At 43.7% G+C, this 72,089-nt stretch overlaps 1 long non-coding RNA gene across 1 annotated transcript; it reads right to left on the bottom strand.

Moving 5' to 3' along the window:
* Positions 1-39,527: 39,527 nt before the first annotated feature.
* Positions 39,528-60,518, bottom strand: RGD1559545 (similar to ATPase inhibitory factor 1). The gene is made up of 3 exons (XR_086274.6): positions 59,201-60,518; positions 40,328-40,412; positions 39,528-40,161 (listed from the first exon to the last, which is right to left on the bottom strand). It is a non-coding gene; the product is annotated as a similar to ATPase inhibitory factor 1 (long non-coding RNA).
* Between the last annotated feature and the right edge of the window lie 11,571 nt (positions 60,519-72,089).

Below are 72,089 nucleotides of genomic sequence, written 5' to 3'. Positions count from 1 at the left end.
ATACAAGCAGGGGGAGGGGTAGTGATGGGGAGATCTATGGACGGGAAACCAGGAAAGGGGATAACATTTGAAATGTAAATTAAAAAATACAATAATACAGACACACACGCGCGCGCGCTCGCGCACGCGCGCGCACACTGAAATAAAACCCTTCTTTTAAGTGATGATTGACTTAAAATGTAAAGTTCCAAGTTCACCTCGACCTTAGGAGTGGAATGTTTCTTATCACTCCATCAACCCTCGGTAATGGTTAATGTGGATTGTGGCATTGCCCCTCTAGAATCACCTAAGAAACAAGCCCCGCCCCCGGCGTGCCTGTGAGAAGTATCTGCGTTAGGGAAATAAAGCAAGAAGACCTGCCCCTCCACAGTTCCACCGCTGTAAGGGACTCTGCTGCCAAACTCTGAGCCAAAAGAGACCCTTCCTTCCTTAAGTTGCTTTATCGGGGCACTGATCCTCACAGCGACGGAGAGGTAACTGATCTCTACATAAAGACACTCCCCGCCCGACCTGCCATACCCAATTCCAATGTTCCAGAGTCACTGAAAATGCAATATGCAAGGAACTCTGAATGCTTCTGACATGGGACCTCCCTTTCCCCAAAGCATGAGTGCCATCGGACAACTTAGAAGAAATGGAGCGGCCCGAAGTGCCTGGGCCACCAAATCTCCCAAATGACAGCAAAGATGCAATATTCCTCCAACCACAAACCAGGTCAGGGTTCTTCCTTAATGTGTGTAACATCTTTGGAAAGAAAAGAAAAAAACTAGAGGGGAGAATGAAGACGAGTGAGGCTGAGGTAAAGAGAGGCTGGGGGAGGGAAGGCTAGGGAAATCTCTATTCAGATACTGACGTGCTTTTAGCAACCGTTCAGTCCAGGAGGCCTGTGTTGGTTGTCAATAATCCTTAACAACATTAGAGTCCACTACACCATGATTTACTGTGAAATGTGAATGTCTAACGACCAAGCCTTGTCCACTTCACTTTTTCTTCTTGTGAGTTTGCCAAGCATTTATTCCACAACTTGCCAAGCAAAATAATTCTACCGCCCATCAAGAAGGCACTAAGAGGAAACAGAAAGGGAAGCCAATAGTGCATGTCTAAAGAAAAATAAATAAAATACACACATTACAGCAGTTTAATTTTCTATTTCAATCAGCAGGCATCTCTGAGGGTGAACCAGTGGGCGCACAACGTGAACTCACATTCATGTCTCCTTAGGGGCTTTTTTGGTGGTCATATTGACAAACTATAAGCAGCAAAATATAATCTTAGAGCTGCATTTGTTTTTCGGAAAACAAGTCCATGTGTCTCCATTCTCACTGTTTCTTTGTCCTTCTGCTGCAAGACAGGTCAGGGGAAGGCATCTAGTCCAACCTTAACTACGAAGTTGAAAAGTCAAGGGGGGTCTAAATGCAGGGATTCCCTGGGTATTGACCATGGGGCCAGCCCTCATGCTCCTGTGGTATTTCCACCTCCTCCTCTAAAAGTGATTACCAAAAAAGCCCTTCTTTAATTAAAAGTAAAAAGAAATTAAACTTGATAAGTTGTAGGCAGAGAGGATCACAGGACAGAATTAAGCAAGGACAATGGCAATACAGACAGGCAGAAAGCATGCTGTCTGGGGGAAGCTGGTGTCCACAGGCTTCTGTCTAAGGAGAAATGACATCAGTGATGATTTTTTTTCAACTTATTCAACTGCTTTATTTTTATCACTGCCTCCTTAAGAATAAAGAGTTGTCAACACCCATGTCTCACACATAATAAAACCAAGAAAATCTCCCCCTCCCCTTCAAAACTTCAAATAAACAGTTCAATGTTCTGTGGCCTGTGGTTACATCACCATTGTATTGAACAGATGTGATCACAGACAATGTCCCAGGCATGTACTAGTCAGGGACAGAGGGGACAAAGCAAAGGTAAGTACAGCTTAATGGGAAGAGGTCAAGTAAATAGGTAATGAAAGTGTGAAGGGATAAATACACTGAATCTCAATATTCAGCTTTCCTTCTCTTTAGCAAAGCTAGAGACAGCCGAGCACAGGCCATTTTGAGACGGTAGGAAAGCACAGAAAGTATCGTCATGGGGTTGGGGATTTAGCTCAGTGGTAGAGCGCTTGCCTAGGAAGCGCAAGGCCCTGGGTTCGGTCCCCAGCTCCGAAAAAAAAAAACCAAAAAAAAAAAAAAAAAAAGTATCGTCATCCCTGTTTGGAAGCCGAAGTCAGGAAACACCAGCCCCTGGGTCCCTGATGTGTCCACATTTCAATCCAATAGCCAAGAAGAGGGAGATGACCATGTGGTTAGTTAACAGCCTGAGAGAATAGGAGGTGTCCACACCCTATGCCCAGGGGACATAGGACCCTTTTGTGTGATTATTTTCCTTACGTGTCAGGTCTTTCCCATTGTATTAGTCAGAGTTCTCTAAAGGAACAGAACTGGTAGAATGAATATAGATGGATGGATGGATGGATGGATGGATAGATGGATGGATGGGTGGACAGACATTTAGATAGGTGATAGATTCAGATAGATAGATAGATAGATAGATAGATAGATAGATAGATAGATAGATAGACAGACAGACAGACAGATAGACAGACAGACAGACGGACAGATGGATAAGTATGGACTGGCGTGCAGAGTGTGGTTTGGGTAGTCCAACAATAGCTATTACATGACACAAATGGCAAGCAATAACCTGATGGTTGTCCAGTCCACCATCTCTGCAGTTCCAATCTGGTGCTGGGGTCCCAGAGGCTTCCTAGAGACCCGAAGATCTCCTATCAGTCTACATTAGAATCCTTAAGAAGTTGGATTTAATACTGGCTGAAGCAACATGATAGTTGGACTTGCCAATAAACATGAGGGTAATCAGGCAAAAACAAAATCTCTTTCTCCCATGTCCTTTTATACAGAAATGTGGCTGAGACTTATGGTGGGTCTTCCTGTTTCAAGTAATCTAATTAAGAATATCCCTCACAGGAATACCCCCACAGCTTGGGTTCTAATAGCCATCTCAATCATATTTGCTCTTAAAGTCTTAAAGGTTAAAATGTCCTATAAGGAGACCCAAGGCAGAATAGAAGACAGAAATTCTAAATATAGTAACACAGGATGTCCAAGTAGAAAACTAACATTTAATTTATAATAGATCATATATGTACTATTTTACTTTTTTAATGATTTATCAATTCCTTTTATGTATATGAATACACTGTTACTCTCTTCAGACACACCAGAAGAAGGCATTGAATCCCCATTACAGATGGTTGTGAGCTGAGAATTGGACTCGGGACCTCTGGAAGAGCAGTCACTGTTCTTAACTGCTGAGTCATCTCTCCAGCCCAATACCTTACTCTTATTTGATGAGCTCAAGCCCACTTCTTTGGTCATTTTCAAAAGTTTAAGAAGGAAACTAATTTAACTAATTAAATTTCTACTCTGTGACTACCTTTCAAAAACATAACACTTTCTGTCCCTTCTCTAAATGTAGGACCTGAAGACTCCACCTTACTTTAGATCCAACTCCAGCAAAGCAGAGACTGACAGACAGCGCTTCCCTGACAATAAGCATAAACTTGGAAAGATGATGGGGAAAAGAATAATAAACAGCACCATGGAGCTGCCAAAGAAAGAGGCAGACTATGAGGGTCAAAAGAAAAAGAGTTATTTGAGATCCACAATATCCCCAAGGGTTCAAAACTAAAGCCTAAGAGGCATGAGAAAAATTCAAAAAAACAATCCTCTAGTTTCCACCTCTCTGAAGACTTGATGGTGATAGACTATGGCCCTTGGGATACACATTTGAACATAGTAAGTGTCTTAGTGATTTTTCTATTGTTACACCATGAACCAGGTAACTTATAAAAGGAGGTTTTTAATTTGGGGGTTCATGGTTCCAGAGGGTTCGTCCATGACCATCATGAAAGGAGTATGGCAACAAGTAGGCAGGCATGGTGCTGGAGCAGTAGCTAAGAGCTTACATCTGAGGCACAAACCTGAGGCAGAGAGAGAGAGAGAGAGAGAGAGAGAGAGAGAGAGAGAGAGAGAGAGAGAGATGGAACTGAGAATAGTAGCCCGGGCTTATGAAACCTCAGAATCTACCCCCAGTGACGCATCTCCTCCAACAAGGCCACACCTCCTTATCCTTTCCAAACAGTTTCATCAAACATAGGAGTCACAGGGGCCATTCTCACACAAACCATCTCGGGGAATTAAAAAAAAAATCTTTCTATATTCCATATGTGCACTTGACTAGCTATTGTCCTATATTTATTATTGACTATAGTAGCTCTCTTTTATAGGATAAAGAAAATTAGATATTTTAGCAGTGGAATATAACAGACTTGGGGGGGGTGGTAATGTGTGATTATGTTTTTGTGCAGATATGTGCATGTAGAGGCTGGGGATTAGCCTCAAATACTTTTCTTTAGGAAAGCTCCATCTAGAATTTTTTTGTATTTGTTTTGTTTAGTTTGAGACAAAGAACCTGGATTCTCCAAGTATACTAAGCTGGCTGGCCATCAAGCCCCAGGAATCTGCCTGTCCCTACTCCACAACATAAGATTACAAGTGTACACAGCCATTGTGCCTAGCTTTTTTTTTTTTAACCTAAGCTCTGGGGATCAAATTCAGGCCCCCACGCCTGCACAGCAAGCGCTTTACTAACTGAATTATCTCCAGCTGTGGTCTTCTCTTTAACTCAAGGGAATTTTGAAATAACGCACTTCCTCTGCATGTGATAGTCTAGCATCCACTGCATGATCTACACATTCAAACTCACAGTTCTCAAGTAAATAAGCAGTGAGCTTAGTCAAAAAGATATTAAGACTTTATTGGACAGAGATTCTGGGGAGATCTGGAACAAACCTAGTTTTGTAAGAAAGTCACCAGGACCCATTTGAGCACCATCATGATTATTAAGATGTTCTCAAATGAGCTATGAAATCAGCCCCTCACAGGCAGGCTACCACCCTAAGATACTACACTGAATCCTGAGTGTTCAAGACAAGTAGGTCTCTGCGTCTTTATCTGTTTTCCTGTGCCTTTTCCTGGGCTCTTTTCCTTCTGATTGTTTGTTTTGTAACACATTCTAATGTGTTAGTTTTTGCTTTATCTTATTATATTTTATTATTATCTTTTAGAAGCCTGTTTGTTTTCTAATGTGGGCCAGTAAGGAGTGGATCCAGATTTGGGGGATGCAGAGCTGAGAAGAGTAGAAGGAGGGGAAACTGTAATTAGGATATATTACATGAGAATAAAATCTATTTTCAATAGGCAGAGGGTTGGCAGGGGAACTACACTACCTTGGTATCACTCTCAAAATCTGAATTCAAGAATTCTTCCTGTAAAAGTTATGAAAACATTTATATCTATGATGAACGTCCATGGAAGCCATGTCTCAAGAAGTCGAGTTTGTCTGTCTTTCGCCTCTGTATTTCTTTCAAACACATACTGGTCCTCACTACTATGAGATGCTAAAGCAGCAATTTCTATATTCCTTCTCTTCCCATCTCCTTCCTTTCCTTCGTTTTTATCTAAATACCTATATTTAAAACAAAAAACAAAAAAACAAAAGTTGGGTGTGGTGGTGCATACCTTTAATCTCAGGACTCCAGAGGCAGAGGCAGCCTCATCACTACAAGTTCAAAGCCAGCCTTGTCTATATAGCAAGTTCTAAGACAGCCAGTAATACCTAGGCAAAACCAACCAAGCAAGCAAACAAAAACCATATTTCAATCCTTTCCTACCTCTCTCCTTGCTTGTCTTCCTCCCTTCTTCCTTTATCCTTTCTTCCTCCAGGTATTCAGACTCACTCAACAATTAGAACTGAAGAAATCCCTCAGTGGTATTTAGTTCCCACACATCCTATGGTGGTGTGCTGACTAGATTTTATGTCAACTTAACACAGAATAGAATCATCTGAGAGGAGGGAACCTCCATTGAGAAAATGTCTCCATAAGGCAAGCCTGTAGAGCTTTTTTCTTAATTAGTGATTGATCTAAGAGGGCCCAGCCCACTGTGGGTGTTGCCACTCCTAGGCAAGTGGTCCTGAATAATGTAAGAAAGCAGGCTGAGCAAGCCCTTAAAAGCAGGCCAGGGGGTTGGGGATTTAGCTCAGTGGTAGAGCGCTTGCCTAGCAAGCGCAAGGCCCTGGGTTCGGTTCCCAGCTCTGAAAAAAAGAAAAAAAAAAAAAGAAAAGAGAAAAAAAAAAAAAGCAGGCCAGTAAGCAGCCCTCTTCCGTGACTTCTGTATCAGCTCCTGCTTCCAGGTTCCTACCTAGTTTGAGTTCCTACCTTGGTTTGCTTCAGTGAATTGTAATTCAGGATATGTAAGCTAAATAAACCCTTTCCTCCCCAGGTTACTTTTGATCATGGTGTTTTATCACGGCAGTAGAAAAGTATCTAAGACAGGTATTCTGAATGGGAATAGCCACCACCATCCAGACCCATATGCTTGAATAGTTGGTTCCCACATGGTAGAACTACTGGAGAAGAATTAGGATGTATAGCTTTGTTGGAGAGATTATCACTGGGCAGGAAGGGATGGATAGGCAGTTGTAAGCTTTGAGTGTTGGGAGCGATGCCCTTGAAGCCCTCCTTTGTTGATGTTATTATTATGGTTAGAATTAAGTATGACTGGGTTCATGGAAAATCCCCAGCCAGCTGCAGAAGACTAATACGAATCTGGTGGTCAAGATAAATAATAATATGATAAAATTCTCCTGCTGATTATTAATATGACAAACTTGTGACCTTTCTAACATCCTGTCAACATCAGCCGATTCCCTGACCACACGAATATTGTGTCCGTGGCCTGTGTTAATGTTTCTTACTTCCCCCCTCCCTCTGCTACCCCTGTTATGGTATAAATTCAGTCTTGTGGAAAAATAAAATTGTTGCCTTGATCAGACTCTTGTCTTGGTGTCCTTCTTTGTGTCTCTTGTCCCCCATTCTCTTCCAGGTACCCCCAACACCCTGTCGTTTACATTTGAGGTTTCAAAAGATTCATGCCATTCCTAGTGTGTTCTCTCTGCCTCCCAATTGTGAATCAAGATGTGAGTTCTCAGCTCTTCCTGTCACCATGCCTTTGCTCCACCATCATGGACTCTAACCCTATGAAATCATAAGCCCTATTAAATGCTTTCTTTTATAAATAAATAAGACTCATCTCTTAGACAGGGAAGCCTTAGATTATCCAGTTTATCTAAATACTAGGTATTAGTCCGATTTTTTTTCCACCGAGGAAATATTTGAGACAGAGTTGAGATACTTTGTATTGAAAGTGACAGAAACCCCAACCCCACCTAGCTTAAGAAATGAGTATTTTATGCTATGTCCATATTGAATCTTGCCATTCAGGAAAGTCTGATGCAGTCATCCTGCCTAGGCTCCTTCTCTACCAACTCTTCCTGTAGATAAGCTCCAACTTACTACTCCAGAGGGAAAATCCTAGCTAATTCAGCTCACACTTTCTCAACCTCCAGCCTAACAAAGAGAAATTCAATCTCCTCCACGGTTAGAATAGCAGCACTCAAAATCGGTTTCATTTTCATTCACTAACCTCCTTTGTATCACGTGTTTGTGTGTAAGCAATGACTGTAGCCGAGAAGACATACACTAACTGGCCTGCTTTACCCCAGTTGCACAGTCTACCCTCTTGTGCCCAGGGTTGAATCAGCATACATGAAGCCTGGGGTCTAAAAATGAGGAAGGCTGCCATCAAAGTAAAAGTGGATCCCCAAAAAGATTGTATAGTACTGACTGTCAAAAAAACAACAACAGACATTCATGGAGGTGCTTCAGAGAGGAGTAGAAGAGAGATTTGGGGATCAAGTTGTGAAGGATGAGTAGAAATTTGACAGGTCAATGAAGCTGTGAGGAGAGCAACAGACCATCCAAGGCTGGGCGGAGTAAGATGGCTAATCATCAACTGTCAACTTGACCAGTTTAGAATCACCATGGAAACACACCTCTGTGTGTGTCTATAAGCATGTTTCTGGAAGGCTTACTTAATGAAGGGAGACCTACCCTGAAAGCAGGCTGCATTATCCCATAGGTTAGTGTCCTCAACTGAATCAAAAGTGAGAGTGAGCTGAGCATCAGTGTTCATTGCTCTCGGTTTCCTAACTGTGGGTGTTATACACCGAGCTGTCTCACACCTCTACTGTAATGAGTCCCCATCTCAGATGGACTGAACCCTCAATGAGTCAAAATGAAATTGTTCAATCTTCAGTTACTTAACAGGTATCTGGTCACAGCAGCAAGGAACATAACCCAATCGGTCTGTGTGAGTGTGCCTTTGGGAAATTATGACCATTGAGGCTATAAAAACTGGCTGCCCCAGATAGAGCAATGGCTCAGAGGTTAACAGCACTTACTGTTCTTATAGAGATCCCAGGTTCAGTTCCCATCACCCATTTGGTGGCTCACAACCATCTATAGTTCCAATTCCAGGATATCTGAGGCATACATGCACATGTGTATACAAAGCGCCCATACGCATAAAATAAAGATAACTCTTAGACTGAAAAACTTATCACAGTGATGGGAAGATTTTCGCTGTACAAGAATAAGGAACTAAGTCAGATCTCCAGCAGGCCATGATGGCATTGGGCTGTAATCTCAGTGTTGGAGAAAGGAAAGAAGGAGGTAAAGACAAGTCTAGCCACAAAAGCCTGCTGGGTATTGAAATTGCAAGCTCCAAATCACAAAACTTCAGACAGAAAGTAACCGAGGACAACACCTGTATTAGCTAGTCTTCTATCAATTTGACATGGGCTAGAATCATCTGTGAAAACGGAACCTCAATCGAGAAATATAAATTCTGGGTGTAAGCAAGCCTGTAGAGCATTTTCTTAATTAGTAATTGGTCTAGGAGAGCCAAGCCCATTGTGGGTGGGGCCATCCCTGGGCTGGTGGTCCTAGGTGCTATAAGAAACCAAGCTAAGCAAGCCATGGAAAGCAAGCCAGTAAGCAAGAGCTCTCCTCCGTTGGCTTTACATTAGCTTCTGCACGGGGTTCCTAGCCTGCTTGAGTTCTTATCCAGACTTCCATTGTTGAGGATGAAGGTGATGAGGGAATGTAAGTCAAATTAACCCTTTCCTCCCCAAGTTGCTTTGGCCATGGTGTTTCACCACAGCAAGAGTAACCCTAAGACAATACCTACCATTGACCCTTGGCCTCTACCTGTGCATATATGGACAAATGCACCCTCACATACATGTATGCACATGTATACAACACACACACACACACACACACACACACACACATACCCAGCTGATCACTGAAATTTATATGCTAAATGGAAGAATGTAAAATGTTGTCCTTCGTGGAGAGATGGAGAACCATGAAGCAGTTACACTAAGTCAGTGTTGATCTGCGTGGAAGGAAGTAAATTAGGTCTTTGTGAATAGAGTGGAGTCTCACTGAAAAGGGTCTTGAAGAATCTGAATTACAGACATTGATCATGGGGATTAAGAAGGCTCAGGGAAAATAGAATTAGTGAGCCCAGGATATAAAACATAGCGATGTTTCTTCCTTCGGTTTCTAACCTAGAAGACTGACACCCCAGGATGGAACGCTAATTCCAGAAGTAAATAATGATAATAAAAGGCGTAACTGTCAAAAATTTTTGAAGGGTTTCATGGAGACAGATCGCTATATTAGCACTGAATCTTAAGTTTCCACCTCAGGTTCTTAAGAAAAGTATGTATTAGCAATCCCAGTTATCTTTCGGAATTTATGGCGAATCTGCTATGATAAAAAGACAAGCTCCTCCGGAGACTCCCAGTGACCCCGCCCCCACCCCACCCCCAGGCTGCATCTGTTCCACGTGGGTTATTTATGATGCAGCTGTCTGAGCAGTTGGGATCCGCATGTGCTCCATCACAACACAAAACAAACAATTCTGCCCCACCACCTTGGCTCCCCTTATTTCAGACTGGAATAAAAAGGCACGCGAAGGAGAAAGCCTTCTCGTTACCCATTCAGTCTTAACGCACCGAAACTCTCAGGGTGACACCCTTTCTCTAAAAAGTGAGTTTTCTAAGATGAAGTCCATCCGAAACCACCATGGTATTTATTGATGTGTTTCCGTGTTTGTGAATGATCGCCCTGCAGGATATCCTCTCTAAGCTGTACAGCTGTTGATAATGAGTGTCTGCCCAAGTGTGGATTTCTTTTACAAACACATTCATCATCTATCAAACATATCGGCTGGCAAAGATTTTGTGTATTCCGGGACTTGTAGCGTCCTTTCTCCTCATGGTTCTGAAACCTACGAACACAGTCACATTGTTCCTGCTCTCTCTTCCGGGAAAGATCTGAAAGGTTGACTGTGTCTGGGAGATGACAGGATTAAAGCGCTTTATGCTGAATCCACAGTATGTAAGGAGCTCCGAGCTCTTTTCTAGATGAATCAGCTGTCTCTTTGTGCTTTACAAGCTAGTAAGTGAAAAATGCAAGAAAATCGCTCATCTAATCAATACTTGATGGCAAAGAAAACAAGGGGGCAAAATGAGATTCTAAGACAGTTACACCGCCTTCAAGAGATAAATGATTCAGATGGCTCACTCCGGGCTTAAATTGGGAGCTGCGCTTCCAGAAGAGCAGAGGGATGCTGGAGTTCATAGGAATGATTCCCAGGGTGGTGGGTAGATCTCTCTCAAATCATTCCCACCAAGAGAGCCAGAGGGCTATCAGACTGCTCCCAGCAGCAGCTGTCCAAGCAAAAGAGTCCAGATGAGAAGCGACATCTAGTCTGAGAGGTTCAGACCACCACGCCCAAAGCCCAGTTAGAACTGAGCCAGGCTGCAAGCAGTTAGGAGGGGTTACTGGCAGCAGTCACTCTTAGCTGGAACCTCTTTCCAGCTGGGCAGGAAATTGTAAAATCGTTTTATACTTTGGGTTCCTCTGTCTTCTAGAAGAGTAAGATGCCCATTGCTTGCAGATTAAGAGGATGCAGACGCGCCCTCCATGTCAGTTTCCTCTGGTTCACTTCCTTTACCCAGCCCTGCTTCCTTTGATTGCTTGGTGCTGCTGGGATTAGCTGTGGTCGAGGGTAGGGTGTCAAGTCATACCACTGAAAATTACGCCATGCAACGGACCTAGTGTAAGAGGTTTATTGGAGCAGGGGAGAGTGAAGGTGTGTGTCTGGGGGTGGAAACGTGAGGAAAGAATAGAGGCAGACAGACAAGCAGACAGGGAACAGGAGAGAAAGGGAGTGACATAAGAGAAGGGCAGAAAGTGGGGTTGGGGATTTAGCTCAGTGGTAGAGCGCTTGCCTAGGAAGCGCAAGGCCCTGGGTTCGGTCCCCAGCTCCGGAAAAAAAAGAAAAAAAGAAAAAGAGAGAAGGGCAGAAAGAGCAGAGAGGCAAAACTTGGAAAAGAATGAGGAAAGAGACATGGGAGAGAGAGAGAGAGAGAGAGAGAGAGAGAGAGAGAGAGAGAGAGAGAGAGAGAGAGAGAGAGATCTGGGGTGGCTGGGGCCCCTTTTTTTTGGTTCTTTTTTTTTTTTCGGAGCTGGGGACCGAACCCAGGGCCTTGCGCTTCCTAGGTAAGCCCTCTACCACTGAGCTAAATCCCCAGCCCCCGCTGGGGCCCCTTTTATGTACTGCACACACATCACACGCAGGTGATGGCAGAAGCAACTGCTGGGTCCTTAGGAGCAAAGCAGGAATCCCTTTGTCTATTCCTTTCTTCTTTGTTGCATTTCTTCTCTACTTTATTGTCTTAGAAAAACGTTTAACCATTTCTCTTTTCTTGATTCTCTCATTCTAGTTTTTAATTTCATTTGATGTATGAATGTTTCGGCTCCCAGAAATCTGAACACTTACAGAATTCAGATAGAGAAAACACTCCTCAACTAAATAAGCACGATTGTGACCATCATCAGATAAAATTTCTTTTTTTTTTTTAAAGGGACCAAAAAAGGGTATCTTTTATTTTTTTTTTTTTGATTTTTTTTTTTTTATTAACTTGTGTATTTCTTATATACATTTCGAGTGTTATTCCCTTTCCCGGTTTCCGGGCAAACATCCCCCTCCCCCCTCCCCTTCCTTATGGGTGTTCCCCTCCCAACCCTCCCCCCATTGCCGCCCTCCCCCCATAGACTAGTTCACTGGGGGTTCAGTCTTAGCAGGACCCAGGGCTTCCCCTTCCACTGGTGCTCTTACTAGGATATTCATTGCTACCTATGGGGTCAGAGTCCAGGGTCAGTCCATGTATAGTCTTTAGGTAGTGGCTTAGTCCCTGGAAGCTCTGGTTGCTTGGCAATGTTGTACTTTTGGGGTCTCGAGCCCCTTCAAGCTCTTCCAGTTCTTTCTCTGATTCCTTCAATAGGGGACCTATTCTCAGTTCAGTGGTTTGCTGCTGGCATTCGCCTCTATATTTGCTGTATTCTGGCTGTGTCTCTCAGGAGCGATCTACATCCGGCTCCTGTCGGTCTGCACTTCTTTGCTTCATCCATCTTGTCTAATTGGGTGGCTGTATATGTATGGGCCACATGTGGGGCAGGCTCTGAATGGGTGTTCCTTCAGTCTCTGTTTTAATCTTTGCCTCTCCCTTCCCTGCCAAGAGTATTCTTTTTCCTCATTTAAAGAAGGAGTGAAGCATTCACATTTTGATCATCCGTCTTGAGTTTCGTTTGTTCTAGGGATCTAGGGTAATTCAAGCATTTGGGCTAATAGCCACTTATCAATGAGTGCATACCATGTATGTCTTTCTGTGATTGGGTTAGCTCACTCAGGATGATATTTTCCAGTTCCAACCATTTGCCTACGAATTTCATAAACTCGTTGTTTTTGATAGCTGAGTAATATTCCATTGTGTAGATGTACCACATTTTCTATATCCATTCCTCTGTTGAAGGGCATCTGGGTTCTTTCCATTTTCTGGCTATTATAAATAAGGCTGCGATGAACATAGTGGAGCACGTGTCTCTTTTATATGTTGAGGCATCTTTTGGGTATATGCCCAAGAGAGGTATAGCTGGATCCTCAGGCAGTTCAATGTCCAATTTTCTGAGGAACCTCCAGACTGATTTCCAGAATGGTTTTACCAGTCTGCAATCCCACCAACAATGGAGGAGTGTTCCTCTTTCTCCACATCCTCGCCAGCATCTGCTGTCACCTGAGTTTTTGATCTTAGCCAATCGCACTGGTGTGAGGTGAAATCTCAGGGTTGTTTTGATTTGCATTTCCCTTATGACTAAAGATGTTGAACATTTCTTTAGGTGTTTCTCGGCCATTCGGCATTCCTCAGCTGTGAATTCTTTGTTTAGCTCTGAACCCCATTTTTTAATAGGGTTATTTGTTTCCCTGCGGTCTAACTTCTTGAGTTCTTTGTATATTTTGGAAATAAGGCCTCTATCTGTTGTAGGATTGGTAAAGATCTTTTCCCAATCTGTTGGTTGCCGTTTTGTCCTAACCACAGTGTCCTTTGCCTTACAGAAGCTTTGCAGTTTTATGAGATCCCATTTGTCGATTCTTGATCTTAGAGCATAAGCCATTGGTGTTTTGTTCAGGAAATTTTTTCCAGTGCCCATGTGTTCCAGATGCTTCCCTATTTTTTCTTCTATTAGTTTGAGTGTGTCTGGTTTGATGTGGAGGTCCTTGATCCACTTGGACTTAAGCTTTGTACAGGGTGATAAGGATGGATCGATCTGCATTCTTCTACATGTTGCCCTCCAGTTGAACCAGCACCATTTGCTGAAAATGCTATCTTTTTTCCATTGGATGGTTTTGGCTCCTTTGTCAAAAATCAAGTGACCATAGGTGTGTGGGTTCATTTCTGGGTCTTCAATTCTATTCCATTGGTCTATCTGTCTGTCTCTGTACCAATACCATTCAGTTTTTATCACTATTGCTCTGTAATACTGCTTGAGTTCAGGGATAGTGATTCCCCCTGAAGTCCTTTTATTGTTGAGGATAGCTTTAGCTATCCTGGGTTTTTTGTTATTCCAGATGAATTTGCAAATTGTTCTGTCTAACTCTTTGAAGAATTGGATTGGTATTTTGATGGGGATTGCATTGAATCTGTAGATTGCTTTTGGTAAAATGGCCATTTTTACCATATTAATCCTGCCAATCCATGAGCATGGGAGATCTTTCCATCTTCTGAGGTCTTCTTCAATTTCTTTCCTCAGTGTCTTGAAGTTCTTATTGTACAGATCTTTTACTTGCTTGGTTAAAGTCACACCGAGGTATTTTATATTATTTGGGTCTATTATGAAGGGTGTCGTTTCCCTAATTTCTTTCTCGGCTTGTTTCTCTTTTGTATAGAGGAAGGCAACTGATTTATTTGAGTTAATTTTATACCCAGCCACTTTGCTGAAGTTGTTTATCAGCTTTAGTAGTTCTCTGGTGGAACTTTTGGGATCACTTAAATATACTATCATGTCATCTGCAAATAGTGATGTTTTGACCTCTTCTTTTCCGATCTGTATCCCTTCGATCTCCTTTTGTTGTCTGATTGCTCTGGCTAGAACTTCAAGAACTATATTGAATAAGTAGGGAGAGAGTGGGCAGCCTTGTCTAGTCCCTGATTTTAGTGGGATTGCTTCAAGTTTCTCTCCATTTAGTTTAATGTTAGCAACTGGTTTGCTGTATATGGCTTTTACTATGTTTAGGTATGGGCCTTGAATTCCTATTCTTTCCAGGACTTTTATCATGAAGCGGTGTTGAATTTTGTCAAATGCTTTCTCAGCATCTAATGAAATGATCATGTGGTTCTGTTCTTTCAGTTTGTTTATATAATGGATCACGTTGATGGTTTTCCGTATATTAAACCATCCCTGCATGCCTGGGATGAAGCCTACTTGATCATGGTGGATGATTGTTTTGATGTGCTCTTGAATTCGGTTTGCCAGAATTTTATTGAGTATTTTTGCGTCGATATTCATAAGGGAAATTGGTCTGAAGTTCTCTTTCTTTGTTGTGTCTTTGTGTGGTTTAGGTATAAGAGTAATTGTGGCTTCATAGAAGGAATTCGGTAGGGCTCCATCTGTTTCAATTTTGTGGAATAGTTTGGATAATATTGGTATGAGGTCTTCTATGAAGGTTTGATAGAATTCTGCACTAAACCCGTCTGGACCTGGGCTCTTTTTGGTTGGGAGACCTTTAATGACTGCTTCTATTTCCTTAGGAGTTATGGGGTTGTTTAACTGGTTTATCTGTTCCTGATTTAACTTCGATACCTGGTATCTGTCTAGGAAATTGTCCATTTCCTGAAGATTTTCAAATTTTGTTGAATATAGGTTTTTATAGTAAGATCTGATGATTTTTTTGAATTTCCTCCGAATCTGTAGTTATGTCTCCCTTTTCATTTCTGATTTTGTTAATTTGGACACACTCTCTGTGTCCTCTCGTTAGTCTGGCTAAGGGTTTATCTATCTTGTTGATTTTCTCAAAGAACCAACTTTTGGTTCTGTTGATTCTTTCTATGGTCCTTTTTGTTTCTACTTGGTTGATTTCAGCTCTGAGTTTGATTATTTCCTGCCTTCTACTCCTCCTGGGTGTATTTGCTTCTTTTTGTTCTAGAGCTTTTAGGTGTGCTGTCAAGCTGCTGACATATGCTCTTTCCTGTTTCTTTCTGCAGGCACTCAGCGCTATGAGTTTTCCTCTTAGCACAGCTTTCATTGTGTCCCATAAGTTTGAGTATGTTGTATCTTCATTTTCATTAAATTCTAAAAAGTTTTTAATTTCTTTCTTTATTTCTTCCTTGACCAGGTTATCATTGAGTAGAGCATTGTTCAATTTCCACGTATATGTGGGCATTCTTCCCTTATTGTTATTGAAGACCAGTTTTAGGCCGTGGTGGTCCGATAGCACGCATGGGATTATTTCTATCTTTCTGTACCTGTTGAGGCCCGTTTTTTGACCAATTATATGGTCAATTTTGGAGAAAGTACCATGAGGAGCTGAGAAGAAGGTATATCCTTTTGCTTTAGGATAGAATGTTCTATAAATATCCGTTAAGTCCATTTGGCTCATGACTTCTCTTAGTCTGTCTAAATCACTGTTTAATTTCTGTTTCCATGATCTGTCCATTGATGAGAGTGGGGTGTTGAAATCTCCCACTATTATTGTGTGAGGTGCAATGTGTGTTTTGAGCTTTAGTAAGGTTTCTTTTACGTATGTAGGTGCCCTTTTATTTGGGGCATAGATATTTAGGATTGAGAGTTCATCTTGGTTGATTTTTCCTTTGATGAATATGAAGTGTCCTTCCTTATCTTTTTTGATGACTTTTAGTTGGAAATTGATTTTATTTGATATTAGAATGGCTACTCCAGCTTGCTTCTTCTGACCATTTGCTTGGAAAGTTGTTTTCCAGCCTTTCACTCTGAGGTAGTGTCTGTCTTTGTCTCTGAGGTGTGTTTCCTGTAGGCAGCAGAATGCAGGGTCCTCGTTGCGTATCCAGTTTGTTAATCTATGTCTTTTTATTGGGGAGTTGAGGCCATTGATATTGAGAGATATTAAGGAATAGTGATTATTGCTTCCCGTTATATTCATATTTGGATGTGAGGTTATGTTTCTGTGCTTTCATTCTCTTTGTTTTGTTGCCAAGACGATTAGTTTCTTGCTTCTTCTAGGGTATAGCTTGCCTCCTTATGTTGGGCTTTACCATTTATTATCCTTTGTAGTGCTGGATTTGTAGAAAGATATTGTGTAAATTTGGTTTTGTCATGGAATATCTTGGTTTCTCCATCAATGTTAATTGAGAGTTTTGCTGGATACAGTAATCTGGGCTGGCATTTGTGTTCTCTTAGGGTCTGTATAACATCAGTCCAGAATCTTCTGGCCTTCATAGTTTCTGGCGAGAAGTCTGGTGTGATTCTGATAGGTCTCCCTTTATATGTTACTTGACCTTTTTCCCTTACTGCTTTTAATATTCTTTCTTTATTTTGTGCGTTTGGTGTTTTGACAATTATGTGACGGGAGGTGTTTCTTTTCTGGTCCAATCTATTTGGAGTTCTGTAGGCTTCTTGTATGTCTATGGGTATCTCTTTTTTTAGGTTAGGGAAGTTTTCTTCTATGATTTTGTTGAAGATATTTACTGGTCCTTTGAGCTGGGAGTCTTCACTCTCTTCTATACCTATTATCCTTAGGTTTGATCTTCTCATTGAGTCCTGGATTTCCTGTATGTTTTGGACCAGTAGCTTTTTCCGCTTTACATTATCTTTGACAGTTGAGTCAATGATTTCTATGGAATCTTCTGCTCCTGAGATTCTCTCTTCCATCTCTTGTATTCTGTTGGTGAAGCTTGTATCTACAGCTCCTTGTCTCTTCTTTTGGTTTTCTATATCCAGGGTTGTTTCCATGTGTTCTTTCTTGATTGCTTCCATTTCCATTTTTAATTCCTTCAACTGTTTGATTGTGTTTTCCTGGAATTCTTTCAGGGATTTTTGCGATTCCTCTCTGTAGGCTTTTACTTGTTTATTAATGTTTTCCTGTGCTTCCCTAAGTGTGTTCAAGTCTTTCTTGAAGTCCTCCAGCATCATGATCAAATATGATTTTGAAACTAGATCTTGCTTTTCTGGTGTGTTTGGATATTCCATGTTTGTTTTGGTGGGAGAATTGGGCTCCGATGATGGCATGTAGTCTTGGTTTCTGTTGCTTGGGTTCCTGCGCTTGCCTCTCGCCATCAGATTATCTCTAGTGTTACTTTGTTTTGCTATTTCTGACAGTGGCTAGACTGTCCTATAAGCCTCTGTGTCAGGAGTGCTGTAGACCTGTTTTCCTCTCTTTCAGTCAGTTATGGGGACAGAGTGTTCTGCTTTCGGGCGTGTAGTTTTTCCTCTCTACAGGTCTTCAGCTGTTCCTGTGGGCCTGTGTCTTGAGTTCACCAGGCAGCTTTCTTGCAGCAGAAAATTTGGTCTTACCTGTGGTCCCGAGGCTCAGGTTTGCTCGTGGGGTGCTGTCCAGGGGCTCTCTGCAGCGGCAGCAACCAGGAAGACCTGTGCCGCCCCTTCCGGGAGCTTCAGTGCACCAGGGTTCCAGATGGTCTTTGGCTTTTTCCTCTGGCGTCCGAGATGTGTGTGCAGGGAGCAGTCTCTTCTGGTTTCCCAGGCCTGTCTGCCTCTCTGAAGGTTTAGCTCTCCCTCCCACGGGATTTGGGTGCAGAGAACTGTTTATCCGGTCTGTTTCCTTCAGGGTCCGGCGGTGTCTCTGGCAGGGGTCCTGCCGCTCCTGGGCCCTCCCCCACGGGAGCCCAGAGGCCTTATACAGTTGCCTCTTGGGCCAGGGATGTGGGCAGGGGTGAGCAGTGTTGGTGGTCTCTTCTGCTCTGCAGCCTCAGGAGTGCCCACCTGACCAGGCGGTTGGGTCTCTCTCTCACCGGGTCTGGGAGCAGAGAGCTGCTGCGTGCCGGGATCCGCGGGTGTGGGACTTCCGGTAAACCCAGAACGTGCCCGGTTCTAGAGAAATTCTGCTTCCGTGTGTCCCAAGCTCACCAGGCAGCTTTCTTGCAGCAGAAAATTTGGTCTTACCTGTGGTCCCGAGGCTCAAGTTAGCTCGTGGGGTGCTGCCCAGGGGCTCTCTGCAGCGGCAGCAACCAGGAAGACCTGTGCCGCCCCTTCCGGGAGCTTCAGTGCACCAGGGTTCCAGATGGTCTTTGGCTTTTTCCTCTGGCGTCTGAGATGTGTGTGCAGGGAGCAGTCTCTTCTGGTTTCCCAGGCCTGTCTGCCTCTCTGAAGGTTTAGCTCTCCCTCCCACGGGATTTGGGTGCAGAGAACTGTTTATCCAGTCTGTTTCCTTCAGGGTCCGGCGGTGTCTCTGGCAGGGGTCCTGCCGCTCCTGGGCCCTCCCCCACGGGAGCCCAGAGGCCTTATACAGTTTCCTCTTGGGCCAGGGATGTGGGCAGGGGTGAGCAGTGTTGGTGGTCTCTTCTGCTCTGCAGCCTCAGGAGTGCCCACCTGACCAGGCGGTTGGGTCTCTCTCTCACCTGGTCTGGGAGCAGAGAGCTGCTGCGGGCCGGGATCCGCGGGTGTGGGACTTCTGGTAAACACAGAACGTGCCCGGTTCTAGAGAAATTCTGCTTCCCTGTGTCCCAAGCTCACCAGGCAGCTTTCTTGCAGCAGAAAATTTGGTCTTACCTGTGGTCCCGAGGCTCAGGTTCGCTCGTGGGGTGCTGCCCAGGGGCTCTCTGCAGCGGCAGCAACCAGGAAGACCCAGATAAAATTTCTTATAGTTTACCCCAAACATTGTCAAGAAATTGTATTGGAAGTTAGGTATGGTAATGTAGTATCAGCCTCTGGGGTAGCTGAGCCAGCGGAGTCTTGAATTTGAGGCTAAGGACTAACATGAACAGCCTAGCAACACACCATGCCCAGAATCCAAACAAATAAATGAAAAGTTACAGAAGTATATACAGTTTAGCAAAACCTCACCCTGAGAGAACGTTAATGCACGGTAGAAACCCGTTAACCTATGTGATCTGGGGCATTTCACCCATCCCTTAATAATCTCCCACCATACCTAAAATGTTTCTGCCCTAGAGCTACTGATGATTTAAAACAAAAACAAAGGCAAAAACAAAACCACAAAGCAGGGAAGAGTTGCCAGGGTCTGGCAGCAGCTCACCTATGTGTCCTCAAAAGAATGAGTAACTGGCTATCTAATCAAATTAGACTGTCGATGTTTAGGGGTCACAAAAAAGATGAGGAGGAAAGGAGTTATCATTCATATGCTGAAAGGAGGACCTTGGGGGCAGGGGGCATTAGACAGGCCTCATCAGTTCTGTTTCTTAGGCTGCTAGGAACAGAAATGCAATTTACACTGGCATAATTGAAGAGAAGATTGATTAATCCAAAAAAGAAAAAGAAAAAAGTAAGTTCCAAACCGAACAGCAGGAGCCCTTGAAATAAGCAGCCAGGGCCCAGCCTCTGATAAGGTTTCACCCTACAGAGCAGCATCCCTCACTGCCTGTCAGGTCCTCCCACTTGGCCACAAATGAACTTCAAGAGTTCTCCTGAGCCTCATGGCCACTGGCACGTCTAGAGAAGGGCTGGTTCTCCTCTTCAGATTTCAATCCACAAAATTCCAAAGGACGGACTCTGATTGGCCCAAACTTGGTCAATAATACCTCTAAGCCAATCGGCTCTGGCCAAGGATGCTTAGGCATATGTCTGGAAAAGAGCAGAGTGGCTGCCATTAGAATCGCATCTCAGGGAAAGGGAGAAAATGTCTCATTAGAAGCAATGGGGGGGGGGCTGGGGATTTAGCTCAGTGGTAGAGCGCTTACCTAGGAAGCGCAAGGCCCTGGGTTCGGTCCCCAGCTCCGGAAAAAAAGAACCAAGAAAAAAAAAAAAAGAAGAAGCAATGGGGAACAGAGTGCTCTAGACAACTGCACATTGAGATGCCATTGGTCAAAGACCTTGGTCAACAGGGACAGGAACAGTGACCAGAGCACCAGGCCAGGGAAGACGTTGAGTTACTGCCAATGCAGGCCAAAGGTAAGGGAGGTGGAGAGGAAGTTGAGACTTCATTGCAGTTTTGCATAGCTCTGTTCCTATCTTCTGGCTTCTAAGCACCAGACATTGTTAAGCCTCAAACCATAGACCACAGGCTCATAGATTTACAAACTGCACGTTTAAATGTTTCAATAAAAAACATCCCGTAAGTGTCTTAGCTTCCCTCAACCAAATGAGATTACAAACTATTATACCAGGTAGACTCAGATCCACGCCACGACCCCTTAAGAAGTGTGTCCTCCATTTCCAGGGTGACACTAAAAACTGGAACCAGGGAGAAATGGCAGCTAGATAGGTAGGTAAGCCACAGAAATGACAGAAACTCTCAAAAATGGCTCACCTGCTTCCTACCCTGCTTTTAAGTGGGCAAAACCTGAAGTAATTTCCATGATTCTAGAAAACATTTTTAACGTTGTCTCATAAAAAACTTAGGCACTATTGAAAGATTTTTTTTAAAGGATAAAGTGGAGATTGTATATTTTAAAACGTAAATGCATAGGAGGCTTTTATGTTATTACCCTTTTATTAAGCATGTGGGACCGCTACCCCAGAGCACCGTCCACTGGCCGTCTGTCTCCCTGCCCTGCAGGAGTTAATACTCCAGCTGACATTAAGTCCCCTTTGATGGCTGAAGAGATGGGCTGTTTGTCGGGTTTATTTCCATGAGGAATTATGCAGGAGGTTATCGTGCAGTCAAATAAACTTTTTTTTTTCTTCTGGGATATGTAGAAAGGAGATTCCAGAGGACTGGAGGGGCCCTGCTTTTCATTGAACAAAGTGATTTTGTTCTGAGGTTAAGTCTGTATGACCCAAAGGAGAGGCCGGTATGCAAAGAGTCATGCATTGACTTAAACAATAATAAATTGTGGTGCAGCATGGAGGGGAAATCTGTCCCCTCAAGGACACTGAAGACCAAGCAGTCTCACGGCTGTGCTTTCAAAATAAACCTTGTACTCGTCAAGTTTGAGGACTGGGGCTATGCTAGGAACTTTCGAAATATCAATACTTAACCCAAGCCAGTAAGTTACAATGCTTATAAAACAACCCTTAAAATTCCAAATGGTTAAGTAAACAAATGGAATATAAATCACCATAAATAGCCAATAAAATACAGAACCTAACAGTCAAATAATAAGTTTTTAGATCATAAAATCTGCCACACACAATATGGTGATTTCGGTGTTGTGTTTTCCAGGAGCCAGAGTCTTTTTAGCAAGACAATTTAGGAGCAGGCTGGCTCATCATTGCAGGGCCCATGAGACCCACGGAGGCAGGTGTGGTTTGTAAACACGTAAAACACGCATTACCATTCAGTAATTATTTTTGAGTTAATTAATTGCTTCAAAGGTTGCTAAGTTGATGAATACAAACAGGCAAGTACTAGCTTCCAGGAAAAAGAGCACATGGTTCTATCCATTCCTGTGTGGCAGATTTCAAATGAGGGTGTAGCAACTTTAATCCTCCAGACAGTTCTGGTTTTCTGGAGCCTCCCTGATTGCTGTCAAAGCGCCCTCAGTCCCTGCCTTCCTATTATGATCTTCTGCTACACCAGCATAGAAGTCTTGAGGTGAGAGCCTGTCTGACCACCTAAATGCCTTCCTCTCCCTGAGCCCCGCTAAGCCCTGTGTGTCCCAGGATACCTCCTTTAGGCTTTTACGATGGCTAGAGTCACATTCATGTAGTCGCCCTCCAGTGATGACCTGGATATCCAGCCGGTAACACCCACCGAGGTTATCTGTGGTTGCCAAGCCGCCTTCATCCTAAAAGATCCCTTTAAGCCTCCCAACTAAATGAGAATGGCAACTGTCCACTTGTACTGAACATGTAATTCCTGGCGTTCCCCCGAAACTTTTCCTCTGAGCACGCTTCAGACAATGCATTGAACGAGAAGCTAAAAACTGAATCACTCGCTGGCCTCCAGGTCCAGTGTAATTCGTGCCTGCAGCTGGCAGAAATCTTGTATGTGCTTTCTTTCTCGGGTTGCTCAACAGCCACAAGCTGGTGGCTCAGTGTTCCCAAGGATGTGCTTAGGGCCTTCTGGGCCTTTGTTCCTTGAGAGCTTCCTGTTCCCTGATTCTTCGACTTTCATGACTCAGTAAATCTTCCCTGTCTCTGAGACTTCTGTGCCTCTCAAGGCTTGATCTCGATTCATTTAACACATTTTGCCATATTTAAATTAGCTGGGCTTTCTATATCTGGTGAAATTAGAGGCTCAGGAAAAAAAAAAGTTGGCTTTGTCTCCTTGAACTATGAACTCAAGACAAGTGACAGTCAGGTGTTTACTCTAGGGAAGTAATTCCAAAAGCCAAGGGTTCCCCGGTTGGATTGTAGCAGAGAGGCACAGCCCTGTGTGGAACGTGGAGTGAATCTCTGAAAACAAGGAAAGAAAAGAGGGAGCTGTCGGGGATGCTTTTAGCCAAGAGTCATCAGATATCAGGGTTGGTAGAGTCAACTGATCTGTTTTCTCTTTCCAGCTCCACCCCCTCACCCTTGCGTGCTTCCAGTTCGGGAGCCTTCTGGGTGCTACAGCAGCCTCTGCTCACGTTGGAATCATTGTTCTGCACGTTGTGAAGTCAGTTTCCGTGTACTCATCTGCTTCCACCTCCCGGGCGCTGTGATACTCCTTACACCGGACGCTTGGTCTCTCTGGTAATCCTTGCTTTTTGGTATGGGTGGTAGTTTGAACAGGGATGTCCCCCACAGACTCACGTGCACGAATGCTTTGCCCAGTAGTGAGTGGCATTATTAGGAAGTGTGGCCTTTTGGGGTCGGTGTGGCCTTGCCACTTGGAGGAAGTGTGTCGCTATGGGGGCAGGCTTTGAGGTCTCACATGCTCAAGTTATACCCAGTCTCCTGTTGCCTGCAGATCAAGATATAGAGCTCTCAGCTCCTTTTCCAGCACCATATATTCACCCGGATGCATTCCACCATGATGGTAATGGACTGAAACTCTGAACTGTAAACCAGCCGCAACTAAATGTTTGCCTTTGTAAGAGTTGCCATGGTCATGGTGTCTCTTCACAGCAATAAAACCCTAACTAAGACAGCATGAGTGGGTGTTGGGGGGAAGGGGGTTAGGGGTTGTTTGTCTCAGTGCTTGCTTTTTTTTTTTTTAAATAAGGTCTCTCTATATAGCTCAAGCTGGCCTAGAACTCACTATGTGGTCTTTGTTGGCATCAAACTTGCAACAATGCTCCGTGTCTGCCTGCCAAGGATTATGAATATAGGTTTATAGATATAGGTATATATTGACACACCAGACTCCAGGCTACACTTTTCAAATTCCTACTAACATCTCATCTCATTGGACCTCCTAGAGAAATAGAACATAAATACATGTTTAAGTCTCACCCATATTTAACCAGACTTTTTTGAATCTTTATAGCATTATGTACGACTAGTAACGTTATGATAGAAAGTTTAAATTGGCATTATTAAGAAAAATATGGGGTTGGGGATTTAGCTCAGTGGTAGAGCGCTTACCTAGGAAGCGCAAGGCCCTGGGTTCGGTCCCCAGCTCCGAAAAAAAGAACCAAAAAAAAAAAAAATATGAACATAAATGGCTTAAAGAAAATACATTAACAAAGTCTTTTATAATTTTTTGAAACTTATTTTAAGTGCCATAAAATTATTAGAAAGAAAATTAAAAAAAAAACTTTTAAACTCATGGACGAACAGGAACGGAAGATGGGGGGAGAGAGTCTTATACTACAATTCGATCTTAAATTCACTTCCAGTCCATCTTTATGAACATTATATGAAAACCCATTTCTGGATTTTATTGTCTATATTGCATAATACATGTAGTATTAGCTTAGTAGTCCACTTTATTACAACCTTATTGGGAGGAAAAGGAAGACCAGCCTCTTTAAAGTGACCTCCCCTGACTTTAAATAAGAAATGAAGCTGTCCCACTGTCTGTCCTTCTTTCTTTCTGTCCCTTTCGGGATGTTCAAGATATCAAAGTGAGGTTCTCTAGTGCAAAATTCCAGATATCCATAAGTCTTCTGAGAAGAGCTCTGTTCACCTGTGCATATAACACTGGAGACAAAAGGCTGTGTTATCGCCAGGATGGCGTCAAAGGGCATCTTGAGAACGCACTCCTTACTGTTGGCAGATGCAATGTGGTGAGGAAAGGCAATCAGGGAATTGAGAAAGAAAAGAGTGCATCCAGCAGTAGTGATTTGATGGTGGAAGTCAGAGCAAAATAGATGGCAGGTCACTTTGTTTTAAAGATAACCAGCTATGGTGGTTTGAATGAGAGACATCCCCATGGCCTCATCCTGCTTTTAAAGATCTGATTTTCATCCCCAGCATCTACATAAAGGGGCTCATGACTGCCTTTAACTCTAGCCCCAGGGCTATAGATCACCTCTGGCCTGACAGCCCAACACACTGCCCCACACGTGTGCAAACACATAATTAAAAGTAAGAAAATAAATTATTATAAAAAGAAAAGGGAATGAATCTTTCTGATATCAAAGCCAGGCACAGAGCCCCCACTGGCACGAGTTTCTTGGAAAGGGACCACAAGTTATCAAGCTTCCCGGCTTGTCAATGTTTGTTGATGAGAGCCTTTGACAGGAGTCAATCTGGCTGGTAGTTTTGGGGGTTTTTTCTTCTTAGAAAACTCCAGTTGCTTTAGCTGCTCAGAGTTCCTCATGAGAAGAAGCTGCGTCTTGAAGCCAAAGCCTGACCCTTCGAGCACCGTTTCACTGCATCCCCCTTGACCCTTTCTTAACAACCCAGAGTGGCCAGACCAGTGAGTATTTGGTGAGGAAGGAGTAGCCAACCTGAGAGAGATCAAGGTATGTAAAGAAGTCTTTACTATAAAACCCCAAAGACTCTGTTTACTGACTGTCTACTGTATGTCAGGCACAATTTCAATCACCCTGTCAAATAATCTCACAACAATTTTAGGAGCCAAGTAATAGTACCCTTAGTACCTGGGTTTAAAAGAACCCAGGTCAAATTTTTTTAGCAGTTAAGTGCAGAGGAACTGGAATATTACCCAATCTACAAACTGGATTTCACTTGAGTTATGTGCTAAAGATCTTCGCCTCACTTCTTGGAAGGGTTATACGTGGATGGAAAAGAAATTATAGAATCCTACCAGCTCAGAACCTGATGAGGGGTTAAAGGTCACGATGCAATTTCTCTCTGGTGGAAGATAAGGAAAGCAGACTCACAGAGGTTAAATGATTTGCCCAAATTACTCGGCTCTAGCTGTGCCAATTGTGAAGATCTTTCCTGATTGAAGAATTGGGGATTGAGATGTGCTTAATTGGAGATGAGATACTTCAAAGAGCAAAAGCCCTTTCGTTTCTTTCAAATATTTGAGGCTGTAAAATGCCCAGGTGGGAATATCTAAGATAACCCAGGGATTCAAAGTACCATGTGGTTTTAAGAAAGATTTCCTATCAATAACAATTGCTCCTTACTGTTTTTATCTCGGGGTCAAAGCAGCAGCAGAGCCCTGGGCAGCAGGAGGTCGAAATAGAATGTGTTTTACCCTAGCTGGGGCTTCCCTCAGTGACTTAACAAGTTAGTGGAACAATGACAGACAGAAAGGAGAAAGAAGAGAAGAGAAAGAAAAGATGTGTCCACTTAAACTAGCAAACAAGCAAAATCCCAAACACGTCTCCATTAGTTTGGAATGATTTTTCCATAGGAGCTCACACTTATTTGCTTTTCTTGTCTGAGAGTCAGAAATCCAAACAGACCAAAGCTACCCAGTAAGAAGTCAGAATTTACCACGGAGCCGCGGGTTTTGGTTTTGTTTTTTGTTTGTTTTTTTTTTTCATGCAAAAGGAAACATTTAATAGACTTTTCAAATGCAAAAATTCTAGGGTAGCAAAGGCTTTTCGAAACTGAAAAGGCACAAGAAAGGCATTTATGCATTGGCTTTTGTGGACTCAAATACCAAGGTCCAGATAGTTATGTAATTAACATTACTGGGGGAGAAGGGGAAGGGGAAGGAGGATGTTTTTAACTATTTTGTTTCAGCTCATGTAAAGTTTTGGTAGGAATAGGGCCTGAAAGATGGATAAACACGGTCCATAGTGGCTTTCTCATGTAGGGAATCCCTCCAGGTGGGACGGACACTCTCTCAGAGCATCTGAGTAGGCGTAGAGATGAGCATTTGATTGTGGTGTCTGCCTTCCAACTCTGGAGGTTTATGGATAAAAGCTAAAGTGAAAATGTGAGAAATTGACAGTTTAATTCATATTCATATGACACAGCAAAAATGCTATCGGCAGTGACCTCCGAGAAGAAAAGAGATGGTTCTCAGGACAGGGCAGAATTTTGTCTGAACAGAAGGTGCAGTGGTTTGGATGTAAAATCGTTGCGCACACACACGCACACGCATAGCCCCAGGCTCATACGTTTAAACATTTAATCCCTAGCTAGAGACACTATTCAGAGGAGACTGTAGGACCTTAGGAGGGGAAATGGAGGTGGGGGTGGGATGGGAGTCTAGTAGGAAAAACCGAGTTGCTGTGAGGTAGGGCCTAAGTGGGATAGGCCATCACCACTTCATGTCTGTATTTCCTGATCCACTGAAGCAGGCAGCCTTATTGTCCCACTGCCAAGCACCCTGAGCTGCCTTTCTTTCTCTGACCATGATACATTGTATTCTGTTACACCATGGGCCAAATGACCTTTGTGCCAATCCCAGGTGTCTTATCTTAGCAATAGAAAGGATAACTGATCCTGAGGAGCGCCATACTTCATAGAGTACACAATCAACAAAACCGGGACTTGAGTCATACACACAGGAATACAGCTTTTATTGTTTGTCAACTGAAGCCCAAGAGATGAGGTCATCTGTGCTTGTTTGCAATGCTTCAAATATTAACGTTATCTCCCTTGGGCTCCAGCTAATCTACTTAACAGATCCTCAGTTGTTCATGAACTAAAAAGTCCAGTAAATGGGGAGAAAGGAAGAAAAAATGGAGGGAGAGAAGAAGGGAGGGAAGGAGGGAGGGAGGGAGGGAGGGAGAAGGAGGAAGGGAAAACTATTATCAGTGTTGTTCACATGTTCTCAAGCACGTCTGTGCATATTATACCATAATAGCATTACATCATGACTAACTAGCATGTGCCAAGGATTTCATGATTTTTAGTCACTACTTATTTCTATGAATATATTGCCTACGTAGATGTCTGTACACTACGTGTGTGCCTGGTCCCCACAGAGACCAGAAGAGGGCATAGGAGCCTCTGGAACTGGAGCTAAGGGGCACATGGGCACTGGGAACTGAGCCCACATCCAGCTTTTGTTCTGATGGATGTAAAAGTATATTCTTTCTCGGATGGTTAACCACAAATGACACAACCAAAACATGTCAGAATAGGAGAAAAGAAGAGAGGGCTCCCTGCCTTAGCATCGGGGCACCGTGGGTCATGAGAGGCCTGAGAAACAGCGTAGCACTGACCCCAGGCTCCACCAGACTCATCAGATGCCTGTGCTGTAAGGGAGTAGGTTGCGGTTTTTTGTCCTTCGTTTCTTTGATTGTTGCCTTTCAGTTTCCTCCTGTGAATCACATTGGACCATTTCAGATCAGGTGATGATTTTAAAGCCTGTCTCCTGCCCATCCAATCACCAGGTCCAAGTCCTTTCCTAAAACACTTCAATGCTGTTGTAAAACACACACACACGCACATACACACACACACACACACACACACTTTGAAGAGAAGAAAGGAGAGGCAATCACCCAAGGAGTCACACGCTGAGCTACATACATTTTGACCTCTCCAAGCATCATCTGTTACAAAGAGTCAGTGGTGAGCCCCGAACCCCCAGCTCCCACTCAAACTCAGGCTGCGGTGACAGAGAAACCCAAGTTTCTAACATTTACACAAAACTGCCTACTACACAGAATAGACTTCTTGCCCCCCAGATGCTAACGAGACACCCATGAAAATTCAGGAAGCTGAGACACCAGCACTATACCCATCTCCAATCTCTTCCAAATTTCCTGAACCCAGTGAGAAGCTGCCCAGGGTCTTTCCTTGGAAAGTACTTCAGGCACATTAACAGCTTCCCGACTGAGCCCTGCTGCCTCACAACCAAAACCTTGTGCGCCACTCAAGGCCAAGGAATGAATATTTGGACATTTGTTTCCCAGTGTGTGCTGGGATTGTTTCTCAGCCGGGCCTCCCACCCTTCAGGGGACCTGCAAGCTTACGTGGAGAACCCTCTGTGCCTGCCGCTGTTGTGAGTGTTGGCTCGGGTTAAGAGGGAGGGCACGGCTGCACTGGAGGCTCCTCTGCTGGTTGTCTGGTTTCTGTTTTGAGGCACTGAGGGTGTTAACCCTCTTTGGTCTCCCCATGATGCCTGAGCATGCTTGGAAAAAGCTGCCAGAGAAGCAAAACTGTCTCTTTCCCAGTTGTGCTGGCGTCTGTGCTGAGACAGTTCTGCGGCTCTGAAATGGGACAGATTTATCTGTGTCAAAACCTATTCAGAAGCCAACAAATAGCACCCGAGTCTAAGTCCTTCCTCCTATTCTGAGCCCTGGCTGCTTTTCACATTCATATCTTTTATAATGCCTTCATTCTAGGCCGCCTGGTTTCGCATCTTGGTATGTCTTATCTTGGCGGGGGAGAGGGGGAGGGAGGGGTGTGACATAATCTTAAATATACTAAGTGAACAATAATTTTTAAATGAATTAAAGAAATCTTAAAGCAATATATATTTTCAGTCTGGATGCTGTCAGTCATGACTGCATGGGAAATAAATGGGTCCTATTTACACTTTAGCCCAGAGAAGACTTAACTGAAAACACCCCTGGCTATCAGTCAGAGACACCATGGCTGCTCCTGCCCCCAGACCATACCATAGATAGAAATAAGCCTTGAAACCTACATCTTTGGAAAGAAGAGGAACAGTCACTGTGATCAACACCATAAGGACCACATAGGGCTCTGCAGTGGCATCAAAGTAACTGTACAACATTTACCAACAGCGGTGACACGAGAGCTGGCATTACCACGGCCATCTCCTATTCAGAGACAGGCAATGTGGATAAATAGGAAAATATTGGTTAGATACAGAGGGATAATAGAGTCCTGGAATGAAATACACAGGAAATCAGCAAGAGATATTTACACCCATAAGCAAATTTCTTCAGGGTCATTTGCTCTTCTGAGACCAGAATGCAGCTAAGCCGAAGCCTTGTTTTTCATGGCTCACTCTCTAGGTCCTTCTCACCAGCGGAGGAAATTAAAGGTCAAATGACTTTTTCAGGAAACAATTTGTCTGCACTGTCTAGGCTGTTCACTGAAAAGGAATGTATCGAGCGTTGATTACGGACTCAACAAAATCAATGCTGGGCATCTATGCTGACTCCAAAGATGTCCCCCTGCCCATGGGGTTTATACTCTGTTATGGTGAATCAATTGTCAACCTGATGGGATTTAGAATCACCATGGAAACAGGCTCTGGGCTTGTCTATAAGGGATTAGACAGATCAGGTTAATCGAGGTGGGAAAACTCACCCTAAACGTGGGTGCTCCCATTCCACAAGTGAGTATGGGGTTGGATAATAAGGAGAAGCCACCTGCCTGCAGGTATTGTCTCCTGGTTGTAGATACAATGTGACCAGGTGCTTCAAACTACTGCCACCATACCTTCCCCCAGCACCAGGGACTCTAGCCAGTTGAACTGTGAACTAAAATTAAACCCTTCACGTCTAAAGTTGCTTTCTCAGATACTTTGTTTCAGTGACAACTGGTACCACTCAGATACACCCCATGTCACCCCCTCCTCTTTTATCTGGGCTTTCACTTCTGACAGAGGATGGCTCTATTGGCCAACAGAATGTGGCTGAAGTAAAACCTTTGTCATCAGTGTTTAACAGTTTCAGCCTTCCTCTCCCTGGAGTCATTGCCCTGGAAGCAGCTGGTAAGTTCAAATGTCCTGAGATGGTCATACTTTTAAACTCAGTTAACCATGTCAAAAAGCAGAAAGACAGATGCCAGCAATCCTCAGCTGGCCTGAGAAACTTAAGCAAGGAGCCATCTTGGATACATGGGCAAACAGGCCTTTGGATTATTATAAACTCTACCATCTGACCATGACCACACGAGAAACCTCAAGCCCAAGTTTCTTTCCCTCCCCAGCCCACCTCACCCCAGGCTTTCCTCTCAGAGAGAGGTCAATTGTTGCAAATCTCCAAGTGTGGGGATGATTCGTTCACACTGGTAAAGTCAATGCTGAAGAATTGTTTTGTTTCTATTAAAAATCAAAAGACTTTTCCTTCAGAAAAGCTGCACACCCACAGGGAGGAATATAAATGCCCCCTACAGAACTCAGCCACAAATACAAAAGACTGCTTCAGGAAGCTTGTCAGAGTGACACCCGCCTTGCCCAGGAAAGAAGCCAAATTAACGCTGGCATTCAGCGAGGGACCGGCTGTGGATATCCAGAGAGTAAAGGCAGAGCCCAGAAGCACTCATGAAATGCAGAACAGAGAAGTGAGCAGAGAGAAGTGGCAAAGTGCATTCTAGAAAAACTGTCGCATGCTCACATGGAAAGGATAAACCCAAAAAACTCAAATTAAAGCAAGATTTTATTTGTCAGATTTCAAATCCTATTTTGACGACAGAACTCAAGCTCGCAGCAAGTGTAACTATATGCCTTGCTTGCAGACATATATGTGTGAATATCCAGTCTTCCCAAAAGACAGCCACACCACAGCCTTCATGGTTACATCATATTTACTAATTTTTGCATTGCTAGGAACATAACCAAAGGAATAATCTGCCTTTTCTGGGGAAAAAATTGTATAAATTTGTTTTTTCTTTTCTTGTCTTTTGGAGGGGTTGTATTTTTTGCAGATTTATGTGTCATAGTGTAAACTGAATATAATAGGGGCCATTTAAATTCTATGATGCTATAACCACAGTTGATATTCAAAATAATTAACAAACTACATAGTACGAGCACAACCAACTCACAATTATATCCAGCATGCCAACCAATCCAAACAGGTTACTAACTGATCATAAAAGAGGCAAAAGCCATTCAGTGTGAAGATACAGTCAATTTATAATAAGCCATAATGCCGCATAATAACTAAATACCAACCTAGGGTCCTTTATCAAACTGAAAATCATGCAAATGTTAAAAATAATGTTTTGGGGACTGGAAAGATGGTTCCAAGGTTCTGTGTTGGTTTGGTTCCCAGCACCCATATGGTACTTTACATCACACAAATTACAGGGCATCCGATGCCTTCTTCTGGACGTCATAGGCACAGTATACAGACATACATGCAGGTAAAAATGCTCATACACATAAACTAAATACATGTTTTAAAATAAGGTTTAATATAAAAAGTTAAATTTAAGGACTGTGAGTAAAATGATGTAATTATACAGGTGAAGGCAGGTACAGGATAGAATGAGGCCTGTCATTGGACGAGAAGGAAAGATGGGCAGGAGAAAAGTTTTAGAGAGGGAAAGAGACTGGAATAAGAGGAGAGGGAGCAGCCGAGAGAACATGGAGGCAGATGTTAAGATTCCTCTCTGCACATTTACAGGTTGTTATGAATGTTCTTAAGGGATGGATGTGTACAGGGCTTTGTATGTCTAGGCAGGCAATTATATCTTATCAATTGGATCAGAGGTTATTGTGTTGTGTGTTCTTTCATGTGATAATTTAATTGAAGTTCAAGAGAGTGTGTGGTGGCTAGACACACTAGCCCGCCATGAAATTGGGACGTGTATGTCTGACATGGTGGCAACCTGCCTTGGGAACTAGCGGGGTAGAGAGATTATTGCCAGACTCAGAGAGTAGCCATTGTTAGTATGATGTGGGATGGGGCAAAGTGGGTGAGACAGTTTGCTGACTGAGATGAAGACATCTACCAGATATCTTGGGGCACTATGGTGCCATATCTAGTGCGGGGTAAAAGACAACAGTTTTTTATAATTTTACAGCAATAACTGAGGGTTTAGCTCAGTCATAAAGGGCTCTCTTACAATATATAAGTTCCTAGGTCAAATGCCCAGCAAAACAGAGAGAGAGAGAGAGAGAGAGAGAGAGAGAGAGAGAGAGAGAGAGAGACTGGTAACTTTCTTTAAAGTGATAATCTTAAATAACATATAATCTGTAGCACATACCTTATGTTCTGTGGTAGAACCTTCCCCTAAAGATTTCAGGGGCCCAATCACTGGGCAAGGAGTAGGTGGGACTTCTGGATCTGAGAGAGGAAGAGGGGAGACAGGAGAAAGATACTTCTTTTTGGACCAGAGAGTTGCTGGAGGACACGATGTAGGTAGGGGAGGCCCCTGGTTCAGGTGGCAGATCCACCAGGATCCGCCCTGGAGGATTTAACTTAGAAGGGCTTTCAAATTAGGGTGTTAGTTGTTGCACCCAGCGGTTGAGTTACCTGTTGATTCTAAACTAAGTTTGTGTGGTGTTTTCCTTCACGCAGTGACTCAGCTGGGTTCCAGAGAGAAAGGTACAGCAGCAAAGCGTGGGTTTGCGAGAAGTGCAGCCCAGCTAGCCGTGGAAATTTGGAAGCATGGGGTTGGTGTGGCAGTAACCCGCCTTGGGAACGTAGCGAGCCAGGTGAAGAAGAGATTTCCGAGCTCCAGGGTCAGAAAGTCTGGCAGGCTGAGAACAGGCTGGCTTGCCCATCAGTTGCCTTGCCAGCAGTAAGGTGGGATTCTTAATATTTCCCATTATGATGTTCCAACAACCTACACAAACATACAAAAATGTCTGCAAAAAAAGAAGGGGGAAAAAAAACAGGAAGGAAATACACCAAAATACTAACAGTGGTTGTCCTGAGTGATGAGATTTTTAGTGACTTTTATTCATTTTCTCTCCATGTACCATTCTGTTTTTCAAATTTCTGTGATAAACATGGACTAATTTTTCATACGTTTTCAGAAAAAATCATACTATGTGAAAGAAAAATAAGATTAATCAGAAAACTTTGGTTGGTCACAGTGTATAAGGCTGTAGCTGGATTGATTAGTAAAAGGAATGACTAGGGATGATGTAGGGAAGCAGTTGGAACTCCAGGACAGGAATAAGTGAACATGAACAGAGTAACTAAACTGCTTGAGAAAGGAACACAGAGAACACTAGTGTCAGATAGAAGCCACTGTGACTTCAGGAAGGGACAGTAGGCAGAAGCTTCTCTGGGTCGTCCTGGCAGTTGGATCACCCTGCACTTGATAATAATACTAGTTACGTTTCATTGCTGTGATTAGATTACCTGACACAGACAACTTAAGGAAGGACAAATTCCTGTTGATTCAGTTTCAGAGAAGTCCATCCATAGCAACCATCAGCCAGTGTCTTAGTTAGGGTTTCCATTGTTCTGAAGAGATGCCATGACCATGACAACTCTTATAAGAGCAAGCATTTAATTGGGGCTGGCTTACAGTTTCAGCAGTTCAGTTCATTATCATCATGTCAGGGAGCATGGCAGTATCCAGGCAGACATGGTGCTGAAAGAGCTCTACAACTTGATCCAAATGACTTCATCCAAACGCGCATCTACAGGAGACTGGGTTCGTGCAGGCAGCAGGAGAGATGCTCTTCTGCAGTGAGTGGAGCTTAAGTACTAGGAGCCCTCAGAGCACGCCTACACAGGGATGTACTCCTTCCAAGACCACACCTACATCAACAAGGCCACACCTACTCCAACAAGGCCACACCTCCTAGTAGTATCATTCCCTAGGCCAAGCATATTCAAACTACCACAGCCAGAAAATAAAGGAATAAATAGCGAATGCTGGCATCTACTATGGGACCGTGAGATGATGCTGCCTACATTCAGAAGGGGTTTGCCCCATCAGCTCATCTTTTCTGGAAACAAGTCTCACAGACACACCAAGGATGTACCTTATCAATCTCCTAGGGGACCTCTTCTCCCTAAGCTGTAGAAACAGGAAAAATGAGGAGTAGCCCACAAATGCGTGTATAATGACGCCGAAACAGCAAAATCCATGTGTATTGTGTGAGAAGTGTATGGGTATGGGCATGTGTATTTGCTTGTGTGTGTGCAAAAGTATGAATGTGCTCATGTGGTCACACCCACAAGCAAATGCATTTATAAAGAACTCTAATTCCAGGAATCTTCATTCCTCCGCCTCATACTCTGAGGAAGGCTCTATCAATCAAACCCAGAGCTTCTTCAGTACATGACGAGAAATGCAGCACAGACTGTTCAGTGACTCCCAGTCACTCCGTGGTCTTAAACTATTTTCTCGGTCCCTTTCTCTACCTGTCTTCTTCTGAAAGAGGACAGCCCACTCCTCTTCAATTACCTCTTTAAATGGGAACAGAGATGGCTGGAGTTAATAGGCATGACTCAAAGATTCCAGATGAGAACTTTCAGTGGCGATAGTTTTCATCTGAGCCTAATAGGCGGCTCTTAATCTATAGAAATGCTATAGTCGAGCCAGATGGGTGGAGAAAGCTGACTACTGAAATCAAATCACAGACGCTGGCACGCTGAAAGACTACACCTGCCCCCGAGACACGGTTTATTTGCATGTAATGCCAGCCAAATCAATCTCTCCATCTTAATCAAGAGGGAATTACAGGCCTCAGCAGAGAGGCATCGCTCTAGATGATTGCATCGGAGTCCTTTTCAAATGATGCGTACTGAGCTGAAATGTTTAAACAGATATGAGATGATGGGGAAAATGTTAGAAACCAGCTTACAGATTGTATATGCCAAGAGTAGCAAGTGATTCGGGCTGTCATGTGCCTGCACACATTACTGATGGATGGCAAGTCCCAGTCCCAAGGTCAGGGAAGGAAGAGGGGTGGCATTGTGGATGTGCACAGAATGTTTATAATTCTAAGGTAAAAATGTCTAATTTTTTCTTCCTGCCAAAATACCCCTCTCTCTCCCTCTCCCTCTTCCCCCTCTCCCCCTCCCCCTCTTTCCTTCCCCCTATTCCCCCCTCCCTCCTCTCTTCTCTCTCTCTCTCTCCCCAGACAAGGTCTTGCTGACCTTGGATGTACTGTAGCCAAGAATAAATGGATTTCTAATTCTCACCTCTACCCACTGAGTGTTGAGATTTTAGGCGTGTGCCACCAAGCTTAATTTACACAATGCCTAGGACTGGACCTAGGGGAATTTGTGTGGACTAGGAAAGTCCTCCACCATGTAGCCTATATCTCAGCCTAACTTTTATGTTGCCTCGAGGGGGAAAAAAAGCCCCTTTCAATTACCACATTGAAAAACTATAGATTTGTAACTGGCCAAAGAGCCCATGTAGGGAGGAGCACTCTGACCCCTGGGGACTTGTTCCTGGAGTTCAGACCCCTAGTAGAAGTAAATAGAATTAAGGGGGTGGGGGGCAGGTAGTGAGAACAGGTCAGAAGACATTTATGGGAGCCCAAAGTTTTATCAATTCTTTTCACCCACTTGTGTTTGCTCCCTAGTGTGTATCCCAGTATTTGAGGGGAAAGACCTACTTAAATTGAGCAAGACCGAACTGGTGTCTGTGAATGAGGGAACGTGATTTTCTTCATTTCGGTCACAGGCTGCACCAAAGGGTGAGTGCAGCTGAAGGAAGGCTGTCTTAGTGAAGGGCAAGTGCTCAGTTCCTTAACTGAGATGCAGAGAAGCCTGGGCCTGAATCACCCCAGCCTCAGCCTAAAAGGGCTTTGTTTATGTGCAGGCGTCTCCTTCCCTCCCTTGACAAGATAAACACTCTCTGCAAATCTTGTCGAATCTCCCTGGCTTCTTCTTTTGGTTATTTCCTGGTACCGTTAAGTAAGTACGAACAGATTTCTTGTTTGGGAATGATCACACAACCTGAATTAATCCATTTTCCCTGGTCAGACATTTGTCTCGCACATGGGTTACCCATCAAACTGCTTTGAGAGACTACTCAATTCACACCGTGAGACCAGTGTCAGTCAGGACCCCTGGAGGACAGGGAGGTCCCAGGTACTCAGAGCAGACGTGGTGGGGAGGAAGTAAGGCCGAGAACCCTCTATCTCTGATCTTAGACGAATCTATGTCATCAAAGCTGAGTCCCACTGGACCCTGAGCTTCTCCCACAGTGAAAAGAAGACAGATGTCCAGGGACCTTGAACATATTTTCCAGGCAGGAATATAGGTAGAGAAGGTCAAGAAGACCTTTCACAAAGGCTTTTGAAAGTTGTACACTAAAAATAAAAAAGCAATTGAAAAGAGGAAAGCTAGAAAGTCAGCCACCAGGGCTGCAGACTCAGGGGTACTCCAGAGTGGAGTGACCTATGACTCATGACAATAAAATGTGCCTCCCCTGCCCCATCCCACGAGGATTTAAGAAGCTAAACAGACAGGCAAAGAATGAAGTTATACATAAGACAACACGTGATGTTTGAGAAAACACACACTTTGCAAATGAAGGAGCCAAAAGGCCTGCCCTGGATAAGAAATAGGTTGTTACTGTTTGTTCAATGTGTGATAAACTTAGAGGCTAGGGTTTTACTGCTGCGAACAGACACCATGACCAAGGCAACTCTTATAAAGGACAACATTTAATTGGTGCTGGCTTATAGGTTCAGAGGTTCAGTCCACTATCATCAAGGCAGGAGCATGGCAGCATCCAGGCAGGCATGGTGCAGGAGGAGCTGAGAGTTCTACATCTTCATCTGAAGGCTGCCAGCAGAATACTGACTTCCAGGCAGCTAGGATGAGGGTCTTAAAGTCCACTGCCACAGTGACACACCTACTCCAACAGGGCCACACCTTCTGATGGTGCCACTCCCTGGGCTGAGCATATAGCAACCATCACAGAGGGCATCGGGGTTACATTAAGCCCCTTCCTTCCTCCCTCCCAGAGCTGACAGCTGGCATCTGCTTGTTCAAGGCTCTAGGAGTTATGAAGCTTTGTGTCCTAGGCCAATGGAGATGGGGAGTCTAGGAAGAGTGCAACTTACAGCCTATGGGAGAAGAGGACAGAAATTAAAAACAAAACCAAAAAAATAAATCTTGCACCAAATCATTGCATCCATTTTTGTGTTTGTTGCTTTGATACCTGCCCCTTTCTGAGGTATGTGCTGCTTTGAGGGCTGCACAGCTCAGCAGTCGAGAGCCCCCGTGCTTCTCCAGACGACCTGAGCATGAGTCCCAGCACCCACGTGACTGCTTACAACCCTCTGTAATTGTAGTCCCAGGGACCCAGCAGCACCTCCGGCCTCTACAGGTACTGCAAGCATGCTGTGCACACCCATACGTGCAAGCAGAACCGCCTATAGACACAAAATAAAAATAAATAAAGCTCTCTGGGATTCCTACATTCTCACAAGTCTCTTCCAACACCTGTGAGGTGTAAAAACCCCAACCCTTCATCTAACTCTTCAGTGAAGCAGTTCAGTCGAGCTAACAAATTCTCTCTGTCCCTGCCTACATCCTTCCTAGGAAGTGTACCCTTGCTTGACGAACTGTCTGTTTCTGCTGCAACTGTGTGTCTCTGTCTAGTGGGAGCCAAGAGCCTGGAACCTTCTGCTAGCACCTTCCAGGTGCACAATCATCCTTGGCAAAGAGCGGCTGTCCAAAACACAGGATGCCCTCCACCAAGCACCTCACACAAACACAGCCTCAGCCTACTGCATTGAAAAAGAGTAAACTGAAGTGAGGGGCCCTCACACACCCATGGGTGTCTTCCATTCTGCCCCCCATTTTTTATTCCTTCATAGAAGAATACCATTGCAACGTTGCCACTGAATTCTCCCCCTTAACAGGGTCTCATGTCTGCAGCTAGTGTTCATTGGCCTTGTCCACTGCGGAATCACCCCTCCACACTTTCACCCCCTACCCCCTCCCTCCTCCTCTACCATCATATGATCACCAGACACTGGCAATTATACATCTTGTCTGCCTGGGCTTGCCGATTTCTCCCAGTGTCTCTGCTCACCAGTGGCCCATTTGATTAACTACTGGAAGGACTACAGAGTAGGACTCCCTTCCTCTGGCTGCTAGTTTCAGCTGAAACTACTCAGGCAATGGATAGATGAGAGGGTGAATGGGCAGAGCACAGTCCCCAGAACCAAATCTCTCCAGTGATGCGCTAGTCCACTTATGTTGCTATAATAAAATGCCACAGACTGGGAAACTTCAACATCAGAAAGTTATTTCTGTTTCTTTAAGTTATTCTGTTTCTGAAGGCTGGAAATCCACCCTGAAGCTGTTGAGAGATGTTTGCTTTATCCAATACCCTCAACGTACAAATGCCTGCCTTCTTTCTGTGTTCTTGAGTAGAAACCTTTCCCCCTAGGTGCACCTGCCTGGAGTTTCTCTCCATGTCCTAATTAGTCTAGATTAGGGTCTAAATGACCTCCTAATGTCTCCATCTCTGAGTAGACTTGTGCTCTGAGGCTCAGGGGTCAGATGACATTTGAGGGCAAACAGCTCAGCCCACAATACTGCTTGGCCAATAAAAGTATCAGGTTCCAGGCCCAAGTTTTAGGAAACAGAAGTTCTACTTCCTGTCCCCATAATGCTTGCCCTTAAAATCCAACAGCGTTGCTGTCAGGTCAGCTGACTGCATGAAGAGGTCACACGCTGTTCCAGCTGTCTGTCCCTGCCACAGTCCGTCAAGCACCTCGGGTGAGAAGCTCTCAAGATGTCTCCCATCCTAACCACCCTCTGAAGACAACCATGTAACAAGCCCTGAGTAAGAATCTTCAGGCCACATGAAGACAATTCCCAGAACTCTGACAAATAATAAAAGAAGAGTTGTCTCTTAAGCCACTGGCTTTAAGGATGGTTTCCAATGGAAATTAATAAATGGGAGAGGCATTTCTGCAAGAAATACAACTGTATCGTCGAAAATTAATACAACTGCAAATAAGAAACAAAACTCTTCCAGCAAAAACCACACTTGTGTAGGCAGCTAATCTCTAAGTTTTGTAAAGCTCTACCAATTTCCAAACCCTCGGAATGCCCTGATAACACCCTGTTCTTTCATGGGTTTGGCAAATGCATCCTTCACTCCAAGCATCCCAGCTCCTAGTCGGAACAAGAAAAAAGCTGTTGAATTTTCTTAAACAAAAAAATTCAAAAAGTAATCATACCAAGAATCGCTTCCTGTTTTTCTTTATTCCCATGAATTTTTTTTCCTGGGGATAATTTATTATCTGTTAGTATCACAGGCCAAATATTAATCATTCAAAACAATGTTTCTACAGAAGTGGGGAATGATACGGGCCTTCGGTGAGGGACTGTGTGCGTTTAGTGATCACTGCTCTTTAGGTTCTTAATCTTCTTCAATTTGCCATTCAGTTTGTTTCTGCAGACGTTCTATCTCCTTCGAATGGTGGTCAATCTCCTCTTCACGGTGTTTCTTCAGGGCAGCTAGCTGTTCTCTAGCCTTCTCTCGGAAGTACCGATCCTCTTCAGCCTTCTCTCCTTTTCCGAAGGGCCCACCAGCTTCTTGGATGGAGCCAGCGCCCGTACCCATGCTCTCCGCCGAGTCAGAGACTCATTGTTTGCAGCCTGGGGTTTACAGGACCCTCATACCCCGGACACCGGGCCGAGCCGGAGCTACCCACGCTGAGCCTGCCATTATCTTCAGCGCTGCTCCTATTCCCTTAAATTTTTACCTTTAATACCTTTAACTAAGACAAACACATCATGCTCACACACACACTCACACACAGACACAACATACTCACACACTCTCACACACACACAACACTCTCTCTCACACACACACTCACACACAAACACACACACACAGACACACACACACACACAGTGGTGGGTGGGTTGGAGGAAGAGAGGGGAGTAAAGAGAGGGAGAAGGAAAGAGAATAAATTATTTTTTTAATATTTTTTAAATATGGTAAGTCAAAATGCAAGACTATGTCTTGTCTACCCACCATCACAGTTTACTGACACAGTTCCTTTGAGCACTTTGCTAGGGAGAAGCTGTGGCCTGCTGCATCTGGGTTGTGCCATTCACTGCTAGTCCAGAAAAAGACAAAATTCGAAGTTAATTATCTTCCGAGCAAATATATTAACATGATCATAGGTCAAAAGAGAAAGCCCCATGCTGTAGCTCAGTAGCCACATGCTTGCCTGACATCTGAAAAGCTCTGGCTTCAATGCCCAGTGCCGAAAGCAAAAGCTCAGCCAAACATCCGAGATGACGGTCTGCTTTGTTCTCACGCTCCCACTGAAGGGAAGGATTTTCAGTGACCTCCCTCCTGTTTCTTCCTTTTCCTCTCCCTTCATCTTCTTTCTGACAATCCTGTTGTTTATTCTTTTCTCTCCAGTGACTTTCAGTATTTCCAGGAAGAAGGCTAGCCCTTAATAGCTCACTAGGCCCTGTACCTGACTGACTCTGCTCTGTAAGTACAGAGAAGCACATACCGTACTGTCCCTGAGTCCCTTAGAGCTTTATAGTCAAGGAGCATGTGTGTGTGTGTGTGTGTGTGTGTGTGTGTGTGTGTGTGTGTGTGTGTGTTCTGCATGTATATATTGAATATATAAATATATATAATATGTTAAATATATTTAACTAAAACTGTAGTTAAACCTATTTTAAACGTTTGCCCTTATCTAGTCTCACAGATACTCTAGTTTTTCCCTTCAAAACACTAACAGGGCCAGTAACACGCCTTGGTGTAAAAGCACTTGTTACCAAGCCTGAGCATCTGAGCCGGATCCCAAGAGTTCCCAAGGTAGAAGAAGAGCATTAGAAAGTGGTTCTTTACATCTCCACATGCTCACCCGCTGTGGCGTGTGTGAGGCAAACACCCACACATACCCACATGCACATACATATTAAATAAATAGTTTTAAATCAGTTAATCTTTTTATATTCTGGCTAAGAATTATCTTTGTAAGTTCCATCATCTTCATCAGAGATCCCCAATACTGGGATGGGGAAACCAGGAGATCAGGAAATCAAGGTCATCCCTTGGGTCTGGAGGATGGCTCAGTAGGTAACAGTGCTTGTTAATGCAACTATGAGGACTTGAGTTCAAATCTCCAGTATGTGTGTTTTTCAAAAATTGGATATGGCTGCCTACACCTATAATTCCCACACTGGGAGGAGCAAGGGCTGGAAACAGATGGCTTCCGGGAACTGGCTGGCTAGACAGTCTAACTAAAATGGAGAGCTTTGGCTTCAACAAATGATCCTGTAACAGGGAAATAAGCAGAGAGCACTAACGAAAGACACTTGACTCCAATCTCTGACCTGTACACACATGGGCTGTCCTACTTACTTTTCTATGGCTGGGATGATTCACTATAACTAAGGCAACTTATAAAAGGAAGCATCTAATCAGGGGTTTGCCTACAGTTTCAGAGGTTAGTCCATGACCATCGTGGCACGGAGCATGGCAGCAGGAAGGCAGGCATGGTGCTGGAACAGCAGCTGGAGCTCACATATCTGCAAGTTGGAGGCAGAGACATTGAACCTGGCATGGGCTTTTGAAACCTCAAAGCCCACCTTCAGTGGCATACTTCCTCCAATAAGACCACACCCCTTAATCCTTCCCACAACAGTTCCACCAACTAGAGATCAAATGCCATTCTCATTCAAACCACCACACAAGCATGTACTTAAATACTCGTGTGCATGAAACAAGACAGAAAGATAGTCATCCTTAGCTATACAGCAAGAATTAAATCAGCCTGGGCTAGAGGAGACCCTACCTCAAAAACAAAACATTAAACTGTAACCATCCCATCTGGCAGGAATGAGTATATTATAAAGAGACACTTGTGCTCCCCCACACCATCCCACCCCACCGTACCCCACTCCATCCCCATTGGCTGCCTGAGTGCTGGAAGAATGGACCCTAAGAAATAAGTATTTCCCCTGGAATCTCCTTCTGGGAAGGGAGAGGGCAGCAGCTCTGGGCATCGGGAGAGGAACTTGATTGGCAGGCAAACATACCTTGGTGGCTGTTTGGTCGAGCATATCTCTTGATTTCTATCTAAACCCTGTTCTCCATTCGGACCCAGAACACAGGCTTGGGTCGAGTCTCTGGATCTCTTTTCCTTCTTTCCAACATGGCTGCATTGAATAAATGTCCTTTCTGATTTTCACTACTAATGTTGGTCCTGTAATTGGCTTACTGAGGGCAGGTGGTTGAACCTGGCTTGTTGAGGTTTGAGCTGCAACCTCTAAAGCTGGAAACTAAATGCAAACAAAAATAGTACCGTATGGATTGGAATTCAAAGGCATCTGAGGAGTGCTCTACTCCCAACCCCACATTCTGTCAGTCTCCTCCCCTATAACACCCAGACTGCACCCTTGGCAACAAGGAAACATCCCTTTACTGTCCAGAATACCAAACCTCTCCTCCTACCTCTGAGGTTTTCACCCACACCCATACATCGCAGTTTGGCCCAGGGCCCCTTGTGTGCTCTCAAGAAGCCAAACATGACCCAGGGCTCCAACTGCATATGTAGCAGAGAATAGCCTTGTTGGGGCACCAGTGGAAGGGGAAGCCCTTGGTCCTGCCAAGGTTGGACCCCAGTGCAGGGGAATATGGGGGGGCAGTAAGGGGGATGTATGAGAGGAATACCCATATGGGGGAGGGGGAAGGGAGGGGATGGGGGCTTATGGACAGGAAACCGGGAAAGGGAATAAAATTTGAAAAGTAAGTAAAGAAATATATCTAATAAAAATTTTTTTAAAAAGGGGGTTGGGGATTTAGCTCAGTGGTAGAGCACTTGCCTAGCAAGCAGAAGGCCCTGGGTTCGGTCCCCAGCTCCGAAAAAAAAAAAAAAGCCAAACATTTCCTTTCCTCGGTTTTGGAAATAAACTCCTGCCTTCACCAGACAATACAGAGTTCTACAAATGCTGAAGCTGTCCCTGGCGTTACTATCTCGCTACACGTAGGTTCCATGTCTCCCGAAATACTGTGGTCTTTTAAAGGTAAGAGTCATATTTTGTGTAACTTTGTCAACAGAGGCTGGCACGATGCTCAACGCTAAGTGCTTGAGAGATGTCTTCCAGTCATTCTTTGATTGCATGTGTGTAAACTGTTTGCTTTGCTTATTGATTAGACAAGATCCAAATGACAGTTAAGCACTTTACTCTGGTGACCTTGGTTTTCCTCTGACCCTCTGACAATATATAAGACTCAGCAGGGTTTACTGGCCACTCAGTCATTAAATACTTGGCCAGCGCACACAGCCTGTGAAGGCCACCTGAAGCTCTGAGAGGTCCTATTTATTAAACAAATCGTGTTTGTCTCTAAAGGCTGACACTTGATAGCCCTGGGAAGGTACCAAAACAGTTTCTAGAGAAGGAGGAAAAGCCACTGAAAAGAGAGAAAAAATGTTATTCTGTTTTCCATATCCCCTAGAGACCTAAAATCAGCGTCCCCGGTGAAACATCTTGGGATTAGCTGTTCAACATGTGTGACCACAGATGTAAAAACCACTGAACTGAGAAGTAGCTTGGGAACATATGACAAGGCATTCAGTGGACTCACCTCTCAGGCACAGGATGGCAGCAAGAGGATTCTAAAGACCCCGAGTGAAGCGGAAGGGAGAGGTGAACAAGCGGCCAGCAAGCAGAACCATATCGTCAAATCTATTTTGTGTTTACTAATAAGTGTAAGGATTTGCGGTAGATTTTACACAGATCTTAGTAATATTGCTAAATTGGGGGGGGGGGACCAAAAATTGGCAAGTTGAAGCAATGCTTTTTTTTTTCATCATTTCTCCAACAGCTAAGTATTTTAACATTTTAACATAGTATGCAACCCTACGCACATAGACAACACATTATACCTTTTACTTACATGCTATGGGCCTGTGTGGTTGCCTTTGAAGACTCATTTTATAGATAACTGAGATGGAAGTGGGTAAGGTAACTGACTCTCCATCACAAAGATGGCAGATCCCATGTAAGTAATTAATTAATCAAACACGATGGCATCCACCTTTAATATCAGCACTCAGGAGACTAAGGCAGGGATATCTCTCTGAGTTCACAGCCAGTCTGATTTACATGTCAGGTACCAGAACAGCCAGAGCCAGAGAGAGGCCTTGTCTATAAATTATATATATAATTTATATATTATATAATACATATATATAACAAATAAATAAAAACTAAATAAGGAGGAAACCAGTTGAATCAGGGACTCAGTAGTTTGAGAATAAGAAAGAAGAGGACAAGAATGTTCTGTGCCTTCACATGCTGCACATCAAATGAGTCAGGATTCAAACTGTGTCGGGGGCTCACTTCACCCACTCTCTCCCACTTCACCCACTCTCTCCCACTTCACCCACTCTCCTGTTATCTGCTCCACACCATTATTGGACACTGAATCTATCAAACACAGCTTTTATGTACTCTTCACTGTGCATCTATTAAGTGATGCGTATTTTTCATGGCTCTGAGGTTACAAAAGAATAAAATGATCGATCTTGTTGTCAAGAAGATTCCTTTTACCTTGAGAGGCAACTGGGAAAAATAAATCCAGGCATGGTGGTGTGTCTGTGAGCCCATCACTTTAGAGGCTAAGGCTGGAGGATTAGAAGTTTGAGACCAGCCTGGAATACACAGAAAAGACTATCTCCAAAAAGCTAACACCGACACACACAGACACACACAGACACACACACACACACACACACACACACACACACACACCAATTAGAACTGATAACAAAGTTTCAAAATATAACACCAACTTGCAAAGGTCCTTTGTATTTTTTTTTTTTTTGGTTCTTTTTTTTTTTTCAGAGCTGGGGACAGAACCCAGGGCCTTGCGCTTCCTAGGCAAGCGCTCTACCACTGAGCTAAATCCCCAACCCCTCGTTTGTATTTTTAAACTGTAAACACCGATGGTGAGCGAGCTGCAAATGAGGTCAGCAAACATATTCCACTTATAGTTCTACCTAAAATAATGAACTTTAGAATAAAGCATTAGGTTTTTCATCTAGCAGTGCCCTTCCAATGAAGATATGACTACTGAACACCTCTACTGAGAAACGGACAAAGGCGCTGTGAAGCCATCAGGTCCAGCTCTCGCCATGCCATCTGTCTCCCTGGAGACTCCAGGATCTCCAGCCAAAGCCTGGCTTCTGTGAGCCCTTTGTTTCTCACTCCCCCAACCGGGCCAACCCCAGACCCTGCCTCAGCTCTTGCCTCTGCCCACTTCCTCCCTCTCCTTTACAAAGTTAAGAACCTTTCATCTCAGAGTTAGGAAGAGGGTTAGGAATATGCTCAAAATACACTGGATAAAATTCTCAAAGAATAAACACAAACGTTTTTTAAACAGGGCCTTGCATCTCTTCCTGTTGACCTATAACCTTTTGTTCTCTGACCCATTGCCTACAGTCTCCTGACCATAGCTTCAGATGTAAATTAAATACATCCCAATGGTACTAAAGTCTAGCCATTCATTAGAGAAGAATCAAGACTAATAGCCATCAAGTCTTTTCAGATCTGCTGCCCTAGGCCCTCACACTTGCCCTTCTTCCTGACTTAGATGCTTCTGCCTATTCCTTTACTTAATTAATCCCTACTCATCCTTCAAGGTCCAGCTCGCGCATCCCTCCCCCTGGCAAGCCCTTGCTTATTGGCTCCAATCGTGTATTTTGCATCCACTCACTGAACCCATCATATACAATGACCAGTATGTAGTTGTGTGTGTGGCCTCTGTCTCTCCTTCACAGGGAGCAAGTTCCTGAGCCAAGGCCCTGCTGTCTGCACTGTTTTCCATATCAACATAGTTGGATACGATAGTGCTTGTAGAAGTTACAAAGGAAGAAAAGAAACGATGGATGAATACATGGTGAGTTTTCAGAACCAATTAGTAAGGCAAAGAAAGACTCTACACTGGGAAGCCAAGGGACTAAGGAACACTGAAGGGGTTGGCTTCCGCTTAGAAGAGAGACAGTTCTTCTCTGAGGATGACATCTTCAGCCATCGACAGCTGTGTGACTGGTGACCAGAGTGTGCCACATAATTTGCTCATGTGTTATTTGTCTAATCCTAGCTGGTCTCTGGTTCAAGTCTCTCAGACGCAAGGGTGTCTAACCTCCAACAATATTATTGAAGACCCAATGGAGTAAAGCTTAACAGCCGGTGGCCAGTAAGAACCTGGACCTTAATGCAAGCCAAGACTACTCTTCAAAACAGTTGTAAGATATGAGCTAAAGGTTCCAAACACCTTGAGGACAGGGCCAGCATGCTCTGATCCAGCAGATTCTGGTGTGCCCACAGAGGACCTAGTGATTCCTTGGAGATAAAACAGATCTGTGGTCACAGAGTGCTGCCTACCCAAGCTCTTGCCCCTTTGCTCTGTGTCTTGAAATCTCTCAGACCCTTCAGGGCTCTGAACACAGCTCCAATACAGCAGAATGTCATCAGAGGACATAGATCAGGTCGAGGGATCTTTTCTTTTTCCTTAAGTAGCATTGTACCCGTCCATATTGGGGGTACTATGTGGCACATGTACACAGCATGCGAAGAATCAAATCAGAAATTAGCATTCGTTGTTTCTTACACTGAGAGCATCCAAACTGTCTGTTCATTTCCAAACAGAAACAGTGTGACGAGTTAGCATTGGCTGCAGTCCCCCCCCCCCCCCCCCGCTGTGGTGTAGAACTAGTACAGTAGAGTTTAGTCCTCCCATCTGTTTAGTCCTTGATCCACCTCACCCAGCAGCCTCTGGGAGGAACTTGGCCTTCGTGAATCATTGCACAAAGCTGAAGGATACTTCCAGTTCCCATAAGAACCACAGGGGCTGAGCTGGGAGTTGCCCCTCAGGGCCAAGCTGTCCACTCCCTGTCTCCCTGTACTTCTGTACTTAAGGTTGGTGGAGAGGTTCTTGCCAAACCAGCTAGTACACTTGGAATGCAAGGAGGGGCTTTTTGTTTGGTTGAGGTTTTGTTTTTTTTTTTTTTTTTTTTTTTTCATCCTCTTACATAGCTACACTCCCACCAGGAAGAATCCAGCCCTGCTGGGCCAGTGAGGTGAGCGGCCTTTCTAAGCTGTGTAAAGATGTGGGTAAAGATGTGGAAATTTGGCTGAGCAGATCCATGAGAAAAGAATGATGCCTGAACCTGAGAAACTATCTCAAAAGTTAGGGTGGGGAATCAAGATGCCCATTCCTGTCGACCACAGCTCATAGCTGTTCAAGGCATGGTTTCCCCTCCTTCTCCACAAGACTGAAGTCCTAGGTTTTCCCCTCCTTCTCCACTAAAGACTGAAGTCCTAGGTTTCCCCCTCCCGGCGACTTTTTCTTCTGTTCACATAGTCACTTGCAATGGAATGAACCCAAAAAGGTTGTATGAGGACCAGTCCCAGCATCTCTCCCAGATCATGATTATTCGCTCACACACAAGGAAGGACACCCATGAAAGACTTCTTCTAAAAGACAAGAAAAACAGGCTTCAAAGTCACTCCCTGCCTTTGCCCGACTTTGCCCAAAGTCACTCCCAAGGCAGCTGGCAGCTTCCCCTTCATAATGGAAGAAGGCAAAACAATAATATAAAAACATAACCTCTTGCCTGAAACCCCTCTGAACAAACGGCCCCGTGGAGCCACGGCTATGATGGACACATCAAGTGTCAGCAGCGGCACCATTCCTTACAATGTTCTGCTTGAACGCTATTCAAGATCCCCAGCAATGTTTACAAGAGTTTCGTGGTCCCTGTCTCTAAGGACACGTTTCCCTGTGCTCTCCAACAGTTCTTTGTAGTAGCTCGCAGCTCAGAAGTGACCATGGACTCACCACTGCTGTGCTTCCTGATTGTAACTGACAGGAAGGATCAACACCAGCCCCATTCTTTCCCCATACTGTGAATCATTTCACTGAAAGAAAATTTTCTGCCCTTTCAATCTGCCTTTCCAATCTCAAGGGATTTTATCCCTCTGGAGCTTCTGGGAAGTGTTATAAGGATGCACAACTTGAAGAAGCGAAGATGGTATGCTTGCCTCTCTACCACACGCTCAGTCTTTAGAACTTCAGAATAAATGGTCCCCTTTGACGGAAAATTCTTATCCCCACTGGCAATTTTGCAAGTGCAAAAGGCTAGAAGAAAAAGTGAAGGCAGCAAGCTAGCACTGCTGTCTGTCCTCTTAATTGTCCTCCCTCAGTCTACACGCTCCCCTTGGGCCACATCTGTGATGAAGCCTCTGATAAGAAACCTGCCTTTAGGCTGATTTCCCAGGGAGGGACTCCCTCCATTCCTCAGTTGCTTTCAATAAAAAGCTGAAAACACCTCCTGCCACCATTCTGCCTCTCACACAATCACATAGTGCCCCTGGGTCTTTTCCATTGTGTCAAAGAGAAGCTAAGTGGAAAGTGAGAGTAACATCAAAAAACATTTTGTACCAGTAGTGGTGGTGGTTGATTCTTCAAGGAATTGGTTATTGCTCGTAAAATACAATTATGGCTTCAGCCGAATTTATGCAAGCTCCTCCCCAACAGCAATCTAAAAGGAGATGATCCAATCTTTAGTAACTTTCGATTGCTAATAGCTATAACCCAACTCACTTTGGAATAAGCAGTGAAGCATACAGCAATGAAAAAAGACGAACAGTTGGGGTGAGGGGTGGGGAATCAGTAAAATGTTGTTCTACCTAAAATACAAAGACACATACATGGTCAGTGATAGGGAGGGGCATGAGTTCAACAGTTTCTAGTATTTTCTAGAGCAAAGGAGGAAATACATATAAATAAATGTCAAAATCAGCATGCTTCTTCTGGTTCTCCTGCATCAGGACCTACACGGGCAGCACATGCAAGTCACAGCTCTTACATGAGTTATCTAGCACATTCTAGCCCCGAGCTAGTCATGCTAATATATAAAGCACAGTGCTTAGGAATAAGAGCTTTGGAGTGACTGCCTGAGTTCAAATCCCAGCTCTACTACATAGGATCTGGTATGCGCCAGGACACTGCTCTCTACCCTGGTGCTAGACTGCATCCATGTCATCAACACACATTGGAACACTTAAAGGTTCTACCATATTCAAACACTGAAGAGTTCTGTCCAAAGTGTAAAAGGAAAGGGCTGGAGAGATGCTCAGTGAATGGTGAGGAGCTCATACTGCTCAACCAAAGGACCGAGTTCCCAGGGCGTCTATAACTCAAACTCCAGAGAGACCCAGCTCAGGTGCCGGCACTCACATGCACACATCACTCACGTGCATACATAACGATGATGACGATGGGGGTGGTGGTGATGATGATGGTGATAGTGATGAGGATGATGACTGTTAATGTGCAGAGGAAGGGCAGACAAGTGTGAGGGTGCCTATCTCTCTCTTCTTTCCCTGAAAGACTACCTTGTACTGACAGAATCCCTGGCCAAAGATGACTCCATGCAAGAGGCAAGGTTCAATTGACCTCACAAAGAATTCTTGAATTCTGACTGCTCCTTTCTCACCCATAAGAGCTGGTGTGTAAGCACTGCCTCGGCCCTAGGTCTACCAATGCCTCCTCGAGACACACGTTTTGTAAATAATCGCCCAAATGGCCCATTTTGACGTCTCTTCTGTGTTCTGCCTGGCCTCTGTGGTAAACAGTTGGGAGTCTGGATGGGTGGTTTGACCTCGATCTGCCTCCACGTGTTAAATGGAGGTAATGATAGTCATTTTCTTCCTAGACACGGGACGATTGAGTGAGTTATCCTTATGCATGAAATACTCAGAGCATTGCACAGCATGTAATAAGCATAATTCTTTTGTTTTTATTTTTATCGCTGTCTCCACCATCATTATCATCAGCGGCAGAGTAAACATGGCCAACACTGTCCTCCGGCAAGTTAACCATCTGCCTTCGGTGTGCTAAGCTGTGGATTGCAGAAGGCTGCTTTGTAAAGTCAGGGCTGGGAGAAATCAGACAATTGCTACGTAAAGAAGCCTAAGGGAAAGCAGGGTGATTTAACAACTCTGGGCAGTGAGTGGACGTAGCTGGTTGTTAGGAGAGGACCCAAAGGATTGTGCTGTATTCAGTTGCTTGTTCTGCCTTTTCTCAAAGCATGTTTGATGTATCTTATCCTAGACTCACAGACAAGGTAGGGCCTGAGAGGACTCTAACTAGGAATATAACCCCTTATTTGGCACTTTATTTGGTAAGTAAAACTGATCTTATCAAAATAAACTTTTGAGTCACTTAAATATAGATCATGTACATGAAAAAATTCAGTAAGGAAAGAATGAGAAGGTTGTTTGGACTTGCTCTAAGGGCTCTCACCCAAACACTTGGAGGGGTCTATTTGCTGCTAAAGTTTCTTTCCAAAGTCTAAGAAAAAATAGTACTGTGTTTTCTCCTAGAGAGGGAGAGAGGGAGGGAGGGAAGGAGGGAGGGAGGGAAGTGGGGGAGGGGGAGAGAGAGACATGGAGGGAGACAGAGAGAGACAGAGACAGAGACAGAGACAGAGACAGAGACAGGAAGCATGGCGAGGACAGAAACAAAAGTCCCCCATCTTTCCTGCAGACTGATTTATAATGCCCACCAGGTTCAAAGGAATATTAGTTGCTGTGTCCAAAGCATTTAACCAATATTTATATAAACTTGCAGAAGTGTTGGCGGTAGGAAGGAGGGACGTCTCAGAGAAGAGAGGAAATCCTAGAAGATGATATGCCTCTGCACTGGGTCAGCAGGAGTCACGTTTCTTAAGAATGAACAGTGAAGCCCATCCCTTTATGTCTGGGAGTCTTGAGAAACTGAAACTAAGTCTCAACGGTGAATGTGTTATTTCATCTCTCTGAGCTTCTATTTCCTGTAAAATGAGAGGGTTGAGCCAGATGGTCCCTGTGGCTCCTTCCAGGTCTTTATATCTAGAAACCAGTGAATTTTAAATTGGATATTACAGATATCAAAGCACCTCCTCCTAGCCTCAGACTCTCAGATTCTATTTCAAAGAAACAGATGAAGGTTACACCTCACTTGTGAAAAGATCAAAGTCCCTTTTTCTGATGTCTTTCTTGGGTTCTCTCTCTCTCTCTCTCTCTCTCTCGCTCTCGCTCTCGCTCTCGCTCTCACTCTCGCTCCCTTATATTTCTGACTGGATCTCTGATGCCTAAGTCTAACTTCATTTAAAATACATCTAGCTGCTTGAAAATCCCAGTGAACACCTTTGGTTTAAATCAGTCGGCTTCAGTGTTGCAAGGCAAACCCTCCTTCACTGGTGTGGCCAATCAGCACCCACTCAGAGAGCTAGCTTGAAACAAGGCTGGAAAGACACTTCAAGGAAAGTTAGAAACCAAACTGCCAAACTGCTCACTGAGAGGCAACACTCCCATCAGAGACCCTAAATGACACTCCAACAGCTGGAATTTATAAAAGTGACTGCTAAGCCTTAGGAGACGGCCAGAGTGTGAGTGAGCAGCGTACTGGGGAGACATGTGCCAAGGACTGCAGGGCACTGGGCCTCACTGAGAGTCAAAAGCATGTAAATAAAAGAACAACAAGTATCATTTATTTCTTTCCTGCCACTTAGGCAAAAAATTCATGTATCATTGACAGGAGGACAAACACAACCTCTCTGAATACAGAAATACTGTTACTAAGTAACTACACTTCTAGATATATAACCCGGTGAAACCCTAACATAACAGCTCTGTCAGATAGCTTACAAGACTGTGTTTATAACAGTAAAAACTGGGCATGGTCAAAATGCTTTGAGTCATGAAAGAATAAATAAGTTTGTCTAATCCCACAACAGCACATTCTGTAGCACTCAAAATGAATACACTTTTCAGTTTTCCCAATGTGAGTCTGCAAATATCTAATTACATGTATTTATAATATTACATCACTTACTTAGTATTGTAAAATAAAGAAAAACATCGACCAAAACTCACTTGTTTATAAACATGTAGTTAATGTAGGAAGTCATGGATGGAAATGTATATAGAGTTAATGTATCCCATATTAGGAGAGTGGGAACATCTGATGGGAGAAACTAACAAGTCTGAATTACTAAAGGGTTCACAGAGCCAGGTGTTATGGTGTCCACCTATCATCCCAGAACTTGGGTGGTTGAGGCAGGAGGATCATGAGTTTGTGGTCTGCTTGGGCTATAGACAGAGGCCCCATCTCAAAAACAGAATTAAATGAATAAAAAGATTCACTCACATGGCACAAGAGGATTCTGTGGTACTGTGGTAGGTAACTAAAAAGGTTCAGAGATACAGTAGGAATGGTCCAAGATTCCCTGGGGCTGACCCAGTGGGAAGGACTCAAGTACTAAAACAAAGACAGGGAGCACACAAGGAGCGACCAAAGGCCACAACTGGGACAATGTAAACAGATGAAAGATGACAGCAACACATTATAGCTTACGAAGCAAACGTCACAAGTCTCTATTGATATAAGGAAGTAGGAGGCATAATGAAAAATTTAAAAATAAAAAAACACTCCTTAGCAAACACCAAAGCTACTCCTTTTGTTTTTGTTTGTTTGTTCATTGGTTTTTGTTTTTTGGGCAGGGTTTCCTGTGTCCTGTATCCCAGACTGACTATGTGTCCTAAAATGACCTTGAATTTCTGATTGATGGGGCAATTACTACTGCGGAAGGCACGACCCAGCAATGATGCTAACAGCAGAGACACACGTATACAGCTTATAAATAGGATATCTGCATCCTCAGAGATGCTTCTACACGAGAACTTCTTAACAACTACTAACTACAAACAGTGGGTTAGTAACTTCCTGGTAGGAAAGCCTGGGAGTCATCTCTTTAGCTGAGGAATCAAAGTGATCCAGAATGGATCACACTCTGCCCCGTAAGGTGCTAGATCCACACTGAGTATTTCCTGAGATGGGTACATGGACAGAAGCACAAAGCACTTCTGTAGGGTTACTAAAAATGCAAGACCTGAATTTAAACAAAGAAAAGCGCCAGGCAAATCCAAACTGAGACACCGTTCATGAAGTTAAGCCCCAAGGCTTTTCCCACAAATATCCTGTGATAAAAGTCAATGAAGATTAAGGAACTGTCCCAGAGGCAACATGGGAAACAGGACCAGGAAGAAAAAAAAAGAGGGGGACAGTTGGTGGCATTTGTATGAGGTTTCTATGTTAGTCAGGAGTATTGCTGGATGTGGTGGTAACACAGGTTCAATCCCAGCGCTGGGGAGGCTGAGTCCAGAAAGGAATTTGAAGTTAATTTCCTGACTTTGACAACAGTACTCTGGTTATGTAAGATGCTAATATTTGGTAAAGCTGGCAGAAAAGCCAAAACAGATGTATATTATTTGTACAACTTTTCAGGTCTAAAGTCATTTTAGGGTGAAATAGTCCACAAATGGCTAACTGTGATAGAAGCATGTAATAAAGGGTCTGTTGTCTCGTCGATAACTCTCCGTGTGTCTCAAATATGTCATAGTAAGGGAAAAGAAATGAGGGATATGCAGATTTCAAAGCAAGATCTGATAATCCCGTTAACCAGTGTTAAAAAAAAAAAGTCTTAAGTCAGTGATCCGGCTGGTCAGGAACTGAGAAGAGAAACATACACTGCAGCTTGCCCACTAGTCCTGGTCCCCCGACACCGTGACCCGATGTGCTCTCCCTGCTCCCTCGAGAAGCTGGCTTTCTCTTGTGGTCCACCGATGTTTGTTTCCCTCTGACTGATGCTCGGCTGTTTTTCCTGCTTCGCTTCCCGCTGAGCTCCTCACCAGCCTGACCATCTGTACGCCAGATTCGTTTTCATCTTGGGGAGTAACTGTCAATTTATAGGAAAATTTGAAGAGAAATAAGAAGATCAGATGCATAAATTAGCTGAGAGAAGCAAGTTTGGCATAGGAACGTTGACGCTGAAGGGCTTAGTGCTGAGCTTCCTGGGAGACGCGTGTGGGGTTAGGAAACCCAGGGAAGACATGGAGAACAGGATCCCAGAATATGGCGACAATCCATAGATGTATGACTCCATGAGGACACCGAGGTTTGCGGACAGAACTTGAAGAACATTAACATCTAAGAAGCAAGAAAAGGGGACCCCAGTGGAGGAGTTAGAGGAAAGACTGAAGGAGCTGAAGTGGTTTGCAAACCCGTCGGAAGAACAATAATACCAACCAACCAGACCCCACCAGAGCTCCCAGGGACCAAACCACCAACCAATGAGTACACATGGAGGGACCATGGCTCCAGCTACATATGTGTCAAAGGATGGCATTGTCCAGCATCAATGGGAGGAAAAACCCTTGGTCCTGTGAAGGCTTGCTGCGCCAATGTAGAGTAATGCCGGAGTGTTGAGGTGGGTGGGTGGGAATGGGAGCATCCTCATAGAAGCAGGGGGAGGGGGTGGGGGTTCGGGAGAGGGGAGAAAGGGGATAACATTTGAAATGTAAATACATAAAATACCCAAGAAAAATAAAAGTTAAAAAAAAAAGAAGCAAGAAAAGGTGGGAGAGGGGGCTACAATCAGGATGTTAAGTGAATGAATGAATGAATGAATGAATGAATGAATGAATGAATGAATGAAAAAGAACCAAGAAAGTACATACATACATGTACACATATATACATACTAAGATATGTAAACATCCCAAATCAACTTAGATAGTGAAACTCCTACTGTCCACCAGTCTTTGGAAGTACAAAATAAAATTAAGACTAAGGTGGGAGAGAGAAAAGGGAAAGCTTAGGGATGGAGGGGATGGAAAGAAACCCCTTACTCCAGAATATGGTTGAAGTCTCTCACTGATCAGAGGCAAGAATCCCAACAGAAAGCTTGGGACGTAGCTCAGTTGGTAAGGTACCTGCCTCGAGGCACACAGAAGGCCCCAGGTTTGATCCCTGCCTATAATCCCAGTGCTCAGAGGTAGAGGCAGGAGGATGAAAAGTAAAAGGTCATACTTAGCTACATAACAAGTTTGGGCTAGCCTAGGCTATATAAGCCACTGCCTCAAAAACAAGAGAAACTAAAAGAATTCTAGCACAATTAATTACAGTTGCTGTTAAGACTGGCTACATAGAGATGGTATTCCTTTTTATATTGAAGTATTTTCAATAAGAATGTTAAAATACCAACAGACTATGCTTAAGACCCTCAAATGTGTTTTTACTCTTTCCCAAATGTGAACTATAATTTTCTGGGAATGTCACAAGCAAGGCATTAAACTGTTTACAATAAAAACATGTCTCGGCTTCCTCCTGCTACCCCTCTGTAGCCTGCTTTACCTTATCAGCTGCAACTCTGCTCAAGGTACCTGAGGAGCCACTCTTATGTCCTTACTTAAGACCCTTAGAAACCCTTTCCAGTTGTTTAATTAATTGTTAATTAATTTAATGTGTATGTGTGTTTCAAGTGGCAGATCCTGTGGAGCTAGGGTTATGATGGTTGTGAGCAGTCCTGTAGGTGCTGGAATCAAGCTCTGATCCTCTGCAAGAGCAAGACGTGCTCTAAAAACTTCTACGCCATCTCCCCACCACCCCTACCCCCACCCAGCCACCCCTTGAGATGTAACTTCAGAAGCCACTAAAATCACGCGCATGGTATGGTGAGGGCATCTAAGAACCTTTCTTGAGAAGCCCACATGCACACATGGGTGTGCAACACCCCTTTCCTAAGCACCTTTTTGTTAGCCTTGGGCCGAAATCTACATTAAAATCTATTAGTAAAGTCCAACTCTGCTCTAAAAGAGAAAATTCTCGAAGAATTAATACAAATGTTATTCGAAGAATGAGATCTGTCTTTAAGAGAAAAGTGAAAAAGAAAACGGGGTTGTGCTTTATTTATAATAGTGGTGAATGAGAATCCAGGAAGGAAGAGCTGAGTAAACAGCGGTGGGTTTGGTTATTAGCACGTGTGTGTCTCAGGCCGTGGAGTCATCAGAGTAGTGTTGGGGGATGGGAACAGCCAAGAGGCTAACTAGGAGGGAGGAAGGCGGAGAGGAAGCGAGGTAGCCTTGCAAAAATAGCTACACTTGGGAGACACTGTTAGAGAGAAACTTGAGCTCCTGGCAGGAGAGGCACTGACTGAGGAAGATTTAAAAAAAAAAAAAAAAAGTACCCTAGAGAGAGAACAAAGTCAGAGGAGATGACACAAAACAGCAGGGCAGATGCAAGTGTGGCCCAGCATGAAGCGAGAAGGCCATCATCTCTAGGGCAAACATCTAGAGTCCCCCGAGAAGCCAGGTTAAAGTCAAATGAGGATCGTTAGAGGTGAAGGAACACAGAGCAGTTTGGGATAAAGTGTGGCTCTGAATAGGACTGTGCATTTTTGTGGTAGCCCCTTTTCTCAGCCAATGGTCAAACAACCTGGTGTTGAACAGAATGTGCTTGCCTCAGATATAAACACTTTGTAATGTGCAGAGCTCACTAGCCTGGTTCTTTAGAGGAGGAAACCAAATCAGCAGTTTGATGCTTACCAAGATCATACTCCATAAGGTCAAACCCAAGAACCGTTCTCTCCAGCACGTGGTGTTAGGACGCCCTTGCTGGGAAATACAAAAGCTTCGGGTGTGCACTCTGTCAGTAGAATCTTGCCTAATAATCTTATTCATTGAAGGAGAATCTTCATTAAATTTTGTTGTAGCATTAGGACGGACTTGGGAGCAGATGGTAGGTACTGAGTGGCTCTTTCCAGCTCAAAGCTGTTGGCATTTAGGAAATACAGTGATGGATGGCATGGTATTCAACTCAGGGAAGACAGTTGAGTCTAATAGGATGACCCAAGGGTCAAGCTTAGGCTCTGTCCTGTTTAACGTCTCTTATGAGTCATACAATGGCTTAAAAAAATGCCAGGGGAATTGGAAGCTAATTATTACTGATAGGTGAGAGCAGTACCAGTGAGACAGAGGAAAGGAGGCAGAAGGACGCCAATGAGATTGAAAGGGAAGGGAAGGGGGCGGAGAGCCACACAAGGCCAGAGTGGAGAGAGGCCTTTTTCATTAAAAGGAAATACAGGTTTACAGAGAACTCTGCCCTCCTTGGAACAGGACCAAAAGATAGGAGAGAAGTCGCAAGTGCTCATGCAGACATAGAACTGTCAGCCAAATGATGTGGCCGAGTCACCAAGATAAAGCTGCACGGGCATACTCTCATTTCCTTAACAGAAGAAAGAGCACGCATGTGTCTGACATTCATACGTCCATACTTGCATACAAACATATGCACTGACTCTCTCAGGAAATACGGAAGAAAATAGCAACCCCGTTTACCTCCCGTGAAATTTATCTGTAGCCATGAGCTGGCTCCTGCCTACGTTAGATTCTGTGTGGTCACGCATCACTGCAACTTCAAGTTATCTTAGGCTAAGTATGGACCCTCCAGTTCAGCTGAATCCTTTTCAACCTCCAATTTGCCTTCTATCCAGCTGACTTCACACATGTATGTTATCTGCCTGGCTCTTGGGGACTTAGCTGGTGACATTACACATGCCTACACGCAGGATGCAGCTGAAAGTGGAAGAAAATGAAGATAAAAGAGAGACCGTACAGATGACTAAGGATATGGCTTGAAAGATTACAACAAACCCTTGGCTACATAGACTCCGGGCTACTTATCAGCATACGGTGTGTTCTACTGCAAACACAAGCTACATTTGTAAGATAAATGCCTGGCGGTTTATCTTCAAATCCAAGCTTAAATTGATATCATTGTCTTTCTCTAGGCAGGTACAACCACGGAGTTTCGGATGAGCTCTGGTAAGAGAGTTTTCCTGATGAATTTTGCTTCCTATTAATCCTGTTAATTAATGGAGGTTCACCTTCAACACCAGCTGAGTTTGGGAAATGGATATAATGAGTTAATTGTGCACATTAACTAAAGAAGCAAACCTTAGCCAGCATGGTGTGTCCTCTGCAAAAAAAGAATTAGGCCAAGTGTAGCAGAGCTTTCCTACGATCCCAGCATTTGGGAGGCTAAGGTAGGGGGGGGTTGAGTTTATATTTAATATTAGTAGGTAACATTCTAGCGAATAGCTTAAAAAGTGTTAGTAGCCTACTACAGCCATCCTCAGAGAGAACCAGAATTGGCAGTTCTTTATGCACTGTTTCAGAGGCAGCCCTTAGATTAATTACAGATATATAATCTTTGGGAAATTTTGCCCAGAGTCTGCCCACTGCTTTTTTCTGTGTATTATAAAAGTAAATTCCAAATACATTATATATATATATATATGCACACATACACATACATACACATAGTTACATACACATGTATACACATATATACATGCACATATATACACGTATACACACATACACATATATACACATAGTTACATACACATGTATACATATATACATATATATACACGCACATATATACACATATATACACATAGTTACACACACATACATACATATACATCACACACACATACATATAAATGTGAGCAGGGAGTCACTTCCGATTTGAAGGGCACCATGGTGTCTGCTGTGACAAGGGCCGCATCCAAGTCTCTCTAGTCATGGCTGCAGATGATGAGCCGCCAACATCCCATCATTCTGCGGCCGCCGCAGGAAATGATGAGTCAAGCACCTTAAACAAACGTTGCAGCCCAGCAAATCACCAGCCTCCATGATTGTAATGACTTTCTCCTAATCTGATCATCATTATCCATTCCTTTCCCGTTGCCGGCAAAGGGCCTCTGGGGAATGGCTGGTTTTAAAAGCGAGACAGCCTCGAGTATGAAAATGCACAACCTTGTGTTTTAGTGACAATTTATCTTAGTCAGAGCTAACCGAATTCAAACCCCATCCATCACAGTTTTACTTCTACACCTTAAATCCTGAAAAGACCCGGTTGTGCCTCTTCCTCCCAAGTCATTTATCATTCTAAAAAAGGGAAATAGAAATGATTTTTTACCTAATTAAAATTCAAGGGTGCTCTTGTGTAAATGCCTAGATTCTGCCAGGTGACTAGAAGACCACAGCATGATCAGACAGTGGCTCAGGTGACTTCACATTCTTGCAGGATTAGGAAAGAGACCTTTCACCTTATCATCAGGATGTTCCCACAAGGCTGCTGACCTCTGTGACCTGGTCCTGACCCGGCAAGGGTGGGTTAAGGAAGCAGGGTGAAGCTCTCTCCTCTCTTTCCTCCTCACTCCTTCAACCTCAGCAGTAAGACTGCAGCGCTGAAAGGTGAGCCTGTCACACACATCTCTCCAGCAACCTGCCAGGAGCAGAGATGTGACAGGAAAGGTCGTGACTCAAACCCAGAAGGCTCCCTCGCGCTTTCAGGCTATCTCTTTTTACAGAGGCAAAGCTCGCTGCTGAACTCTTGGCAAACTCGCTCCTCTCCAGCTCCTATCGGGAGTCCCCACTGACAGCCACTTGAGACTTGAGGCCCCACTTACTCAGAACCACCCTGCAAGGTCAGGGGGAGGGTCAGTCTAGCCGCCGAGATCCCCATGAACCCTCCTTCATTGGTTGGCTTTATACCTAGGCTGGCTGTTCATTCCTCACCCACCCACAGGAGGCCAGAAGACATCACCCCTGCCTTCAGAAATAAATCCTCAACATTCCCGAAGCCATCTGACCTCATCCTGACAACACCTCTCTATCTTTAGCAAACCCCAAAACAGACCTCAAGGAGAGGCAACAGCAAGGCATCATCTGATTCAGGAGTTTGCAAATCACCTTCACCCGCCCACGCCAATACTCCTCCTGCTCATGTCCTGTGGGCTCACATTCCCAGAGCTGATAAGGAACGTGAACAAAACAGATGTGGCTCAGTAGTAAGACTTGGGCAATGTGTCACCAGACAGTTTGAATGAAGAGTATTACCAATTCAGTGGCTGGTAACACCTGTTCCATTCTCACCGTTAAAAGAAAGACAAAATATATATTTCTACTTGTTTTCTTTCTAGTTACAAAGTACATTAATCATCTCTAAGTGAGCTCCACTTGTAATCAATATTGTCATCTATGGTGCCCTGGAGCAAGTGCCTGCCTTGTGTAAGAGAACCTGAGTGCCTTCCACTCACTGAATGTGGAAAATTATAACCCTGGTGGGACTGGGAGTCACATAGGACCTTATTTACAAGAACAAGACCCTAGGCACACCGAGATGGACAAGAAGGAAGGACAACATCCTATCAGCTCTCAGATTCCAGGAAACGGGGCTGAGTAAATACTGTGGCTGAGCCCTCAGCTCCTGCCTTGAGCTGTTAGTTAAAACAACATCATTGGGCTGGGTCATAGAATCTTATCATTAAATAAAATAATTAAAATAAAAAGAAGATAAACCTAGTGGTTCCCCAGCTAAGGGACAGGAGCGTGCCCAGGAATATTCTAATAATGAGCTCAATGGTAATAAACACTGGGGGGACAATCTAAAGTACTTTGAAAGTAATGAGGATCCCCCGTCACGTTAACTTTTCCTCTATATATTCTAGTGCCTCAGAAACTACGGGCAGCAGAGGACAGTGAGGACGGAATGTCCAGGAGGTGTTGAGTGAGCGGCCAGAATCTCCATCCCTCACGCTCTCCTAAAATGGAGTTTCAGTGGGACGCAGTTCGGTCCTAGATGCTACCCACACACCCCCGAGAATCGTGTCTGCAGGGCTTCTTCTTAAACTCTTGGGGTTTTCTCGGGCTCCTGACTCTGTGACCTCCACCCTTCTGTTCACCAGCTCATGTGTGTCGCTGTAGGGCCGGACTTGGAAGATGGGGTGGATGACTTGCTAGTTAGTGAGAAGATGATTGAATAAGGTGCTGTCTGTGCCTCCGAGGCATTTTGGGAGCCACTTGACACCACTTGACAGATGTGAGACCAAGGACCCTACTTGTTTGGTTTTCAATCCTGTGATTGTTCAAATAAAAAACAGTGCACATCCCCTGACTGCAAAAGGAGGAGGAATGAATCTTTCCTAATTGCATTAAGCTTAATGTTTGCCTTGTTTGCTGCCTGTGATTCAAACGCTAAGAGCGGTTAGGCTCATGGCGTAGGAGGGGAAAGGAGGGAGCCACTACCACAGAGTTCTTAAAGCCAGCTTTACGTTTGTACAATGAGACTGGGTCCCCAGTAGCCCAGGCTAGCCTCAAGCTTGCCGAGAAGTTGAAGCTGGCCTTGAATCCTGTTTTTTCCTGCCTCCATCTCCCATGTACTGGGATTACATGCATATTTCACAGCACCGGCTTCCTTAAAATGATTTTTTTTTTTTTTAGTTATGGCATTTTTTTTAATTAGTTTGAGTATTTCTTATTTACATTTCGAATGTTATTCCCTTTCCCGGTTTCCGGGCAAACATCCCCCTAACCCCCCCTCCCCTTCTTTATGGGTGTTCCCCTCCCCACCCTCCCCCATTGCCGCCCTCCCCCCAACAATCTAGTTCACTGGGGGTTCAGTCTTAGCAGGACCCAGGGCTTCCCCTTCCACTGGTGATCTTACTAGGATATTCATTGCTACCTATGAGGTCAGAGTCCAGGGTCAGTCCATGTATAGTCTTGAGGTAGTGGCTTAGTCCCTGGAAGCTCTAGTTGCTTGGCATTGTTGTTCATAAGGGATCTCGAGCCCCTTCAAGCTCTTCCAGTTCTTTTTCTGATTCCTTCAACGGGGGTCCTGTTCTCAGTTCAGTGGTTTATTGCTGGCATTCGCCTCTGTATTTGCTGTATTCTGGCTGTCTCTCAGGACTTAAAATGATTTCTAAATGTGGTCTGTCTTAAAGGTGTGAAAGGAAAACTTTTTGGTACAAGAAGAAAAGACAAAACAAAACAAAACAAAAACAAAAAGAGCCAAACCTGTACTTAGTTTTTAACCAGGAAAAAAAAAAAAGAGTTTCCCAGGAAAATATGCTATGCCTCCATCCCAAAATATAATGAAAAAGAAGAAAATTGTTATGGGTGTTTAGTGCCCAGAGGGTCATGAGAGTAGGACTGGCTGTGTGACTTTTGCTAGCCCTTCCCAGGGGTGTGTGTCTCTCACTTGGAAGTCCCTCTCCATGTTCATGGTGTCCGTGAGCAGCTGGAAGTATTTTTAATGCCGAATGGGACTCTTTTCTGGTAAAATGAAACTGTTACGAAAAATAAGTTCTCTGAGTAAAAATAAACAGTGCCTGTACTGAATAAGTGCACACAGTACTTGTGTCCAGCACCCATTCAGATGCGAAGAGACTGTTTTGCTTCCAGATGGATGTCAGTCTATGTTACCTGGTAGCTGCCTGCTGGCCCATGTCACCAACTTTCCAACCATATTCTTTCCTGATAGGAAAGTTCACACCGGACGTTATGAGAATCCCAACTGCTGTGTTTAGTGATTTAGCTTTATTTTTCTATTTTAGGTTTGAGTAAATTATTAAGACTTTAGGCTCTGAGGTTTATTAGCTTTCCAAATAACCTGTCCTTCAGGTAAGAGGTGCCTTTGGGGGTTGGGAATTTAGCTCAGTAGTAGAGCGCTTGCCTAGCAAGCGCAAGGCCCTGGGTTCGGTCCTCAGCTCCAAAAAAAAAATAAATAAATAAATAAAATAAAGAGATGCCTTTGGAGAGGGTGTGTCATCGGACCCTACCTACCACTAAGTCAGACGGCAGTGAATGGGAAGGGAGTGTGAGCTGCTGGGAAGGCTAGCTGCAGTCTAGGAGCCTAGAGGGGCTCAAGGCTGGGGGTAGAGGGGAGCAGGAATTCTCTCTGAAAGCTAGTAGACATGGGCAAGTAGCAGCCCTTGCTGGGGTGTGACTTTCTGGTGATGCATACCTTTGGGACTCACCCATCGTCCTGTAAGTAACCACTCGCCCAAGCTCTGGAAGTGTGCCCTCTAAGCTCAGGAGTTTCCCGAGCCCGAGCCCGGCTTTGGTGCGATCGGATTTTGGCTTGTTGTCAGGCCCTTATGGGAAGGCAGTCGCTTACCTCATTCCAGTGAAGGAATTCTCCCACTATCAAGCTATGACCTCCACTATCCCGACTACCCTTACTTTTGCCAAATTCGAATTGCAGCATCCCCCAAGAACCTGACTTCCTTTTTATTTAATTAAATCGATCGTTTACACTTTCCTAAACATTTACCTTATATGTTACTATTTGGTCATATCAGAAGGAAATTACCTTGAGCCTCTTGGCTAGTGTTCCTGCACAGAGCTTCTACCTTACCTCTGTATCTCGACTCTCCGTGTTTGCTCACACTTGCTGGAACATTCCACCTAATCTAGTATTCAGAAAACGGAAATATAATCCTAAGTGCTTTGCTGTCGCCCTCTTTCTTTTATAATGTCATAAAAATTTATAACACTTAAAAGCCAGTGATCCCTGAGGCCATTTATCCTCGAGAAAGAACAAGTTTGTTCTTGCGGAGCACAATCTATATTGATGTCTCTCTCGAATTGTAAGATGTGTGCCCTTAATGCACGCCATCGGGGCAACCTGCAAGCTCCCAGCATCCATTCCGTGCCCTGATGGTGTAAAGCCCATTAGAAGGAGGCAGGCGGGCTCTTACCATTCGGAGGTAAAGGACCAGTATTTTAGAAACTCATTTAAGCCTACACGCCAGATGTGGTTTCACAGAGAGATAATGATCCCCTTCAAACAATGGAAAATAACTGAGAAAAGTCATTATGTCACTGTGAAAAAATGTCCTTGATTATCCTGCCCTAGCTGTTACCTAATCTCAATTTTATTTCTGAAGACTCCTGAGTGGGGAGCCTTAAGCACTGCACATACCTAGCTCATGAAGTAACTGCTCCCAATATCCATCAGCTATTGGTAGCGGAGTGTGAGTGATGCCGGGAGGGAAGGGGTGAAGTAACTAGAATGAAGTAGCAGCTAAAGAAGTTTAAAACGACACCCAGTTTGACAGAGCTCCTACACAGGTCGGAGAAAAGGCAAGCGTCCAGCAGATGCGGCTGTTTACAGAGCACCAGCTGGTCTGACGTGACATCTCCAGAGCCATCTGCCTCCAAAGAGGCCCTCACCTGGGCTTCCCAGGGAGCCCCTGGCTCTCTGTGAAGCAATCTCCTCTAGCATCGCTGACAGGCAAGTCTCCAGACGACCTCCTTAGACGGCAACCAGTTGTCCAGGTATTAGATTCAGCCTCTCAGGCCCGGGGCAGCTGCACAGCTACCTCTCCAATGGTTCTTTCAAGCCTTCCGCTGCCTTTGAGCTCAGTGAGGAAGAAAGAACCCTTGCATATGGCTTCTTACCACCAAGAACCGAGCCTTTACACTCTCCCCATAGCACACTTTTGAAATCACCATCAGTTATATTTCTTGACCCAAAGCCCACAAGGTTACACTTAAAATGCAAACTATAAAAGTTAATTACACGGTGTTATTTTTTCTTAAAACCAACATACATTCGCCCATATTTCCAAAAAGTCGTGAAAACCTTGAAAGCGTTTGTTAGCTTTTGTTTTCCAATCCTTTGAATATACGCTATATGTGTAATTTTCAAAGAAGCAAGTCGAAAGAGGAAAAAAAAATCCATTCTCCAAATATATGGGCCAATTTTTCACTCTTTTCTTTTTGGTGAACAGCACTCTACAGTTCTTCAACGTTGGGGAAAACCTCAAAGGGCCATAGGAGTTCCTTTAGTGCTCTGGACCCTGCAAGAGAACAGAAGAGCCTTATGTAAAAAATTGAGGCCTTAGAGAACCACTAATTAAACACAGGACTGTGGAGGGGCTAGACTGGGACGTCCAAGCAGTGTGGCTTTAGGGATTTGTTTAAAGGAAGAAAAGGTACCCTTTAGAGAAAATAGATTGATTTTGAAAGTATTACCATGACCCTTTCTTGATGATCAAAAGCTCGTAGAATTTTATTTATAATATCATGGTATACTTTTGGAATTTTTACCTCTCCCTAATATGAACCATCTGTTGTCTCTGGGCAAGCCTCCCTCCTCAACACCCTCCACTATCACGTTCTACTTGTTCACAGATGACACTGCTCTCTCAGTTAACTGCTGCTCTCGAGGTCCTCAGGTCTCCTCTTACTAATCTTCTGGCTTCAATACTACCCAGCTTTAGGGATGACTGGAAAGACACGTCACCAAACTAGACCTCCTGAGTTCAATCTATAGGATCACGTGGTAAAAAAAAGAAAGGGAACCAACTGCCCAGGCTGCTGTCTGATGTATACAGGAGCCGGGGCACAGGCACACCCACACACGGTAAATATACAAAATAAAGGGTGTCAGATGCTTGGCTGGTTTCGTTGCTCACATCTTATATCTTATTCTATCACAGCTTTCTGTAGACTGCTCACATTTTCTGGACTACTCCACCTAATCTCTATTATCCAGAAAATGAAACTACAGTATAAAGTGGTCTATCATCACCTTGTTTTTAAAAAAAAAAAAAGGTCTGTGTCTAACTTTTTGTGTTTATTTTAATGTTGATGTTTCTAGAGTTTTATCTCCTAAGATCTAAGCTCATTACCAAGAGATCTGCTGAATGCCCCCATGGTCCATTCTTCCTTCTTCTAGAGTAATGGAATTCTCACTGTTCCCCCGGTCACATGGTGACTTAGTGACTCATGACAAAATCTATTTCTATTGCCCTTCACGCCTCAACATGTGACAATGTAACTAAATCTTTGCCAGCGTGACCTAAGGACTATGTGCAATCTCCAAGAAGTACTTTTAAAGAGAAGGAACTTGGGGCCAATGAGATGGCTCAGTGGGTAAGGGGGCTTGCCACCAAGCCAGAGGTCCTGAGTTCCATTCCTGGAAGCCACATAAAGGAAGGAGAGAACTGACTCCACAAAGTTGTCCTCTAGCTTCCTCATGTGTTTAGTGATATGCATGTCAGTCACACACACACACACACACACACACACACACACACACACACACACACCTAAATAAATAGATGCAATATATTATACATTATATACTATGTATTAATGTATTATGTATTGTATCATATATATATTGTTGAAGACAGAACTACTTCTCTGTGTAACAGCCCTGGCTGTCCTAGAACCCATTTTGTAGACCAGGCTGTGCTGTCTCAAACTCACAGAGATCCGCCTACCTCTGCCAAGAGCTCGGAGTAAAGCTGTGTGCCACCCCCACCCCAGCTGATAGATGTAAACTAAGAAGAAAAGAGAGGCAGTGTGCCTATCATTTTTATGTTTCCAGGAAACACCAGTGGCCTGGAGCTTAGGCAGTGAGACTAGTCTTGAGGTAAAGACCTTATGCCAAGGATAAGGAAACAATGAGACAAAGTGAACCAGGCATTTGTCCCCTGATAACCCAGTCTGCTGTCTCTAGACTTCCTTTAACATTAAAGGCAAATGTGTTTAGCTTACCCTGTTAGCATTTGGGAGGTTTCTCACCCTCAGATGAAACGGATCCTCACTTGTGAAAACAGTCTTCACACTGTCATTCACTCTCCCAGTGTCTCGGAGTCTCTCCCTTCTCCCCTGCACTGTCCATGCTCTGTAAGAGTGACACACACAGGCGGCTTCCTCTTCCCCTCCCAGAGCCTGCGCCCTCCATCAGAATCCACGCCATCCAACACCCTGCAGCAATGAGGCGTTTATAAGCATCGGACAATAAGCCTCCTGCTTAGATCCTTTGCCATAAGCTTGGCACTTGTGTGTGTGAGAAACATTGTGCAATTAATGCTTTCAAATCTTTAAAAGAATTTTAATAACTTAAAGATTGATTTTTTTTTCTTTTCTATTTTTCAGGGCTGGGGATTGAGATTGATTTATTTTTATATGAATTAATGGTTTGGTTTTTTGGGGGGGTTTTTGTTTTTTGTTTTTGTTTTTGTTTTTGTTTTTTTGTTTTGTTTTGTTTTTGACAGCCTGAGTGTCTCTGTGAAGAGGCCAGAACAGGAGTTACAGACGGTTGTGAGCTGCCGTGTGGGTGCTAGGAATTGAATCCAGGCGCTCTGGGAAGGGCAACCAGTGAGTGCTCTTAACCACTGAGCCGTCCCTCCAGCTCCAAAGAAAAATATTTCAATCAGCCTTTGCTGTTACAATACCCTGCCCCCAGATCACTGGCAAGCACATTAGCAAAGCCTGCTGGCTGGTGCCTTTGAACTTACACTGGCCAACGATTGCAGATGCAGTAGCTGTGTTGCTGTGCATGCCCCTGTGCCTCCACTTCCTCAGTCTTTATCCAAGTACGTACACAGCTTGTCGAGAATTAAAGGAGAAATGTCTCAGAAATAGTTGATCAATATTAGCCTTGACAATAGTCACTCTTTAACTCAATAATTCCAATTCTGGAATTCTAGCTTAAGAAAATAATCCTAAATGGAGGTAGGCAGAGAGAGAGAGACAGACAGAGAGAGAGAGAGAGAGAGAGAGAGAGAGAGAGAGAGAGACAGGAGAGAGAGAGAAAGAGAGAGAGAAAGAGAGAGAGAGAGAGAGAGAGCAGTTTGTCCCAGTGTTGTGTGTTGTTTATAATAGAAAGCAGAAATTTAGTGACCTTTCCCTGTCACCCTAATGGTGAACTAAAGCCCCAAACTTGGGCATAAGCTGAAATCTATACATCTAGTGCCATCAAAGAATGATGCAGATCTATACATCCAGTACCAACAGGGAGGATGGAGATCTTTACATCCAGTACCAACAAGGAGGATGCAGATCTATGCATCCAGTACCACCACAGAGGATGGAGATCTATACATCCGGTACCATCATGGAGGATGCAGACAGGTTTAGAATAGTCAAAGTAAAGAACTGAAGTCCAAATTCTTGGCAAACAAAGCAGACACACAGAAGGGAACATTGGGGTAGGGCAAAACAAGACAGCCAGATGGAACTTGACCTCGGAGATCACACCTATGAAGAAAAGTTCCAGAAAGGGAATCCTGGAGCAATATTTGAGAATGAGTAGGGAGGGAAAAGAAATATGATTGACAAGCTTTTCAAAAGTGTGCTTGGGGCTACACAGTAAGACCCATCTCAAAAAGAAAAAGAAGAAAAAAAGAATGAATTCATGTGACAGACAACCTCATGATTCTCAACGTCAAATCCAAAGCTAACACATTTAGAACTGACAAATGCCTCTCATGGAATCACTGAAGAGCATCCTTAGGACAGTCTCAGGTACAAAGAACAAATCAAGTTTCAAGAGGCCTCAGCAGAGAGCCTCAGATACAGGCATCGGGTGGGCCAGAGATTCCAAAACCTGAATAAAAACAAAAATACTTTCACTGGAAAATGATTGAATACCACAACAAAATATTATGTGACTGCCACAAAATGACGATTGGGAAGACTGAGAAATCTGTGCCAGGCTTAGCATCTATATTTTTGTACACAAGTACATGCAGCATACTTTATACAGATATCATGTATGTGTACATGTCCATGAACATACATTTACATATACATGATAGCAAAACTACAGTATATGCATAGGAGAAACAATTAAAAGACCCCCACCAAAATGCTAATAGCTGTTTGCTTAGAGAAGTAGAGTAATATTAATATTTTTCGATTGGTTAAATCTTATTTTATGTCTAGGTTTTGGCTTACTTTGATATTTCAAAACTTGGGTACACAATAAAAAGACATAGATTAACAAATTGGATATGCAATGAGGACCCTGCATTCTGCTGCCTACAGGAAACACACCTCAGAGACAAAGACAGACACTACCTCAGAGTGAAAGGCTGGAAATCAACTTTCCAAGCAAATGGTCGGAAGAAGCAAGCTGGAGTAGCCATTCTAATATCAAATAAAATCAATTTTCAACTAAAAGTCATCAAAAAAGATAAGGAAGGACACTTCATATTCATCAAAGGAAAAATCCGCCAAGATGAACTCTCAATCCTAAATATCTATGCCCCAAATACAAGGGCACCTACATACGTAAAAGAAACCTTACTAAAGCTCAAAACACACATTGCACCTCACACAATAATAGTAGGAGATTTCAACACCCCACTCTCATCAATGGACAGATCATGGAAACAGAAATTAAACAGAGACATAAACAGGCTAAGAGAAGTCATGAACCAAATGGACTTAACAGATATTTATATAACATTCTATCCTAAAGCAAAAGGATATACATTCTTCTCAGCTCCTCATGGTACTTTCTCCAAAATTGACCATATAATTGGTCAAAAAACTGGCCTCAACAGGTACAGAAAGATAGAAATAATCCATGCGTGCTATCAGACCACCATGGCCTAAAGCTGGTCTTCAATAACAATAAGGGAAGAACGCCCACATATACGTGGAAGTTGAACAATGCTCTACTCAATGATAACCTGGTCAAGGAAGAAATAAAGAAAGAAATTAAGGACTTCTTAGAATTTAATGAAAATGACGGTACAGCATACCCAAACTTATGGGACACAATGAAAGCTGTGCTAAGAGGAAAACTCATAGCTCTGAGTGCCTGCTGAAAGAAAGAGGAGAGAGAGCATGTGTCAGCAGCTTGACAGCACACCTAAAAGCTCTAGAACAAAAAGAAGCAAATACACCCAGGAGGAGTAGAAGACAGGAAATAATCAAACTCAGAGCTGAAATCAACCAAGTAGAAACAAAAAGAACCATAGAAAGAATCAACAGAACCAAAAGTTGGTTCATTGAGAAAATCAACAAGATAGATAAACCCTTAGCCAGACTAACGAGAGGACACAGAGAGTGTTTCCAAATTAACAAAATCAGAAATGAAAAGGGAGACATAACTACAGATTCAGAGGAAATTCAAAAAATCATCATATCTTACTATAAAAGCCTATATTCAACAAAACTTGAAAATCTGCAGGAAATGGACAATTTCCTAGACAGATACCAGGTACCGAAGTTAAATCAGGAACAGATAAACCAGTTAAACAACCCCATAACTCCTAAGGAAATAGACGCAGTCATTAAAGGTCTCCCAACCAAAAGGAGCCCAGGTCCAGACGGGTTTAGTGCAGAATTCTATCAAACCTTCATAGAAGACCTCATACCAATATTATCCAAACTATTCCACAAAATTGAAACAGATGGAGCCCTACCGAATTCCTTCTATGAAGCCACAATTACTCTTATACCTAAACCACACAAAGACCCAACAAAGAAAGAGAACTTCAGACCAATTTCCCTTATGAATATCGACGCAAAAATACTCAATAAAATTCTGGCAAACCGAATTCAAGAGCACATCAAAACAATCATCCACCATGATCAAGTAGGCTTCATCCCAGGCATGCAGGGATGGTTTAATATACGGAAAACCATCAACGTGATCCATCATATAAACAAACTGAAAGAACAGAACCACATGATCATTTCATTAGATGCTGAGAAAGCATTTGACAAAATTCAACACCCCTTCATGATAAAAGTCCTGGAAAGAATAGGAATTCAAGGCCCATACCTAAACATAGTAAAAGCCATATACAGCAAACCAGTTGCTAACATTAAACTAAATGGAGAGAAACTTGAAGCAATCCCACTAGAATCAGGGACTAGACAAGGCTGCCCACTCTCTCCCTACTTATTCAATATAGTTCTTGAAGTTCTAGCCAGAGCAATCAGACAACAAAAGGAGATCAAGGGGATACAGATTGGTAAAGAAGAAGTCAAAATATCACTATTTGCAGATGATATGATAGTATATTTAAGTGATCCCAAAAGTTCCACCAGAGAACTACTAAAGCTGATAAACAACTTCAGCAAAGTGGCTGGGTATAAAATTAACGTAAATAAATCAGTTGCCTTCCTCTACACAAAAGAGAAACAAGCCGAGAAAGAAATTAGGGAAACGACACCCTTCATAATAGACCCAAATAATATAAAGTACCTCAGTGTGACTTTAACCAAGCAAGTAAAAGATCTGTACAATAAGAACTTCAAGGGGGTTGGGGATTTAGCTCAGCGGTAGAGCACTTGCCTAGCAAGCGCAAGGCCCTGGGTTCGGTCCCCAGCTCCAAAAAAAAAAAAAGAACTTCAAGACTCTGAAGAAAGAAAGTGAAGAAGACCTCAGAAGATGGAAAGATCTCCCATGCTCATGGATTGGCAGGATTAATTTAGTAAAAATGGCCATTTTACCAAAAGCGATCTACAAATTCAATACAATCCCCATCAAAATACCAATCCAATTGTTCAAAGAGTTAGACAGAACAATTTGCAAATTCATCTGAAATAACAAAAAACCCAGGATAGCTAAAACTATCCTCAACAATAAAAGGACTTCAGGGGGAATCACTATCCCTGAACTCAAGCACTATTACAGAGCAATAGTGATAAAAACTGCATGGTATTGGTACAGAGACAGACAGATAGACCAATGGAACAGAATTGAAGACCCAGAAATGAACCCACACACCTATGGGCACCTGATTTTTGACAAAGGAGCCAAAACCATTCAATGGAAAAAAGATAGCATTTTCAGTAAATGGTGCTGGTTCAACGGGAGGTCAACATGTAGAAGAATGCAAATCGATCCATGCTTATCATCCTGTACAAAGCTTAAGTCCAAGTGGATCAAGGACCTCCACATCAAACCAGATACAGTCAAACTAATAGAAGAAAAACTAGGGCAGCATCTCGAACACATGAGCACTGGAAAAAATTTCCTGAACAAAACACCAATGGCTTATGCTCTAAGATCAAGAATCGACAAATGGGATCTCATAAAACTGCAAAGCTTCTGTAAGGCAAAGGACACTGTGGTTAGGACAAAACGGCAACCAACAGATTGGGAAAAGATCTTTACCAATCCTACAACAGATAGAGGCCTTATATCCAAAATATACAAAGAACTCAAGAAGTTAGACCGCAAGGAGACAAATAACCCTATTTAAAAATGGGGTTCAGAGCTAAACAAAGAATTCACAGCTGAGGAATGCCGAATGGCTGAG

The sequence above is a fragment of the Rattus norvegicus genome, chromosome 6 (genome assembly GCF_036323735.1).
Source record: "Rattus norvegicus strain BN/NHsdMcwi chromosome 6, GRCr8, whole genome shotgun sequence".
Classification (NCBI taxonomy): Eukaryota; Metazoa; Chordata; class Mammalia; order Rodentia; family Muridae; genus Rattus; species Rattus norvegicus.
The sequence above is the reverse complement of the archived record's forward strand: the minus strand, read 5'-3'. Positions and strand labels throughout refer to the sequence as shown.